General features: G+C 44.9%; 2 protein-coding genes across 2 annotated transcripts; both read left to right on the top strand.

Annotated features, from left to right (window-relative positions):
• Positions 1–44,756: 44,756 nt before the first annotated feature.
• LOC127336551 (anthocyanidin 3-O-glucosyltransferase) lies at positions 44,757–46,545 on the top strand. The gene is made up of 2 exons (XM_051363375.2): positions 44,757–45,376; positions 45,460–46,545. The coding sequence occupies exons 1-2, from the start codon at positions 44,896–44,898 to the stop codon at positions 46,338–46,340; spliced, it is 1,362 nt and encodes a 453-aa protein (XP_051219335.1). The 5' UTR covers positions 44,757–44,895; the 3' UTR covers positions 46,341–46,545.
• A 21,398-nt stretch (positions 46,546–67,943) lies between these two features.
• On the top strand, positions 67,944–70,261 carry LOC127336550 (uncharacterized). Its single transcript, XM_051363374.2, has 4 exons — positions 67,944–68,124; positions 69,420–69,516; positions 69,609–69,663; positions 69,749–70,261. Exons 1-4 carry the CDS (start codon positions 67,990–67,992, stop codon positions 69,849–69,851), a joined length of 390 nt encoding a protein of 129 aa, XP_051219334.1. The 5' UTR covers positions 67,944–67,989; the 3' UTR covers positions 69,852–70,261.
• Positions 70,262–72,089: the final 1,828 nt, after the last annotated feature.

The raw sequence follows: 72,089 nt of genomic DNA, 5'->3' as shown, positions 1-72,089 counted from the left end.
ATTTCCTTACTAGGATTTCTGAAACCAAAAACAGCAGAAAACAAAGAATCGGCCCTTCGGCATCTCGTCAATAGGTTAGTTCCGGAAAATGCATAATAATGACATAAAGTGTGTATAAAACATGTGTGTATCATCATAAAAGTAGCATGGAACATAAGAAATTATAGATACGTTTGAGACGTATCAAGCATCCCCAAGCTTAGTTCCTACTCGCCCTCGAGTAGGTAAACGATAACAATGATAATTTCTTAAGTGACATGCTACCAACATAATCTTGATCAACATTATGGTAAAGCATATGAAGTGAATGAAGTGATAGTAAAGATAATGACTAAACAACTGAATCATATAGCAAAGACTTTTCATGAATAGTACTTTCAAGACAAGTATCAATAAGATTTGCATAACAGTTAACTCATAAAGCAATAGATTCAAAGTAGAAGGTATTGAAGCAACACAAAGGATGATTAAGTTTCAGCAATTGCTTTCAACTTGTAACATGTATATCTCATGGATAGTTGTCAACATAAAGCAATATAACAAGTGCAATAGGTAAACATGTAAGAATCAATGCACAGTTGACACAAGTGTTTGCTTCTAAGATAGAAAGAAGTGGGTAAACTGACTCAACATAAAGTAAAAGAATGGCCCTTCGCAGAGGGAAGCAGGCATTAAATCATGTGCTAGAGCTTTTTAAGTTTTGAAATCATATAGAGAGCATAAAAGTAAAGTTTTGAGAGGTGTTTGTTGTTGTCAACGAATGGCAATGGGTACTCTAACTACCTTATGAACCAGACTTTAAAGAGCGGCTCCCATGAAGGACGTTATCTCTACCAGCAAGGTAGATCATCCCTCTTCTCTTTTGTTTACACATGTATTTTAGTTTCATTATTTATAGATGACACTCCTCCCAACCTTTTGCTTACACAAGCCATGGCTAACCGAATCCTCGGGTGCCTTCCAACATTCACATACCATGAAGGAGTGTCTATTTGCAAAATTAAGTTGCTTACTGATAGATCAGGGCAAAGCATGTGAAGAGAATTATTAATGCAAGTTGTAATTAATTGGGGCTGGGAACCCCATTGCCAGCTCTTTTTGCAAAATTATTGGATAAGCGGATGAAGCCACTAGTCCATTGTGAAAGTCTGTCAAAAGTAAATGACAAGATCGAAAGATAAAACACCACATACTTCCTCATGAGCTATAAAACATTGACACAAATAAGAGATAATAGCTTTTGAATTGTTTAAAGGTAGCACATGAAGTATTTGCTTGGAATGGCAGAGAAATACCATGTGGTAGGTAGGTATGGTGGACACAAATGGCATAGTTTTTGGCTCAAGGATTTGGATGCACGAGAAGAATTCCTCTCAATACAAGGCTAGGCTAGCAAGGTTGTTTGAAGCAAACTCAAGTATAAAACGGTGCAGCAAGACTCACATATGAACATATTGTAAGCATTATAAGACTTTACATCGTCTTCCTTGTTGTTCAAACACCTTAACCAGAAAATATCTAGACTCTAGAGAAACCAATCATGCAAACAAGCTCTATGTAGTTCTTCATTAATGGGTGCAAAGTACATGATGCAAGAGCTTAAACATGATCTATTTGAGCACAACAATTGCCAAGTATCAAATTATTCAAGACATTATACCAATTACCACATGCAGCATTTTCTGTTTCCAACCAAATAGCAATTAACGAAGCGGTTTTCAACTCCGCCATGAACATTAAGAGTAAAGCTAAGAACACATGTGTTCATACGCAACAGCGGAGCGTGTCTCTCTCCCGCACAAGCATGATTTATTCAAACAAAACAAAAACAAATAGACGCTCCAAGTAAAGTACATAAGATGTGACCGAATAAAAATATAGTTGCAAGAGAAGAAACCTGATAAATTGTTGATGAAGAAGGGGATGCCTTGGGCATCCCCAAGCTTAGATGCTTGAGTCTTCTTGAAATATGTAGGGATGAACCACCGGGGCATCCCCAAGCTTAGACTTTTCACTCTTCTTGATCATAGTATATCATCCTCTTCTCTTGACCCTTGAAAACTTCCTCCACACCAAACTCGAAACAAACTCATTAGAGGGTTAGTGCATAATTAAAAATTCACAGGTTCAGAGGTGACACAATCATTCTTAACACTTCTGGACATTGCACAAAGCTACTGGAAGTTAATGGAACAAAGAAATCCATCCAACACAGCAAAAGAGGCAATGTGAAATAAAAGGCAGAATCTGTCAAAACAGAACAGTCCGTAAAGACGAATTTTTTAGAGGCACTGGACTTGCTCAGATGAAAATGCTCAAATTGAATGAAAGTTGCGTACATATCTGAGGATCACGCACGTTTTCCATTATGCCTTACTAGTGTTTAACAAGAAACAAAAAGATGCATTTGCAGGATCTAAAGGAAATAGCTTCGAACACACACACACAACGGCAACAGAAAAGTACTTAGTTACCTGGGACCGGAGTGTGAGTGCCTTTTACCTTTCCTCCCCGGCAACGGCGCCAGAAAAGTGCTTGATGTCTATGGGTGCTTCTATTCTTGTAGACAGTGTTGGGCCTCCAAGAGCAGAGGTTTGTAGAACAGCAGCAAGTTTCACTTAAGTGGATCACCCAAGGTTTATCGAACTCAGGGAGGAAGAGGTCAAAGATATCCCTCTCAAGCAACCCTGCAATCACGATACAAGAAGTCTCTTGTGTCCCCAACACACCTAATACACTTGTCAGATGTATAGGTGTGATGCGTGTGGTTGGCGTGTCCGTTGGGAACCCCAAGAGGAAGGTGTGATGCGCACAGCGGCAAGTTTCCCTCAGTAAGAAACCAAGGTTTAATCGGACCAGTAGGAGTCAAGAAGCACGTTGAAGGTTGATGGCGGCGGGATGTAGTGTGGCGCAACACCAGGGATTCCGGCGCCAACGTGGAACCTGCACAACACAACCAAAGTACTTTGCCCCAACGAAACAGTGAGGTTGTCAATCTCACCGGCTTGCTGTAACAAAGGATTAACCGTATTGTGTGGAAAATGATTGTTTGCAGAAAACAGTAAAACAAGTATTGCAGTAGATTGTATTTCAGTAAAGAGAATTGGACCGGGGTCCACAGTTCACTAGAGGTGTCTCTCCCATAAGACAAATAGCATGTTGGGTGAACAAATTACAGTTGGGCAATTGACAAATAGAGAGGGCATGACCATGCACATACATATCATGATGAGTATAGTGAGATTTAATTGGGCATTACGACAAAGTACATAGACCGCCATCCAACTGCATCTATGCCTAAAAAGTCCACCTTCAGGTTATCATCCGAACCCCTCCAAGATTAAGTTGCAAAGCAACAGACAATTGCATTAAGTATGGTGCGTAATGTAATCAACAACTACATCCTTAGACATAGCATCAATGTTTTATCCCTAGTGGCAACAGACAACACAACCTTAGAACTTTACATCACTTTGTCCCGGTGTCAATGCAGGCATGAACCCACTATCGAGCATAAATACTCCCTCTTGGAGTTACAAGCATCTACTTGGCCAGAGCATCTACTAGTAACGGAAAGCATGCAAGATCATAAACAACACGTAGATATAACTTTGATAATCAACATAACAAGTATTCTCTATTCATCGGATCCCAACAAACGCAACATATAGAATTACAGATAGATGATCTTGATCATGTTAGGCAGCTCACAAGATCCGACAATGATAGCACAATGGGGAGAAGACAACCATCTAGCTACTGCTATGGACCCATAGTCCAGGGGTAGACTACTCACACATCACACCGGAGGCGACCATGGTGGTGTAGAGTCCTCCGGGAGATGATTCCCCTCTCCGGCAGGGTGCCGGAGGCGATCTCCTGGATCCCCCGAGATGGGATCGGCGTTGGCGGCGTCTCTGGAAGGTTTTCCGTATCGTGGCTCTCGTATCGGGGGTTTCATCACGGAGGCTTTAAGTAGGCGGAAGGGCAAGTCAAGAGGCGGCACGGGGGCCCAGACCATAGGCCGGCGCGGCCAGGGTGGGGCCGCGCCGCCCTAGGGTTTGGCCACCCCGTGGCCCTCTTCGTTTCGTCTTCGGACTTCTGGAAGCTTCGTGGAAAAATAGGCCCCCGGGCTTTGATTTCGTCCAATTCCGAGAATATTTCCTTACTAGGATTTCTGAAACCAAAAACAGCAAAACAAAGAATCGGCACTTCGGCATCTTGTTAATAGGTTAGTTCCAGAAAATGCACGAATATGACATAAAGTGTGCATAAAACATGTAGATAACATCAATAATGTGGCATGGAACATAAGAAATTATCGATACGTCCGAGACGTATCAGCATCCCCAAGCTTAGTTCTGCTCGTCCCGAGCAGGTAAAACGATAACACAGATAATTTCTGGAGTGACATGCCATCATAATCTTGATCATACTATTTGTAAAGCATATGTAGTGAATGCAGCGATCAAAACAATGTATATGACATGAGTAAACAAGTGAATCATAAAGCAAAGACGTTTCATGAATAGCACTTCAAGACAAGCATCAATAAGTCTTGCATAAGAGTTAACTCATAAAGCAATAATTCAAAGTAAAGGCATTGAAGCAACACAAAAGAAGATTAAGTTTCAGCGGTTGCTTTCAACTTGTAACATGTATATCTCATGGATATTGTCAACATAGAGTAATATAATAAGTGCAATAAGCAAGTATGTAGGAATCAATGCACAGTTCACACAAGTGTTTGCTTCTTGAGGTGGAGAGAAATAGGTGAACTGACTCAACATTGAAAGTAAAAGAATGGTCCTCCATAGAGGAAAAGCATCGATTGCTATATTTGTGCTAGAGCTTTGATTTTGAAAACATGAAACAATTTTGTCAACGGTAGTAATAAAGCATATGCATCATGTAAATTATATCTTATAAGTTGCAAGCCTCATGCATAGTGTACTAATAGTGCCCGTACCTTGTCCTAATTAGCTTGGACTACCTGGATTATCACCGCAATACATATGCTTTAACCAAGTATCACAAAGGGGTACCTCTATGCCGCCTGTACAAAGGTCTAAGGAGAAAGCTCGCATTTGGATTTCTCGCTTTTGATTATTCTCAACTTAGACATCCATATCGGGACAACATAGACAACAGATAATGGACTCCTCTTTTAATGCTTTAAGCATTCAACAACAATTAATTCTTTTCTCATTAGAGATTTGAGGATGTTTGTCCAAAACTGAAACTTCCACCATGGATCATGGCTTTAGTTAGCGGCCCAATGTTCTTCTCTAACAATATGCATGCTCAAACCATTCAACTCAGTGTAGATCGCCCTTACTTCAGACAAGACGAACATGCATAGCAACTCACATGAAATTCAACAATGAATAGTTGATGGCGTCCCCAGTAAACATGGTTATCGCACAAAAAGCAACTTAATAAGAGATAAAGTGCATAATTACATATTCAATACCACAATAGTTTTTAAGCTATTTGTCCCATGAGCTATATATTGCAAAGGTGAATGATGGAATTTTAAAGGTAGCACTCAAGCAATTTACTTTGGAATGGCGGAAAATACCATGTAGTAGGTAGGTATGGTGGACACAAATGGCATAGTGGTTGGCTCAAGTATTTTGGATGCATGAGAAGTATTCCCTCTCGATACAAGATTTAGGCTAGCAAGGCTTATTTGAAACAAACACAAGGATGAACCGGTGCAGCAAAACTCACATAAAAGACATATTGAAAACATTATAAGACTCTACACCGTCTTCCTTGTTGTTCAAACTCAATACTAGAAATTATCTAGACCTTAGAGAAACCAAATATGCAAACCAAATTTAGCATGCTCTATGTATTTCTTCATTAATGGGTGCAAAGCATATGATGCAAGAGCTTAATCATGAGCATAACAATTGCCAAGTATCACATTACCCAAGACATTAATAGCAATTACTACATGTATCATTTTCCAATTCCAACCATATAACAATTTAACGAAGGAGAAACTTCGCCATGAATACTATGAGTAGAAACCAAGGACATACTTGTCCATATGCTACAGAGGAGCGTGTCTCTCTCCCATAAAGTGAATGCTAGGATCCATTTTATTCAAACAAAACAAAAATAAAAACAAACCGACGCTCCAAGAAAAAGCACATAAGATGTGATGGAATAAAAATATAGTTTCAGGGGAGGAACCTGATAATGTTGTCGATGAAGAAGGGGATGCCTTGGGCATTCCCAAGCTTAGACGCTTGAGTCTTCTTAATATATGCAGGGGTGAACCACCGGGGCATCCCCAAGCTTAGAGCTTTCACTCTCCTTGATCATGTTGCATCATACTCCTCTCTTGATCCTTGAAAACTTCCTCCACACCAAACTCGAAACAACTCATTAGAGGGTTAGTGCACAATAAAAATTAACATATTCAGAGGTGACACAATCATTCTTAACACTTCTGGACATTGCATAATGCTACTGGACATCAGTGGATCAAAGAAATTCATCCAACATAGCGAAAGAGGCAATGCGAAATAAAAGGCAGAATCTGTCAAAACAGAACAGTTCGTATTGACGAATTTTAAAATGGCACCAGACTTGCTCAAATGAAAATGCTCAAATTGAATGAAAGTTGCGTACATATCTGAGGATCATGCACGTAAATTGGCTTAATTTTCTGAGCTACCTACAGGGAGGTGAACCCAGATTCGTGACAGCAAAGAAATCTGGAACTGCGCAGTAATCCAAATCTAGTACTTACTTTTCTATCAACGGCTTTACTTGGCACAACAAAACACAAAACTAAGATAAGGAGAGGTTGCTACAGTAGTAAACAACTTCCAAGACACAAAATAAAAACAAAGTACTGTAGGTAAAAATATGGGTTGTCTCCCATAAGCGCTTTTCTTTAACGCCTTTCAGCTAGGCGCAGAAAGTGTGTATCAAGTATTATCAAGAGACGAAGTGTCAACATCATAATTTGTTCTCATAATAGAATCAAAAGGGTACTTCATTCTCTTTCTAGGGAAGTGTTCCATACCTTTCTTGAGAGGAAATTGATATTTTATATTACCTTCCTTCATATCAATGATAGCACCAACAGTTCGAAGAAAAGGTCTTCCCAATATAATGGGACAAGATGCATTGCATTCAATATCCAAGACAACAAAATCAACGGGAACAAGATTATTGTTAACGGTAATGCGAACATTATCAACTTTACCCAAAGGTTTCTTTGTAGAATGATCAGCAAGATTAACATCCAAATAACAATTTTTCAGCGGTGGCAAGTCAAGCATATTATAAATTTTCTTAGGCATAACAGAAATACTTGCACCAAGATCACATAAAGCATTACAATCAAAATCTTTAACCTTCATCTTAATGATGGGCTCCCAACCATCCTCTAGCTTTTTAGGAATAGAGGCTTCACGCTCTAGTTTCTCTTCTCTAGCTTTTATGAGAGCATTTGTAATATGATGCGTGAAAGCCAAATTTATAGCACTAGCATTAGGACTTTTAGCAAGTTTTTGCAAGAACTTTATAACTTCAGAGATGTGGCAATCATCAAAATTCAAACTATTATAATTTAAAGCAATGGGATCATCATCCCCAATGTTGGAAAAAATTTCAGCAGCTTTATCACAGAGGCAATTTAATGAGCTTTTAGCAGTTTCAGGCAGTTTCTCGCGCTTTGTATTAGAAGTGGAAACATTGCTAACACCAATTCTTTTATTAGTATTAGTAGTAGGTGCAGCAACATGTGTAGCATTAGCATTACAAGTGGTGGTAATAGTCCAAACTTTAGCTACATTCTTCTCTTTAGCTAGTTTTTCATTTTCTTCTCTATCCCACCTAGCACGCAGTTCAGCCATTAATCTTATATTCTCATTAATTCTAACTTGGATGGCATTTGCTGTAGTAACAATTTTATTATGATGATTCTCATTAGGCAAAACTTTTGATTTCAAAAGATCAACATCAGCAGCAAGACTATCGACTTTAGAAGCAAGTATATCAATTTTCCCAAGCTTTTCTTCAATAGATTTGTTAAAAGCAGTTTATGTACTAATAAATTCTTTAAGCATGGCTTCAAGTCCAGGGGGTGAATTCCTATTATTGTTGTAAGAATTCCCATAAGAATTACCATAGCCGTTGCCATTATTATAAGGATATGGCCTATAGTTGTTACTAGAATTGTTCCGGTAAGCATTGTTGTTGAAATTATTATTTTTAATGAAGTTTACATCAACATGTTCTTCTTGTGCAACCAATGAAGCTAATGGAACATTATTAGGATCAATATTAGTCCTATCATTCACAAGCATAGACATAATAGCATCAATCTTATCATTCAAGGAAGAGGTTTCTTCGACAGAATTTACCTTCTTACCTTGTGGAGCTCTTTCCGTGTGCCATTCAGAGTAGTTGATCATCATATTATCAAGAAGCTTTGTTGCTTCACCAAGAGTGATGGACATAAAGGTACCTCCAGCAGCTGAATCCAATAAATTCCGTGAAGAAAAATTTAGTCCTGCATAGAAGGTTTGGATGATCATCCAAGTAGTCAGTCCATGGGTTGGGCAATTTTTAACCAAGGATTTCATTCTTTCCCAAGCTTGAGCAACATGTTCAGTATCTAATTGTTTAAAATTCATTATGCTACTCCTCAAAGATATAATTTTAGCAGGGGGATAATATCTACCAATAAAAGCATCCTTGCATTTAGTCCATGAATCAATACTATTCTTAGGCAGAGATAGCAACCAATCTTTAGCTCTTCCTCTTAATGAGAAAGGGAACAATTTTAGTTTAATAATATCACCATCTACATCCTTATATTTTTGCATTTCACATAGTTCAACAAAATTATTAAGATGGGCAGCAGCATCATCAGAACTAACACCAGAAAATTGCTCTCGCATAACAAGATTCAGAAAGGTGTTTAATTTCAAAGAATTCTGTTGTAGTAGCAGGTGGAGCAATAGGTGTGCATAAGAAATCATTATTATTTGTGGTTGTGAAGTCACACAACTTAGTATTTTCAGCGTTGGCCATTTTAGCAACAGTAAATAAAGCAAACTAGATAAAGTAAATGCAAGTAAACTAATTTTTTTTGTGTTTTTGATATAGCAAACAAGATAGCAAATAAAGTAAAACTAGCAACTAATTTTTTTGTATTTTGATTTAGTGCAGCAAACAAAGTAGTAAATAAAACTAAGCAAGACAAAAACAAAGTAAAGAGATTGAGAAGTGGAGACTCCCCTTGCAAGCGTGTCTTGATCTCCCGGCAACGGCGCCCAGAAATTTGCTTGATGCGTGTGGTTGGCACGTCCGTTGGGAACCCCAAGAGGAAGGTGTGATGCGCACAGCGGCAAGTTTCCCTCAGTAAGAAACCAAGGTTTAATCGGACCAGTAGGAGTCAAGAAGCACGTTGAAGGTTGATGGCGGCGGGATGTAGTGAAGCGCAACACCAGGGATTCCGGCGCCAACGTGGAACCTGCACAACACAACCAAAGTACTTTGCCCCAACGAAACAGTGAGGTTGTCAATCTCACCGGCTTGCTGTAACAAAGGATTAACCGTATTGTGTGGAAAATGATTGTTTGCAGAAAACAAGAAACAAGTATTGCAGAGATTGTATTTCAAGAAAGAGAATTGGACCGGGGTCCACAGTTCACTAGAGGTGTCTCTCCCATAAGACAAATAGCATGTTGGGTGAACAAATTACAGTCGGGCAATTGACAAATAGAGAGGGCATGACCATGCACATACATATCATGATGAGTATAGTGAGATTTAATTGGGCATTACGACAAAGTACATAGACCGCCATCCAACTGCATCTATGCCTAAAAAGTCCACCTTCAAAGTTATCATCCGAACCCCTCCGGTATTAAGTTGCAAAGCAACAGACAATTGCATTAAGTATGGTGCGTAATGTAATCAACAACTACATCCTTAGACATAGCATCAATGTTTTATCCCTAGTGGCAACAGCACAACACAACCTTAGAACTTTCATCACACGTCCTGTGTCAATGCAGGCATGAACCCACTATCGAGCATAAATACCCCCTCTTGGAGTTACAAGCATCTACTTGGCCAGAGCATCTACTAGTAACGGAAAGCATGCAAGATCATAAACAACACGTAGATATAACTTTGATAATCAACATAACAAGTATTCTCTATTCATCGGATCCCAACAAACGCAACATATAGAATTACAGATAGATGATCTTGATCATGTTAGGCAGCTCACAAGATCCGACAATGATAGCACAATGGGGAGAAGACAACCATCTAGCTACTGCTATGGACCCATAGTCCAGGGGTAGACTACTCACACATCACACCGGAGGCGACCATGGCGGTGTAGAGTCCTCCGGGAGATGATTCCCCTCTCCGGCAGGTGCGGAGGCGATCTCTGGATCCCCCGAGATGGGATCGGCGTTGGCGGCGTCTCTGGAAGGTTTTCCGTATCGTGGCTCTCGGTACTGGGGGTTTCATCACGGAGGCTTTAAGTAGGCGGAAGGGCAAGTCAAGAGGCGGCACGGGGGGCCCAGACCATAGGCCGGCGCGGCCAGGGGTGGGGCCGCGCCGCCCTAGGGTTTGGCCACCCCGTGGCCCCTCTTCGTTTCGTCTTTGGACTTCTGGAAGCTTCGTGGAAAAATAGGCCCCTGGGCTTTGATTTCGTCCAATTCCGAGAATATTTCCTTACTAGGATTTCTGAAACCAAAAACAGCAGAAAACAGCAACTGGCACTTCGGCATCTTGTTAATAGGTTAGTTCCAGAAAATGCACGAATATGACATAAAGTGTGCATAAAACATGTAGATAACATCAATAATGTGGCATGGAACATAAGAAATTATCGATACGTTGGAGACGTATCAAGGTGCACTAGTTCGGCGAAGAGATAGTGAAATACAAGTGGTATGAATGAATATGAGCAGTAGTAACGGCGCCAGAAAAGTGCTTGCCGGCGTGCAGTTGATGGTAGTAATATTGCAGGAAGTAAAGATGCAGTAAAACAGTAAACAAGCGATGATTGCAGTATTTGGAAACAAGACCTAGGGATCATACTTTCACTAGTGGACACTCTCAACATTGATCACATAATAAATAAGTTCTCTCCCTTTGTGCTACATATACTCTTGTTTGATAATGAACACCATTCGTTGTGTAGGGCTACAAGAGCTCCCTCAAGCCGGAGTTAACAAGCGCCACAACATTCGGCATTCATATTTAAGTAACCTTTAGAGCATAATAGATCTTTGCAATTTAAACCGAGTACTAACATAGCATACACACTGTCACCTTTACACTATGAAGGGGGAATAAATCACATCAATACTATCATAGTAATAATAAACTCCATAACCTACAAGAGATTATGATCATAACCTACGCCAAGTACTACACGATGCACACACTGTCACCATTACACCGTGAAGGAGGAATAGACTACTTTAATAACATCACAAGAGTAGCACATAAATGAATAGTGATACAAAACTCATATGAATCTCAATCATGTAAGGCAGCTCATGAGATCATTGTATTGAAGTACATAGGAGAGAGATTAACCACATAGCTACCGGTACAGCCCTTAGCCTCGAGGGAGAACTACTCCCTCCTCATGGGAGATAGCAGCGTTGATGAAGATGGCGGTGGTGTCGATGGAGAAGCCTTCCGGGGGCACTTCCCCGTCCCGGCGGCGTGCCGGAACAGAGACTCCTGTCCCCCAGATCTTGGCTTCGCGATGGCGGCGGCTCTGGAAGGTTTCTCGTACCGTGGCTTTTCCGTATCGAAGATTTAGGTCAGGGACCTTTAAATAGGCGAAGAGGCGGAGCCGGAAGGCTGACGAGGCGGTGACACAATAGGGGGGCGCGGCCCAGGCCCTGGCCGCGCCACCCTATCATCTGGTGGCCCTGTGGCCCCCCTCTGCTGGCTCTCGGGTGTTCTGGAAGCTTCGTGGAAAATTAGGATGCTGGGCATTGATTTAGTCCGATTCCGAGAATATTTCCTTTCCAGGATTTCTGAAACCAAAAACTGCAGAAAACAGCAACTGGCCCTTCGGCATCTCGTCAATAGGTTACTTCCGGAAAACGCATAATAATGACATAAAGTGTGTATAAAACATGTGTGTATCATCATAAAAGTAGCATGGAACATAAGAAATTATAGATACGTTTGAGACGTATCAGTGCTCTTGTAGCCCTACACAATTAATGGTGTTTGTCATCCAACAAGAGAGTGTAGAGTGGTTTTATTATGTGATCAATGTTGAGAGTGTCCACTAGTGAAAGTATGATCCCTAGGCCTTGTTTCCAAACATCGAATCTCCGTTTATTTACTGTTCTGTTGCATGTTTACTCGCTGCCATATTTTATTCAGATTGCTATTACCACTCATATACGTCCATACTACTTGTATTTCACTATCTCTTCGCCGAACTAGTGCACCTATACATCTGACAAGTGTATTAGGTGTGTTGGGGACACAAGAGACTTCTTGTATCGTGATTGCAGGGTTGCTTGAGAGGAATATCTTTGACCTCTTCCTCCCTGAGTTCGATAAACCTTGGGTGATCCACTTAAGGGAAAACTTGCTGCTGTTCTACAAACCTCTGCTCTTGGAGGCCCAACACTGTCTACAGGAATAGAAGCGTGCGTAGACATCAAGCACTTTTCTGGCGTCGTTGCCGGGGACGAATCAAGACACTCCATCAAGCCCGTCAACCGCCATCAAACCTCCCACGTCAACCACGCGCCAGTTGTGGACAGCAATGCACACTAATTGTATATATATTATGAGGCAACTTAATCAAATGTGTTTTCATTCGAGAGAACTTGTCAAGATTCAAGTTAATTAATTTATCAGCGCTAATTAGTTGGTCGCCTGCTTGATGCGCAATTAAGTGTCGTTGGCCTATATATATATATGTAGGGTTTAATTAGGGTTTAGGGTTTAGGGTTAGCTAGCTAGCTAGGGTTTTAGGGTTAGGGTTAGGGTTAAGGTTAATTAATTAGGGTTTAGGGTCTAGGGATTAGGGTTTAGCAGGGTTTGGCATTGGGGTTTAGTGTTTAGGGTTTAGGATCTAGGGTTATGGTTTAGTGTTTAGGGTTTAGGGTGTAGTGTTTAGGGTTTAGGGCTAGGGTTTAGTGTTTAGGGTGTTAATTTAGGGTGTACGTTTAGGGTATAATTAGGGATTAGGGATTAGGGTTTTAGGGTTTAAGGTTTAGGGATCATCGATCGAGTGCACACACACATTATTAGAGGCACCCGCGCCTTTGCGCATAAAGTGCATGCGTATATATATATAAGTGTGTTTTTTTGGCCACCAACGATATATATATAGATCGAGAGAGAGAGAGAGATTGAAATATATATATTTATCCCCAAGAATATGTTCAGATATATATTGAAATATATGCACAAATGATATGTGCAAGGTATGCCATGCGCGCATGCACACTAATTGTATATATATTATGAGGCAACTTAATCAAATGTGTTTTCATTCGAGAGAACTTGTCAAAATTCAAGTTAATTAATTTATCAGCGCTAATTAGTTGGTCGCCTGCTTGATGCGCAATGAAGTGTCGTTGGCCTATATATATATGTAGGGTTTAATTAGGGTTTAGGGTTTAGGGTTATCTAGGTAGGGTTTTAGGGTTAGGGTTAGGGTTAATTAGGGTTTAGGGTCTAGGGTTTAGGGTTTGGGGTTTGGGGTTTAGTGTTTAGGGTTTAGGGTCTAGGGTTAGGGTTTAGGGTTTAGTGTTTAGGGTTTAGGGTTTAGGGTGTAGTGTTTAGGGTTTAGGGTCTAGGGTTTAGGGTTTAGTGTTTATGGTGTTTAGGGTGTACGTTTAGGGTATAATTAGGGATTAGGGATTAGGGTTACGTTTTAGGGTTTAAGGTTTAATTAGGGATCATCGATCGAGTGCACACACACATTATTAGAGGCACCCGCGCCTTTGCACATAAAGTGCTTGCGTATATAAGCTAGCTAGTGTGTTTTTTGGCCACCAACGATATATAGATCGAGAGAGAGATTGAAATATATATATATCCCTAAGAATATGTTTAGATATATATTGAAATATATGCACGAATTATATGTGCAAGGTATGACATGCGCGCATGCACACTAATTGTATATATATTATGAGGCAACTTAATCAAATGTGTTTTCATTCGAGAGAACTTGTCAAGATTCAAGTTAATTAATTTATCAGCGCTAATTAGTTGGTCGCCTGCTTGATGCGTAATTAAGTGTCGTTGGCCTATATATATATGTAGTATTAGGGTTTAGGGTTAGGGTTAAGGTTAATTAATTAGGGTTTAGGGTCTAGGGTTTAGGGTTTAGGGTTTAGGGTTTGGGGTTTAGTGTTTAGGGTTTAGGGTCTAGGGTTAGGGTTTAGGGTTTAGTACGTGTTTAGGGTTTAGGGTTTAGGGTGTAGTGTTTAGGGTTTAGGGTCTAGGGTTTAGGGTTTAGTGTTTAGGGTGTTTAGGGTGTACGTTTAGGGTATAATTATGGATTAGGGATTAGGGTTTTAGGGTTTAAGGTTTAGGGATCATCGATCGAGTGCACACACACATTATTAGAGGCACTCGCGCCTTTGCGCATAAAGTGCATGCGTATATATATATATATATATATATATATATATATATATATATATATATATATATATATATATATATATATATATAAGTGTGTTTCTTGGCCACACCAACGATATATAGATCTAGAGAGAGATTGAAATATATTTAGCGTTTAGGGTTTAGGGTTTAGAGTTTAGGATCTAGCTAGGGTTAGGCTTTAGGGTTTAGTGTTTAGGGTTTAGGGTTTAGGGTATAGGCCGGGTTTAGTGTTTAGGGTGTTTAGGGTGTACGTTTAGGGTATAATTAGGGATCAGGGATTGGGGTTTTAGGGTTTAAGGTTTAGGGATCATCGATCGAGCTAGAGTGCACACACACATTATTAGAGGCACCCGCGCCTTTGCGCATAAAGTGCATGCGTATATATATAAGTGTGTTTCTTGTCCACCAACGATATATAGATCGAGATAAGAGAGAGATTGAAATATATATATATATATCCCCAAGAATATGTTCAAATATATATTAAAATATATGCACGAATGATATATGCAAGGTATGCCATGCACACACATGCACACTAATTATATATATATATTATGAGACAACTTAATCAAATGTGTTTTCATTCGAGATCGAGAACTTGTCAAAAATCAAGTTAATTAATTTATCAGCGCTAATTAGTTGGTCGCCTGCTTGATGCGCAATTAAGTGTCGTTGGCCTATATATGTAGGGTTTAATTAGGGTTTAGGGTTTAGGGTTAGCTAGGGGTTAGGGTTAGGGTTAGGGTTTAGGGTTTAGGGTTTAGTGTTTAGGGTTTAGGGTTTAGGGTCTAAGGTTTAGGGTTTAGTGTTTAGGGTGTTTAGGGTGTACGTTTAGGGTATAATTAGGGATTAGGGTTTTCGGGTTTAAGGTTTAGGGATTATCGATCGAGTGCATACACACACATTATTAGAGGCACCCGCGCCAATTTGCGCATAAAGTGCATGCGTATATATATAAGTGTGTTTCTTGGCCACCAACGATATATAGATCTAGAGAGATTGAAATATATTTAGGGTTTAGGGTTTAGGGTCATTTAGGGTCTAGGGTTAGGGTTTAGGGTTTAGGGGGGTTTAGGGTCTAGGGTTTAGGGTTTAGTGTTTAGGGTGTTTAGGGTGTCCGTTTAGGTTATAATCAGGGATCGGGGATTAGGGTTTTAGGGTTTAAGGTTTAGGGATATCATCGATCGAGCTAGTGCACACACACATTATTAGAGGCACCCGCGCCTTTGCGCATAAAGTACATGCGTATATATATAAGTGTGTTCCTTGGCCACCAACGATATATAGATCTAGAGAGAGATTGAAATATATTTAGGGTTTAGGGTTTAGGGTCTAGGGTTAGGGTTTAGGGTTTAGTGTTTAGGGTTTAGGGTTTAGGGTCTAGGGTTTAGGGTTTAGTGTTTAGGGTGTTTAGGGTGTACGTTTAGGGTATAATTAGGGATTAGGGATTAGGGTTTTAGGGTTTAAGGTTTAGGGATCATCGATCGAGCTAGTGCACACACACATTATTAGAGGCACCCGCGCCTTTGCGCATAAAGTGCATGCGTATATATATAATAAGTGTGTTTCTTGGCCACCAACGATATATATAGATCGAGAGAGAGAGAGATTGAAATATATATATATATCCCCAAGAATATGTTCAGATATATATTGAAATATATATATATGCACGAATGATATGTGCATGGTATGCCATGCGCGCATGCACACTAATTGTATATATATTATGAGGCAACTTAATCAAATGTGTTTTCATTCGAGAGAACTTGTCAAGATTCAAGTTAATTAATTTATCAGCGCTAATTAGTTGGTCGCCTGCTTGATGCGCAATTAAGTGTCGTTGGCCTATATATATATATATGTAGTGTTTAATTAGGGTTTAGGGTTTAGGGTTAGCTAGCTAGGGTTTTAGGGTTAGGGTTAGGGTTAATTAGGGTTTAGGGTCTAGGGTTTAGGGTTTATGGTCAGGGGTTTAGTACGTGTTTAGGGTTTAGGGTCTAGTGTTAGGGTTTAGGGTTTAGTGTTTAGGGTTTAGGGTTTAGGGTCTAGGGTTTAGGGTTTAATGTTTAGGGTGTTACGGTGTACGGTTAGGGTATAATTAGGGATTAGGGTTTTAGGGTTTAAGGTTTAGGGATCATCGATCGAGTGCACACACACATTACTTATTAGAGGCACCCACGCCTTTGCGCATAAAGTGCATGCGTATATATATAAGTGTGTTTCTTGGCCACCAACCGTATATACATCTAGAGAGAGATTGAAATATATTTAGGGTTTATGGTTTAGGGTTTAGGGTTTAGGGTCAAGGGTTGGGGTTTAGGGTTTAGGGTCTAGTGTTTAGGGTTTAGGGTTTAGGGAGTAGTGTTTAGGGTTTAGGGTCTAGGATTTAGTGTTTAGGGTGTTTAGGGTGTATGTTTAGGGTATAATTAGGGATTAGGGATTAGGGTTTTAGGGTTTAAGGTTTAGGGATCATCGATCGAGTGCACACACACATTATTAGAGGCACCCGCGCCTTTGCGCATAAAGTGCATGCATGCGTATATAAGTGTGTTTTTTGGCCACCAACGATATATAGATCGAGAGAGAGATTGAAATATATATATCCCCAAGAATATGTTCAGATATATATTGAAATATATGCACGAATGATATGTGCAAGGTATGACATGCGCGCATGCACACTAATTGTATATATATTATGAGGCAACTTAATCAAATATGTTTTCATTCGAGAGAACTTGTCAAAATTCAAGTTAATTAATTTATCAGCGCTAATTAGTTGGTCGCTTGCTTGATGCGCAATGAAGTGTCGTTGGCCTATATATATATAGGGTTTCATTAGGGTTTAGGGTTTAGGGTTATCTAGCTAGGGTTTTAGGGTTAGGGTTAGGGTTAATTAGGGTTTAGGGTCTAGGGTTTAGGGTTTGGGGTTTGGGGTTTAGTGTTTAGGGTTTAGGGTCTAGGGTTAGGGTTTAGGGTTTAGTGTTTAGGGTTTAGGGTGTAGTGTTTAGGGTTTAGGGTCTAGGGTTTAGGGTTTAGTGTTTAGGGTTTAGGGTTTAGGGTGTAGTGTTTAGGGTTTAGGGTCTAGGGTTTAGTGTTTAGGGTGTTTAGGGTGTACATTTAGGGTATAATTAGGGATTAGGGATTAGGGTTTAGGGTTTAAGGTTTAGGGACATCGCTCGAGTGCACACACACATTATTAGAGGCACCCGCGCCTTTGCGCATAAAGTGCATGCGTATATATATAAGTGTGTTTCTTGGCCACCAACGATATATAGATCGAGAGATAGAGATTGAAATCCCCAAGAATATGTTCAAATATACGCACACACATGAATTATTAGAGGCACCCGCGCCTTTGCGCATAAAGTGCATGCATATGTGTGTTGTTCTGGCCACCAACGATAGATCGAGAGAGAGAGAGAGATTGAAATCCCCAAGAATTAGAGGAGCCCCTTGCACAAGTGTTGGCCATCTATATATAATATGAATCCCAATAATGTTCATACATGATAGGGCATATGTGTGAAGCAATTTTTTTTCCGAGAACTTGTAAAGATTCAAATTTATCAGTGCAAATGGAAACTAATGCACATTAGAGGACCCCCTTGCACACGTGTTGGCCATCTATGTATAGTTTGAATCCCAATAATGTTCATACATGATAGGCTATATGTGAATCAATTTTTTCTTCCAAGAACTTGTCAAGATTCAAATTTATCGGTGCTAATGGAAACTAGTGCGCACTAGACGAGCCCCTTGCGCAAGTGCTGGCCATTACATATAGTTTAAATCTCAAGAATGTTCATACATGATAGGCCATATGTGCAAAGGAATTTTTTTCCCGTGAACTTGTCAAAATTCAAGTTTATCGGTGCAAATGGAAACTAGTCCAAAAAATTACATAGAGGTCCAAAAGAACTAGACAATAATTAATAGGACCTGCAACTTTACAAAAAGGACCCCAAAACATATAGAAGAAAATCAATCGAGTCCTTCTGGACCGCACATCAGATCTCTGCTCCGCATCCTTTCCAGCAACTCCGTCGCCGGGGACGCACCACTTGGGACGGTGTCGCCGGTAGTCGCCAGGACGAAGGAGAAGAATGGCCTCAGCGACGGCATATTGGCTCTGAGAAGGGCCGCTGAAAGGCCAAGATGTTCACGGGCAAAACGGATGACGCCGTCGTATGCCCCGAGCTTGTGAACGTTAGCAGCTTGACTTCCCTGTTGGCCAGATCTGAAGCACTGACCAGAGCAAGCCTCACCGTTAGCGCCATCACCTTGATGGCACCAGATCGGGGTTTGGCCGGCAAGATCCGCCAGATCTGATCCGCCAGATTCACCATAGGCCAGATCTGAAGCCGACGACGAGATCCCCGACTCCATTGCGCCATTCTGCTCATGGGAAACACTGGATCTAAGCTTACAACAACACTAACTCCCTCGGATCCAAATTAGCTGACTCAACTTTGCTTATCTAAATATGGATGTATCCACACATGTTTTTACTCTAGATACATACACGTCTAAGGAAAGTTGAATCAATTAATTTAGTTCGGAGGGTGTACGATATACAGAGAGAAGTCGGCCTCGTCTCCGGCCGGTGAGGCCGCCGGAGAGAAGGGGGAGAGGAGCCGGGGGAGTGGGAGAGACTCGAGAGAGAAAGATAAGAGGAATAAATGAGAGCTCCCTGGGGAAGAACGTTATTTTTGTCGTTCTGCTCGTAGCTTGAAACCGAAAATTTCGGCCGCGCGCCAAATCATCCCGCCGCATCCATTCGAAAATCCCGTGACCAGTTTTACCCTTTTAACCCTGGTCTGGAAGCTACAACCCACCGACCATGGAGGGCTCATTCGGTAACAATGAAATATCTTGCCTAGATCCTGAACCCTCCCCACAGGCCCACACCCACCCACCAACCATTCGCCCCATTAGCTCAAAAAAACTCTCACACGCCAAAGCTCTGACTCTCTACAGTACTAGATCTGCTTCACCGCCGGCATACTCCTCCACAGCGTAGCCTTATCGTGTTGTCTGTCCACCCACCTGATCTGCTCCCCCGCCGCCCTCGCCACCGACGGATCTGCTTCACCGCCGACCTCGCCACCGACGGATCTGCTTCACCGCCGACCTCGCCAGCGACGGATCTGCTTCACCGCCGACCTCATCCACAGCCTAGCAATCAATGCCTTTCCTATCGACGCACCGGATCCTCTCCAACGGAACCGGGTCTACTTCACCGCGCCCCCCCTCCACAGAAGCCGATCTATTCCACCGACTACCTCGGCGCAGCGGCTGTATCAACTTCACCAAATCCCTTGCCAGCCAACCATATCTGCTTCACTAACGCCCGCTTCTACTGAAACAGGGTCCACTCATCGTCTCCCACGTTCGCCGCCGCTGGAATGCAAGTTGCCGCCCCCGTCCACCCCGCCGCAGCTTGGTTAGTACGCTGGCCCGTTAGATCGCGGTGTTTCTTTAGCCATGTTTTGTGTAGTTATTTGCAGATCTCATATTCTATTAACTTTCTTGATGTGTTACTTCGCATGAAGTTCGTTTAAATATTGTACAGTACAAAAGCATTATCCGGTCGCTACCATCCTGTTCATTCTACTGACACCTGTGTGCATCCACATATTTATAGCCTTATACCCATTCTTTTGCTGCCAACTGTTTTTGTACTGCATGTTATTCCTTTTATAGTCATGCTATGGGCATTTCCAATCTGGTTGTTCTTATACCACGTCATTAGCTCACCGCTAGCCGCTAGCTGTTTTCTCGTGCCTGCTATTCTCACACTGCTTTTATAATCATGCTATGTGCATTTCCAATCTGCTTGCTCTTATACCTCATCTTTAGTTTATAGCTATTTTTTTCCATGAATGCTCCTGTCGCACAGCTTGTATAGTTATTGCTGCATGCATGTCGGGTCTTTGTATTATCGTAGACTAACTTGTCAATGTTATTTTTCCTAGGGATTGATCATGCGAACCACTTATTAGAACATCCAACATTAACAGTTGGGACGCTAGGGAAGGTTGGAATCTGAGTTCTTGGTTGGTAATTTTGGCAGTTTACTTCCGTTATTATCTATAACCTATATGCATTGTTCCTTATGCAAGAGATTAACACTTGGAACCCTGCCATAGCAATGCCATTCATGCTTTACTATGTTTCTGCCTATTTGATATGCTTGTCTTGGAGCAACTGCGAAGGTGATTTGAACCTGACATTTGGTCATTCTTAATGCCAGTTTGCTTTATGTGGACAACCTTGGCATTACCCAACTCTAAATCTGAATGTCTGAAATTCGTATCTCATGAAAAGCAACATCTAGTTGGTTTTAATCTGATATCTGGTAAATATTGGCTTATTCATTTGGCAGCTCAAGTTTTTTGTTATTTGAAACCAGCTGACTTGGTCTTAAATGTGATATCTAAACACAGATTAAGGACAATCGAGCAGGAGGATTAGCATTTCACTTGATGGCTGAACCTAAAATGACAGGCATGTCGACCACGACTAGTGCACGCAAGAGAAGGACCTGCAGCAAGCCAGTATGTGCTTAGTACATGCATCTTATCTTATCTTGTCCTTATTTCTGCTACATGTTGTTATCTGATCTCTACATTGCGTAATACATGTTTGAATAGTTAATTGTTGTAACTATGTTTGCAATATTACCAGAATGCAGTTTTAATGAAGCAGTCATCATTAGAAGATAGTCGCCAAAGCGACCCTGTGCAACATTATGATGTAAGTCTGTGCTTAGTACAAGTTCCATACATTGTCTTATTTATGGAACTTGTTATTATCTTATATCTACATTGCATAATAAATGTTTGAATAGTTCACTGTTGTAACTATGTTTGCAATATTACTAGAATGCAGTTGTAATGAAGAAGTCTTTAGTAGAAGATAGAGCGCAAAAAAGGTTCCGGGGTGAGCCTATGCAACGATATAATGTAAGTCTGTGCTTAGTACTTGTGACTATCTCATATCGACAATGCTTAATACATGTTTGCATAGTTCATCGTTTAGCTCTTTTTGCATTATTATCAGAATGCAGTTGTGATGAAGCAATCTTCATCAGAAGAGAGGCCCACAAAAAGTTCTGATCTTTCTTCTGATGCCTCCTCTCATAGCCGTCAACCTAGACCATTCCTTTCATCAAACCGTAAATATCTCAAGGCTGTACTTTATAAAAGACATGGTATTGCTGCTTTAAGATCTGTAGCTGATATGTTGACCAAGAGTACACACGATTCAATCAAGGCGATTGCCAAATGTCAACGTGTTATTGATGATGCTAATAGAAGTCCTCAATGATTCTATGTAATTTTTTTTATTTGGGCACATTAATTGCCTTGTAATTTTCCTAGTTATTTTATTTGTGTATGTAATTGTGTGTATCATTGATACCAGATTTTAGGCTCATGAAATTTAATGCAAGTTGACTAGTCAAACAACCAGGGCCCTACAACAGATTGTGCCGGCCCACTTACAGTAGTGTGGGACGCACTTTCATTTTGGGTCGGCCCACTTACTTATTGGGCCAGCCCGTTAACACGATAGTGGCCCCCACCTGTTTATTGGGCCGGCCCACTATCTTGTTGGGCTAGCCCAATAACGTTATGGTGGACCCCACATACTAAATGGGCCGGCCCTTTAACAGGAAAGTGGGACCCACCTGTGTTTCTGGCCCGGCCCACTATCTTGTTGGGCCAGCCCACTTGCTATATGGTGGACCCCACATACTAAATGGGCCGGCCCTTTAACAGGAATGTGGGACCCACCTGTGTTTTTGGCCCGGCCCACTATCTTGTTGGGCCAGCCCACTTGCTATATGGTGGACCCCACATACTAAATGGGCCGGCCCTTTAACAGGAATGTGGGACCCACCTGTGTTTTTGGCCCGGCCCACTATCTTGTTGGGCCAGCCCACTTGCTATATGGTGGACCCCACATACTAAATGGGCCGGCCCTTTAACAGGAATGTGGGATCCACCTGTGTTTTTGGCCCGGCCCACTTTCTTGTTGGGCCAGCCCACTTGCTATATGGTGGACCCCACATACTAAATGGGCCGGCCCTTTAATAGGAAAGTGGGACCCACATGTGTTTTTGGCCCGGCCCACTTTCTTGTTGGGCCAGCCCATTTGATCTATTGTGGACCCCACGTACTAAATGGGCCGGCCCGATAGCAGGAAAGTGGGACCCACATGCTAATTGGGCCGACCCAATAACTTCTTGGGCCGGCCCACTTGCTTTAAGGTGGACCCCACTTGTTAAATGGGCCGGCCCTATAACATGAAAGTGGGTCCCACATGTCTTGCGGGACGGCCCTTTTGCCTGTTGATCGGTCAAACGAGCGCATTCGGCCCGGCCCACATGCTTAGTGGGCCGGCCCATTAAAGTTTTGACCAATCAACCGTAGAGGTTAGGTCCGGCCCACGTAACTAATGGACCAGTCCAGCTATACAGTTGACCGGTCAAACTAAGTCTGTTGGCCCGGCCCGCAAACTTAATGGGCTGGCCCGCTTAAGACGTGGCAGGCCTCGTGTGGGCCTACCATCTACCACGGGGTTTCAGCCGGTTAACGCCGTTAATCGCGCTAATCTGCGTACGCCACGTGTCGGTTGCATGACGTCGGCGATCAACGGGCTCCCGAAAACACTTCTGCAACGGTCCGATTTTCCGTGGCGGAAGGGCGCCCAAGCGCGACGGACCGAAAAAATCGTCGTAGGACTTTGCCTGACGCAGTTTCGACAACAGAACCCATATCGTCGGGTTAGGCCCATAGGCGACGAAAAATACCCCTTAGCGGACGATTTTGAGACGTTGTCTATCAGAACTTTTCTTGTAGTGGATAGAACCAATCATGCATCTTCCTTGTAAGCACAAACAATTTTAACTTCAGAAAGCTCATAGCTAACAAGAAAGAAAGATAATGAAACAACATATCTACATGTATTTTCTCTTTTCTACTTAAACTCAAAGTGTTGTTACTATTGACCAATGCTAAGTTTGCCAAAACCAAATAGATTTACTCAATGCTCCCAAAGTGATACCAATACTTAACAACAAGATCAATCATATAGTAGAGATTGCAAACTAAAATAAGATGTGCAATATGTAAATGATAGAACTTCTCATTAATATTTCATAACGATAACTCACACCAAGGGATAGATAGATAACTAACTAAAGAGAGATACTTCCACACTGCAACCATCTTATATGATAACTTCCCTACTCATGATATGACACTACTTGACAGTAAAAAGGAAAAAGATAGTGATGATGTGATACCGTGGCACCCCCCCAAGCTTGGAAGAAACCAAGGGGATACCAATACCAATGATGAATTACTCCTTCGGTGGTGATGGTGAATCCTTGATAAGCTTCTTAACCAGCTCATTTAACTCCTCAATCTCGTAAGTGAGGTTGCGGATTAGCTCCGAGTTTTGCTCGACGCGGTTAAGAAGTATGCCAGACGGTGAGTCCCAACTCTTAGAGTTGTTTCCCACTCCTCGGCTTCAGGTTTCATCCTTCCTGTAGTGTTAGAACGATCCATATCCCAACCACTAGGCAATACTGCCTTGGGAATCCTTTCAATTTGACGACTATAAATTAGAGTGTAGAAGGGGTTGCCAATGCCTGGGGAGATGTCCTTGGAGCTAGGTAGCGACGTGGGACTCCTCCTCCGGTGCTAATCTGTGCGCTTTTCTTGGTGTTGAACGGATTTGCTACCACTCTGATGCTTGCGATGGTGGCGCGCGGGTATACTCGCGGAACTTCCTCCACTTCTCCTTCATCCTCGCTCTCGACTTCCTCCTTCAAATCGAGGTCTTGAATATCTTCCTCCAAAGGCTCCTTGTCCTTGTTGTTGGAGACCATGGTGCTTCTAGATCAAAAACAGATCCTGGCAGAAAACAGCTCGAAACAAAACACGACGAGAAAACGATATACGGACCTCCAGGGGTCCGAGGGATTATATAGCAGAAATTTTCACGATAGAAGGAAAGTACCAGGTCGAACCAGAGTCGGAGAGGGACACCGAGGGGCCGTCCTCATAGGGCGGCGCGGCTAGGCTGGGGCCCGCGCCGTCCTATGGGGGCACGCCCTCATGCGCCTCCTCCACTCCGTTTCGATCTCGTAATTTTTCATATTTTCTGAAAATAGCAAAAACATTGTTCGGAAAGTTAAACGCGGACTTTTCATTACCAGTACTGTTATCTATTCAAAGTCGAACTCTGCAGAACTGTCAATTTGGCCTTTGATGAAAGCTTCCGGAGTCACCACTCGAATAACATCAACATCTTCATTATAAGAATCACCAGAGATATAATGCTTGAGTCTTTGTCCATTCACCACTTGTGTGGCATCTCCTTGCAGATAACTAATTTTAATTGCCCCTGAACGATACACCTCCACAATGACATATGGTCCTTCCCATTTTGAGAGTAATTTCCCTGCAAAAAATCTGAGACGAGACCGATACAATAGGACTTTATCTCCAACATTAAATTCTCTTTTGATAATTCTTCTATCATGCCATTTCTTAACTTTCTCTTTAAAGAGTTTAGCATTTTCATAAGCTTCACTTCTCCATTCATCTAGAGAACTCAATTGTAGTAATCTCTTTTTACCGACAAGTTTAGGATCTTTATTTAGTTCTCTTACAGCCCAATAAGCTTTGTGCTCTAGTTCTAAAGGTAAATGACAAGCTTTCCCATAAACCATTTTATAAGGTGACATACCCATAGGATTTTTATAAGCTGTTCTATAAGCCCATAGTGCTTCCTTCAATTTACTAGCCCAGTTCTTTCTAGATTTATTAACAGTCTTTTGCAAGATAGATTTAATCTCTCTATTTGATAATTCTACTTGCCCACTAGTTTGAGGATGATAAGCGGAAGCAATCCTATGATTAATACCATACTTAGCAAGAGTTTTTCTAAAACCACCATGAATAAAATGAGAACCTCCATCAGTCATAAGATATCTAGGAATTCCAAATCTAGGAAAAATAATATCTAAAAGCATTCTTAAAGAGGTCTCACCATCAGCACTTTTTGTGGGTATGGCTTCCACCCATTTAGTAACATAATCAACAGCGACAAGTATATGAGTGTTACCTTCTGAAGAAGGGAAAGGACCCATGAAGTCAAATCCCCAACAATCGAATGGTTCAATAACAAGAGTATAATTCATAGGCATTTCATTGCGTCTGGAGATATTACCAACCCTTTGACATTCATCACAAGATAAAATAAACTTTCTTGCATCTTTGAAGAGAGTTGGCCAATAGAAACCTGATTGTAGAACTTTTTGCGCGGTTCTATCTCCGGCGTGATGTCCTCCATAAGCACTACCATGACACTTACTCAATATCTCTTGTTGTTCATATTCTGGAACACATCTTCGCATAATACCATCCACTCCTTCTTTATATAAGTGTGGGTCATCCCAAAAATAATGCCTCAAGTCATAAAAGAATTTCCTCCTTTGCTGAGCTGAAAAGGTTGGAGGCAAGTACTTGGAAGCAATAAAGTTAGCATAATCAGCATACCAAGAACTATCTCGCGAGCTTACCTTTATTACAACCAATTGTTCATTTGGAAAACTATCATTAACAAGAACAGGATCATAAGAAATATTTTCCAATCTAGACAAATTATCAGCAACAGGATTATCAGCACCTTTCCTATCTATAATACGCAAATCAAATTCTTGCAAAAGAAGCACCCATCTAATAAGCCTAGGCTTAGCATCTTTCTTTTCCATAAGGTACCTAATTGCAGCATGATCAGTATGAATTGTGACTTTTGAATCAACAATATAGGATCTAAACTTGTCACAAGCAAACACTACAGCTAATAATTCTTTTTCATTTGTAGCATAATTTCTTTGAGCAGCATCAAGAGTTTTGCTAGCATAATGAATAACATTCAATTTTTTATCTACTCGCTGTCCAAGAACAGCGCCTACAGCAAAATCACTAGCATCACACATAATTTCAAAAGGTAAATTCCAATCAGGAGGTTCAACTACATGAGCAGTTGTTAAGGCTTTATTTAGAGTTTCAAAAGCTTCCTTACAATCATCATCAAAAACAAAAGGTACATCTTTTTGAAGAAGATTAGTAAGAGGCTTTGAAATCTTGGAGAAATCTTTAATAAATCTCCTATAAAACCCAGCATGACCAAAAACACTACGAATACCTTTAACATCCCTCGGATAGGGCATCTTCTCAATTGCTTCAACTTTAGCTCTATCAACTTCAATACCTCTCTCGGAAATTTTATGTCCCAATACAATTCCTTCATTAACCATAAAGTGGCATTTCTCCCAATTAAGAACAAGGTTAGTTTCTTCACATCTCTGCAAAACTTTATCAAGGTTTCGCAAGCAATTATCAAAAGAATTCCCATAGACAGAAAAATCATCCATGAATACCTCTACAATATTCTCACAAAAGCCATGAAAAATAGCAGACATGCATCTTTGAAAAGTAGCAGGAGCATTACATAAAACAAAAGGCATACATCTATAAGCACAAGTTCCATAGGGACAAGTGAAAGTGGTTTTCTCTTGATCTTTAGTTTTAACATCAATTTGTGAGAACCCAGAATAACCATCAAGAAAGCAAAAAATGAGTATTTTTAGACAACCTTTCTAACATTTGATCAATAAAGGGTAAAGGGTAATGATCTTTCTTAGTAACCTTATTAACTTTTTGATAATCAATGCACATTCTATACCCTACAACTACTCTTTGAGGGATGAGCTCATCATTATCATTAGGCACAACAGTCATTCCTCCTTTCTTAGGAACACAATGCACAGGACTGACCCATCTACTATCAGCAATAGGATATATAATTCTAGCTTTAAGAAGTTTTAATACCTCATTCCTTACCACATCCTTCATCTTAGGAATTAGACGACGTTGATGTTCAACAACAGGCTTTGCATCATCTTCCATGTTGATAGCATGTTGGCAAATAGAGGGGGAAATCCCCTTCAAGTCATCAAGAGTGTAGCCAATAGCTCCTCGGTGTTTCTTCAATATTTCCAATAACCTTTCTTCCTCAAAATCTGAAAGCTTAGAACTAATAATAACAGGATATATTTTCTTATCATCAATATGAGCATACTTAAGATTATCAGGCAATGGTTTTAAATCAAAAACAGGATCTTCCTTTGGTGGTGGTGTTGTACCTAAATCTTCAACCGGTAAGTCATGTTTAAGAATAGGTTGACGAAGGAAAATTTCATCAAGCTCATTCCTTTCTTCCCTAAAGACTTCACTCTCACTATCCTCCAAATGTTGCTGCAAAGGATTATTAGGAGCAAGAGCAATAGACGCACACTGTTCAACTCTAAAATCATTATTAGGCAAATCAGCTTTATAAGGAGTTTTGGCAAATTTAGAAAAATTAAACTCATAAGATTCACCAGCAAATTTAGTCACAATTTTTTCCTTCTTGCAATCTATAACAGCTCCACAAGTATTTAGAAAAGGTCTACCAAAAATAATAGGACAAGTCTTACTAGCAGCAGAACCAAGTACCAAAAAGTCAGTAGGATATTTAATCTTACCACATAGAACTTCCACATCTCGAACAATACCAATAGGAGAGATAGTTTCTCTATTAGCTAGCCGAATAACCACATCAATATCTTCAAGTTCACAAGAACCAATTTCATGCATGATTTCCGTATAGAGCTCATAGGGTATGGCATTAATACTTGCACCAATGTCGCATAAACCATAATAACAATGATCACCAATTCTAACAGAGAGCATAGGAACACTGGCTTTCCTAGACTTATTAGGATGCGAAACAATATTAGAAGCATCTTCACAGAAAATAATATGACCATCTTCTACATTTTCAGTCACAAGATCCTTAACTATTGCAATAGCAGGTTCAACCTTTATTTGTTCTTCAGGTTCTATAGGTTTCTTTGCACTTTTATTAACCGCACTAGTTATAACAGAATACTCCTTCATTTTAACAGGGAAAGGAGTTTTTTCAATATAAGCTTCAGGAAGGATATGATCAACAGTTTCAATTACAGCACATTTATTTATAGATGAATCAGTTTTATCTTTGTACGGTTCATGATACTTATCAAAATTCTTCCTAGGTAATTCAAAATGAGAGGCAAAAGCTTTATAAAAATTTGCAACAACTTGAGAGTCAAGACCATAAGTAGCACTCATATTGCGAAATTTATCGGTATCCATAAAAATTTCAATGCATTTATAATCATAGTTTATACCTGACTCTCTATCTTTGTCATTCTCCCATCCTTCAGTATTCTCCTGAATCCGATCAAGAAGGTCCCTTTTAAACTCTTCTTTGTTGTGTGTAAATGATCCAGAACAAGTAGTATCCAGCAAGGTCTTATCTTGAAAAGAAAGTCTTGCATAGAAATTATCAATGATGATATTACCAGGAAGCTCATGAATGGGGCATTTGAGCATTAAAGACTTCAATCCCCCCCATGCTTGGGCAATAATCTCTCCATCATGAGGCCAGAAATTATATATACGGTTTCGGTCTTTGTGAATTTCACTTGGAGGATAGAATTTAGAATAAAATAACGGCACAATATCCTTCCAATCAAGAGAATCCCCATTCTTCAGCAATTTATACCAATGCGCTGCTTTACCAGACAACGATATAGAGAATAGTTTCTTCCTAACTTCATCCATAGCAATACCTGCACATTTGAATAGCCCGCATAATTCATGTAAAAACAGTAAATGATCTCCAGGATGGATAGTGCCATCCCCTTCATAGCGGTTATCCACAACACGTTCAATAATTTTCATAGGTATTTTGTATGGAACCTCTTTCTCACCTGGCGCCTCATCCACTACCTTTGCAGTAGTAGTAGATTTTCCAAATAGGAATTCAAGAGAAGATCTCTCCATAATGAATTATAGCAGCAGGCAGAAATAAAATCAGCACGTACAGTAAAGGTTTCCCTTACCAATTCCACTTACCTCCTCCGTGGAAGCAACAATGGAGTCATCAACGCTGCGGCCAACGCCATTAGCGCTGCCGCCAGAAGGATCCAGTCTGCTGATGACCCACAAGTATAGGGGGTGTATCGTAGTACTTTTGATAAATAAGAGTGTCGAACCCAACGAGGAGCAGAAGGTGTTGACAAGCAGTTTCGATGAAGGATTCACTGTAAATGCTCACAGACAAGTATTCAGGGGGTTTTGACATTGCAGATAAATAAAGTACAAGTAAATAAAATGCGAGAGTAATAGTTGCAGCGAGTGGCCCAATAATTTTTAGCACAAAGGACAAGCCGGTTTGTTTACTTATAATGACCAAACGTTCTTGAGGACACACGGGAATTTAGTCTAGTGCTTTCGCTTCATATAGCTGATTAATCTTCATTGTTTTGATAAGTGTTGTGTGGGTGAACATATGCTAATGCACCGCCCTTCCTAGGACTAATACATACTTGTGATTATACCCCTTGTAAGCATTCGCAAATACAAGAAAGTAATTAAGATAAATCTAACCACAGCCTTAAACTCTGAGATCCTGCTATCCCTCCTGCATCGATATACCAACGGGGGTTCAGGTTGCTGTCACTCCGGCAACCCCACAATTAGCAGACGAATACAAGATGTATTCCCCTAGGCCCATAAAGGTGAAGTATCATGTAGTCGACGTTCACATGACACCACTAGAAGAATAACAGCACAACTTAAATATCAAACCATTGAATATTAATCAACATAGTTCACTACTAACATTTAGACTTCACCCATGTCCTCAAGAACTAAACGAACTACTCACGAGACATCATATGGAACATGATCAGAGGTGATATGATGATGAATAACAATCTGAACATAAACCTTGGTTCAATAGTTTCACCCAATAGCATCAATAACAAGGAGTAATCAATACCGGGAGAGTTTCCCCTACCAAACAATCAAGATTCAACCCTAGATGTTACTGCGGTGACGAGGTGCAGCGGTGGAGATGGCGGTGATGATGGTGGAGATGATGGTGATGATGATCCCAATGAAGTCCAGCTCGATGGTGGTGACGGTGGCGTCGATTTCCCCCTCCGGGAGGGAATTTCCCCGGCGGATTTCAGCCTGCCGGAGAGATCTTTTCTCTCTGGTGTTTTCCGCCCCGCAGAGGCGGCTGTGTCTCCTCGCGATTATTCTCTGGAGCTTAGGTTTTCGGGGAGAAGAAGTACGCGAAAGAGAGGCGGCCGAAGGGGGCTATGGGCCCCCTCCCCACAAGGCGGCGCGGCCAGGCCAGGGCTCGCGCCGGCCTATGGGGGGGGGCTATGGCGGCCCTCCTCGGCTCCTCCTTTTGGCTGGCTCATTCTTCTGGAAGAATAAGATCTTCGGTGTAATTTCCGTCAATTATTGATCTCCAGAAATATTGCATTCTGACGGTGCTTTTTCCAGCAGAATCCTGACTCCGGTGAATGATCCTCCAATAATCATGAAACATGCAAAATAGATGAAATAACATAAGTATCATCTCTAAATATGAAATATATCAATGAATAACAGTAAATTATGATATAAAATAGTGATGCAAAATGGACGTATCATCTGCCATGGGTGCCATTGCTAGCTCATGGCAATAAGGACGAACTGGGGAGATGTTGTGCATAAGTGAAGGAGAAGTCCATGGTCTAGATGATCGGTACAAGGATTGATGCGGCGTCTGTTAATACGCTTGTGGAAGGCGAAACAAAGGGCGCGTTTGGTAGCCTGCATCACTTTCCTGCACCACTGGTGCAGCGGGAAGGAGTCCCCCGCGTCGCAGACGGGCCATGGGCCATAAAAGCCACGTTGTTTGGTGGCCTGCATAGAGTTTTTCGGCCCCGTGGAGATTTGGGCTCTGCCCGTTTGGTAGGTCGGTTTTCAGGCCTTGTAGCAGCCCTGAACGGCGCCCCTGTTGTTTGGTTGCAACCTAGAAACTGCTTATGCTTACCTCTTACCTTCGATGGTGAGGTTACCAGCGATCAACAGCACAAGCAAGAATTGAATTCACAGTTCAGACAAACTTAGCACTGATAATAGTTCAAACACGGTCATAGTTCACGACACATGACGATCATAGTTCACGACACACCATAGACGGGATAGTTCAATAGACGACTAGAACAACAAGTACACACAGGCCAGGAGCTTCAGACATGACTTTGGAAGACGACACACCTGGTGGCGTCCCCATGGTAACGGCACATGGTCATCACCTCCTTGCAGGTGTAGTCGAAGATGACCACATTGTACTGGAAGGTGGACACCTTCTTAAAGATGAGGAACTGGCCTATCTGCAGCTGATGAGCAACGACGAAGGCCGCCCACCCCTGGTCGATGTACGCGTCATCGCCTTCTCTCACCGTAGTCATCCTCCAGTAGCAGCCAGTGTTGGTGGTGACGATGATGTTTGAAGGGATTTCTCCAAACCACCTGACAAAATCATGAGGGATCCGTAGCCGGTTGAAGGTTGGCTTGAAGACGATGCAAAGGAACTGGTCCGGCCCTACGTCCGGCTGGAAGTGGCCAACGTTAGCCGCCCTTCGCTTGTTGGACGGTTGACGTGGGCATAACCCTTCGGGTAACCGACATTGCCCTACCCTATACGATCTAGCTGGAGGCCCATGAAGGTATTCAATGACAAAGACGGGCCACTTGGATGGCACGGCAGAAGATTTCTTGGCGAGCAAGACGACGAAGGAAAGTTTAGAGATAGATTTATTGTAAAATCTAGTCATACTCGGTTAGACCTCTTGAGACCTGGCATCCTATATAAAGGCCAGGAGAGGGGCTGCCGAGGGACACGTACAATCTTAGCCACCAGAAGTCTAGAGCTAGGTTGCCGCAGCACTTAGCCTCTCGACGAGATCTCAGCCGAACCCTTCGGCACCCCATTGTAACCCAATATTCTCATAATCAAGATCAGACAGGCAGGACGTAAGGGTTTTACCTCATCGAGGGCCCCGAACCTGGGTAAATCGCTCTCCCCGCTTGTCTGTGAACCGATGTCTCGTGTCAGCTTACAGGATTCCATCAACCCTAAGCCCCTATCGGAGGGCATTGCCGAGGAGCACCCTCGACAATTGGCGCCGTCTGTGGGAACCCTGTCGGCACAAGACAGGACATCGGCGATACCAGTCACATCTGCGGCGTTCGTACTCGAGTCACCAACGCCACCAGATCTGAAAGATCCGATCCGCTGCAGATCCTTTGAGTTCGTACCACATCTCGAGCCGCCGCATTCGATCCCTGCAGAATCGTGCAACGACATGACCACAACTTTCGGAGGTGTCCACTTCATCATCGACTCCGGAGGCTTTCTTCGCCTCCCGAGGACAAGTACACCTGGCCTGAGGACCTCAGTTTCGGCAGGTGACGCTCAGGCAGCAACCTTGGAAGTTCCATCCAGAAATATGCAAGGAGGCACCCGAGGAAGTTTCGACCTCACAACGGGGCGAAGGAAAAGACGAAGGGGCTCGCGCCGTGAAGAGGAAGAACGTACAGCAACTCGCCCTCACCAGACCGAACGAGGACAACAGGATATGCAACCGATCCATGGCCGCACCCGCTCACCGTATCTATCGGCTACGGAGCAACTCGAGGCACCATGTTACCTCCACTCTTACATTGATCCGAAGGATGGTCGAGAAAAATCCAGTCATCTGCTAAGGAACTGCCGACACTTCCTGGAGATTCGACAGTTCTGTGACGATCTTAGAGCCGAAGCCATGTCAAGAGTTCACATAATGGAGAAGAGGGCAAGGTCTTACAGCTATCCGCCAGAACCGTATGTACCAGAGCCATACGAGCCAGTGGAAGGAGACAAGTATGTACAAGCTGAGGCATTCCCAGAGCCACGTGGGCAGGTCAACATGATCCATAAAACCAGGTTTTCAAAAAGGGAAATCAAGAAATTCTCGCGAGAAGTGAAATATGTGGAAGTTTCTATGGTTGATACACCCGAATTCATCGACTGGTCAGAACAGAGCATCTCCTTCGGCAGGGCAGATCACCCGAAGGCCGTCCCCAGACCAGGTCATGCAGCCCTTGTCCTTGAGGCACAGATCGGGGGATACAATATGAGCAAAGTATTCATGGACGGAGGAAGTGGTTTGAACCTGCTATTCGCCAACACAATGAAAGCAATGGGTTTAACAGTCGACATGCTAAGAGAGTCCGATACAGGATTCCATGGCATCATACCGACTCGACCCGCCTATTCCTTAGGCAAAACATCGCTGGATGTAGTTTTTGGCACGCCTAGCAACTTCAAGAAGGAAAAAATCGAGTTCGAAGTAGTCGACTGGGAATCCCAGTACCACGCCATCCTCGGCAGGCCTGCTGATGCGTGCAATTAACACACGTCCGTTGGGAACCCCAAGAGGAAGGTGTGATGCAGACAGTAGCAAGTTTTCCCTCAGAAAGAAACCAAGGTTTATCGAACCAGGAGGAGCCAAGAAGCACGTTGAAGGTTGATGGCGGCGAAGTGTAGTGCGGCGCAACACCAGGGATTCCGGCGCCAACGTGGAACCTGCACAACACAACCAAAGTACTTTGCCCCAACGTAACAGTGAGGTTGTCAATCTCACCGGCTTGCTGTGAACAAAGGATTAACCGTATCGTGTGGAAGATGATTGTTTGCGAAGAACAGTAAATAACAAGTATTGCAGTAGATTATATTTCAGATGTAAAGAATAGACCGGGGTCCACAGTTCACTAGCGGTGTCTCTCCCATAAGATAAATAGCATGTTGGGTGAACAAATTACAGTTGGGCAATTAACAAATAAAGAAGGCATAACAATGCACATACATATATCATGATGAGTACTATGAGATTTAATCAGGGCATTACGACAAAGTACATAGACCGCCATCCAAAGATGCATCTATGCCTAAAAAGTCCACTTTCGTGTTATCATCCGAACCCCTTCCGGTATTAAGTTGCAAGCAACGAGACAATTGCATTAAGTATGGTGCGTAATGTAATCAACACAAATATCCTTAGACAAAGCATCGATGTTTTATCCCTAGTGGCAACAAGACATCCACAACCTTAGAACTTTCTGTCACCTTGTCCTGCATTTAATGGAGGCATGAACCCACTATCGAGCATAAATACTCCCTCTTGGAGTCACAAGTATCAACTTGGCCAGAGCCTCTACTAGCAACAGAGAGCATGCAAGAACATAAACAACTCATATATGATAGATTGATAATCAACTTGACATAGTATTCAATATCCATCGGATCCCAACAAACACAACATGTAGGATTACAAAGAAACGATCTTGATCATGATAGGCAGCTCACAAGATCGAGCATGATAGCACAATTAGGAGAAGACGACCATCTAGCTACTGCTATGGACCCATGGTCCAGGGGTGAACTACTCACACATCAATCCGGAGGCGATCATGGCGATGAAGAGACCTCCGGGAGATGATTCCCCTCTCCGGCAGGGTGCCGGAGGCGATCTCCTGAATCCCCCGAGATGGGATTGGCGGCGGCTGCGTCTCTGGAAGGTTTTCCGTATCGTGGCTCTCGGTACTGGGGGTTTCGCGACGGAGGCTTTAAGTAGGCGGAAGGGCAGGTCAGGAGGCCACACGAGGGACCCACACAACAGGGCCGCGTGGCCAGGGGCCAGGCCGCACCGCCCTAGCGTGTCGTCACCTCGTGGCCCCACTTCGTTTCCTCTTCGGTCTTCTGGAAGCTTCGTGCAAAAATAGGACCCTGGGCGTTGATTTCGTCCAATTCCGAGAATATTTCCTTACTAGGATTTCTGAAACCAAAAACAGCAGAAAACAAAGAATCGGCTCTTCGGCATCTCGTCAATAGGTTAGTGCCGGAAAATGCATAATAATGACATATAATGTATATAAAACATGTGAGTATCATCATAAAAGTAGCATGGAACATAAGAAATTATAGATACGTTTGAGACGTATCACCTGCCTTTGCCAAATTTATGGCCGTACCTCATTACGCGTATCTGAAGCTGAAGATGCCTGGCAACAATGGGACTCCAATAACCGTTCATGGAAGCTTCACCCGTTCAGACAATTGCGACAGAGAATTCCAGAAGATCGCCTCAAGGTTCGGAGCAAAGGAAGAACTCAACGCTGTCGACGCCGTCACGGATCATACACAACCACCAGCCGACAATCGAAACGTAAGGGCCGACGAATTTGACGCTGCGAAGGAGGCAAAGAAGCTGCAGGTGCATCCCAGTGACCCGAAGAAAACGACCAATACGTCAGCAGACCTTACTGATGCATAGGAAGGCGCGCTCATCGAGTTCCTCCGTGAGCGCTGGGAGATATTTGCATGGGAACCATCCGACATGCCAGGTATCCCCAGGGAACTCGCTGAGCACGCCCTCAATGTTGACCCGACAGCCAAACCAGTACAGCAATCGATGCGCCGATTTTTTGAACCAAAGAGAAGAGCAATTGGTGAAGAAGTTAGTCGACTCCGCAAAGCAGGATTCATTCGAGAGCTTAAGGAATCCGAATGGGTGGCTAATCCCGTTATGGTGCCGAAAAAAGACACGACCGCCCTCCGCATGTGCATCAATTACACCAGCCTTAATAAGCACTACCCAAAAGACCACTTCCCGCTGCCTCGTATAGACCAGATAGTCGACTCCACAGCCGGATGCGACCGTCTCTCCTTCCTGGATGCGTACTCCGGGTATAACCAGATCAAGCTCAAGAAGGAAGACCAGGAGTTAACCGCGTTCATCACCCCACACGGCGTTTTCTGTTACAACGTCATGACTTTCGGGTTGAAGAATGCAGGGGCAACTTATCAACGGTGCATGCAAGCTTGCCTTGGAGAACAGATCGGGAGGAACATCGAAGTTTACATCGACGATATTGTGGTAAAAATGAAGCACGCCGTCACTCTCATCGGCGATTTGCGGGAAGCCTTCGACAACCTAGACAAGTACAAAATCAAGCTGAACCCGAAGAAATGCTTCTTCGGGGTGCCACAGGGACAAGTACTCGGCTACTTCATCTCAGCAAGAGGAATAGAAGCTAACCCTTTGAAGATCAAAGCTATCCTCGACATGGAACCGCCAAAGAATCTGCACCAAGTGCAGCAGTTGGCAGGACGGTTGGCGGCACTCAGCAGATTCATCGCCAAGCTAGGGGAAAAAGCTTTGCCCTTCTACAACTTGATGAAAAAAATCAGAAAAATTCGAGTGGACAAATGAGGCGCAGGAGTCCTTCGACAATCTGAAGAAAATCTTATCGACATCTCCAGTCCTTGTAACCCCCCGTGAGAAGGAAACACTGCTTATGTATATAGCTGCAACGGCCCAAGTCTTTAGCAGCGTTTTGGTCGTCGAACGAGAAGAAGCAGGGAGAGTTCATGGTGTGTAGAGGCCTGTTTACTACCTCAGTGAAGTGCTCACACCCGCAAGGCAGAGGTACCCCCATCATCAGAAGCTGGCATACGCAGTATGGAGGTCAGCTCGCAAGTTACGGCACTACTTCACAGAGCACCCGATTATCGTCGTAAGCGAAGCACCACTGAAGAACATAATGACTAATCCAGAGGCCACAGGTCGAGTGTCTCAATGGGCTATCGAGATAGCACCACACGACATAACTTACGTTAATCGAACAGCGATAAAATCCCAAATTCTCCCAGATTTCGTGGCAGATTGGATCCAATCACAGACACCAGCAGCACCCGACATGTCGGGGTCATGGATAATGTACTTCGACGGGTCGAAACGAAGCACAGGTGCAGGAGCAGGGGTGGTATTAATATCACCACAGGGAGATAAGATGAAGTACATACTACGTATGAATTTCTCCCTGCCGACGAATAACGAGGCAGAGTATGAGGCGCTGTTACACGGAATGAAGATGGCGAAGGCATGTGGGGCAACTCGCCTGGAAATCTATGGAGACTCAAACCTGGTAGTACAACAGTCGATGAACCTGTGTGACGCAGTCAGCGACAACATGATCGCCTACCGACAGTTGTACCAAAACATGGAAGCCAAATTCGAAGGGTGCGAACTTAAACATATCGGCAGAGCCAGCAATGAGGAAGCCGACACTCTGGCAAACATCGGGTCCACGTGCTCCCCCATTCCAGATGGAGTGTTTTACGAAGTGATCATTCAGCGATCGATAAAAGAGAAGATATCGACACCTCCAAAACCGTCGGCTGACGAATCGGAGGCGAGCCCGCAGCAAGCTGCCGAAGAACCTCCAACTCCTCCTGCCGAACAAGTCCTCCTCCTTGAGCCACTGTGGACCAAGCCATTCCTAGCGTATCTAACAAAGCAGGAGTTGTCGGAGGATCCAGTAGAAGCGAGATGAATCGTCAGACGATCGAAAGCCTTCACCATAGTAAACGGTGAACTCTACAAGCGCAGCATTTCTGGTACTTTCCAAAGGTGTATTGCTATTGACGATGGAAGAGCACTGTTGCGCGAGATACACGAAGGAACCTGTGGACACCATGCAGGAAGCAGGGCCCTTGTGGCGAAAGCCTTCAGGGCGGGATTTTATTGGCCAACGGCAGCATCGGATGCTCGAGATCTAGTCATGAAGTGCGACCCCTGCCAGCGTTTTTCACAAAAGCCGCACGCCCCTGCGACAGATCTGATGACAATACCTCTGGCGTGGCCCTTCGCTCAATGGGGACTCGACCAAGTTGGACCACTGCCAAGGTCGTCACCTGGAGGACACACGTACCTACTGGTCGCAGTCGACAAATTCACCAAGTGGATCGAGGCAGTACCTGTACGAAACCAAAAAGCTGAAACAACAGTTCAATTCTTCAAGGGAATAACCTGTCGATTTGGTATGCCTCACAGTATCGTCACAGACAACGGAACTAACTTTGACTCCAAAGAATTTCGAAAATTTTGTGATGACGGAGGAATCAAACTGAAGTTTGCATCAGTGGCCCATCCACAGACCAACGGCCAGGTGGAGAGGATCAATGGTCTAATAGGGGATGGCCTCAAGAAACGCCTTACGGGTGCGGCTGGAGCTTGGGTCGAGGAGTTACCATCTGTACTTTGGAGCTTGCGTACCACACCTAACAGGTCGACTCAATACACCCCGTTCTTCTTGGTACACGGAGCCGAAGCAGTTCTGCCAGCCGACGTTCGGCTCGAAGCTCCTCGAGTGACAGCATACACAGAATCCTCTTCCAACATCGCGCTGCAAGATGCTGTAGACCTTCTTGACGAAGCTCGAGACATTGCTTTGGCAAGAACTACGGTATACCAGCAAGCCTTGAGAAATTATCACAGCCGACGGATACGCAGTCGAAGCTTTAGCGTTGGAGATATGGTACTTCGGCTGAAGCAAGAGAGACCCTCGAAACTCGAGTCTCCATGGGAAGGACCATATATCGTCACCGAAGTGATACCAGGAGGAGCATATCGACTCAAAAACCCAACTTCAGGAAAAGACGTTGAGAATCCATGGAACATCGCACAGTTGCGACGCTTCTATACATAGGATACAATTGCTTTTTATTATTCGACAGCTCTTAAGGTTGCTTTTGCGTTATGAATAAAGTTCTAATCAGGTTTTCTACCTTTTTTCTCAATCCAGGCCCTACCACCCGAACAGGTCGTTTGCGGCCCCTACCATTGGCTCTTACTCCCATCGGGAGCGTTGGCCTAAAAAATACGTTTACACAGTGTCATTAATTAAATACTCTCAACGGGAGCTAAGATTAATGACACACAAAAACAACCAATCCAAGCCTCGAGAAAATACGCGAGTGCTGCAGTCGATGGTTACATTATCACAAAATAAGGCTCAAACCGGTGCACCGCGTGACGAAGCCAAGCGTCTAATTCCCTCGACTAAGTCGATGGGTCTCGCTTTCATAAAACTTACATATCGACTTCGTAATAAAATTGCAAATCACAACGAAGTCGTCGGGAGAGCAGGTTGAACTGATCACTCAGCCGCCCTCGACAAAAAATTAACAATCAAACTAACATAGTGTGCAACGCACACAGTAAATTTATACAAAACAATCTTATGCAGGTACAAGGTTATCACATTCATGACTGGGCTCCCTGGTCTCCTCGGGCCCTCAGATCTCTCTCGAGGCCCGTCTCCATCCGAGAAATAATGGTATATGCGGTACCTCTGGCGATATCATAATATTGACCTAAACTCCTCTCGGTGTTTGCCACGGCCTTCAAGTCTAAAGATGGATGACATGCCAAAACTGAAGCAAAAGCAAGCTCAGCACCAGCCAGAAGCTCTTTCCGCACCAGCTGTCGAATCCTCTTAGGAGATTTAAATCGGGTAAACAGAGCAGACAAAGTCTCGGGCGCCTGATCCAAAGGGAACAAAGTTTTCCAAACCATCGTGAGATGAGCGTGGAATTTATCAAAATAGTAATGAAGCTTCTCTACCCGATGCTCAAACTTCGCCATGATAATAGCCTTCGGATGATGCAGCCATAAATGGTGTTTCGGGTGAGCAACGTCAGCCATCGCCTCGACCTTTTCATGGATCTTCTTGTTCTCCTCGGATTTATCTAAAGATACGACTAAAAAAGAACGAATATCAGTTAAAAGAATATCCAAGCTACGTCAGGAATCAGAAGATGGGTTAACACTTACAGCCCAAACTGTCGGTAGCAATGTGAAGACCGTTGAGAGCGTATTGCTCAATAGCAGTTGCTATTTCACCCTTTTTCTTCACCAACGCTGCCATTGCGCGAAGAGAAGTGATGTCTTTATTCAAACAAGACACTTGGTCACGTAAGCGGCGAATAAGGTCAGATTCATCGTTAGTCGAAGGATTTGGAAAAAGCTCGGCACAGGGTCTCGCAGATAAAACCACTTGTTGCGCCAGCCCTGGACGATTCCTTCATTGGATAGTCGAAGTAATCGACTTCCTTCCTGACAACAAAGCCAACGCCACCAACGACAGGGGGGGCATTGCTGTCGTTATGACGCTTCACATAAAAGATATTCCTCCAAAGACCCCAGTGGGGATCGATGCCAAGGAAGGCCTCGCAGACAGTGATAAAAATGGAAAGGTGGAGAATGGAGTTTGGGGTCAGCTGCCAGAGCTGGATCCCGTAGAAAAAAAGAAGGGAGCGGAGAAACTCGTGGGCAGGAAGAGAAAGACCCCGGAATAGGAAAGCAGCAAACATGACAGTAAAGCCTTTCGGAGGCTTTGGGCGAGAAACGGCACCTGGAAGACGAATGTCATCTTCAGATGCGGAGATGAAGCCGAGGGCTCGCAGCCTGTTCACATCACGATTGGAAATGGCGGAGGCGCTCCAGTCGCGGCTGACCTTAACCGCGTCTGAGGTGCTGGCGCTCTTCTTCTTGCCCATGGCGTGCGGAGCTTCTGAAGGAGGAGCAGAGGGGGTAGGAAGGCTTGAACGAGAAGATGAGCAGTAAGAGGCGTGAAAAGTAAAAACGAGGAGGCCCTCTATTTATGCCGTAAGAATTTGTGTAAAATCGTGGCCATAACTCCATAGACGTCGTGGGAGGTGGAGCAGATCTGGCTGGACACGTGGCGCTTAAAGAAAGAACAGAACCGGCGGCCCATTATTCCCACGTTGCATGAAAATCGGGGAGATGCCTCGGTCGCCGCGCATGTACTGGTCAATTCCTAAAAACTGCCCGCGCAGAACTAGGGTGGGCCCGTCAGGTCAAGTCTTGTCAATCGAACCACAGCAGCAGCACGCCAAAAGTGACGTCATAAAGATTGTTGTGAGCAGTCAAGCAAAAAAATAAAGAAATATCGGATGGTCTTGTGCCCGGACTCGGGGGCTATTCCCATCGGGAGCGCTGAACGCGCACCCGACAGAATGAGGACTCAAAGATATTCATGTGAAGAAATATTTGGAGAGAAGGATGGAATGTTCAGCTCGAGTCTGCACCCGGTTTCAAGCATCCGTGTCCAGACTCGGGGGCTACTCCCATCGGGAGCGCTGGACGCGCACCCGATAGAACTTTTTTGCACTCCAGGATCATGCCCGGGGACTTGATTCTGTGTAGGGTGACGTTGTTTTGCCATCGGCAGTTAACCAGCAAAAGTTGGGCACGTTACTTATTATCCCTTACGCATTGAAAATTTATCGGGTAAAACAAGCCTTGGTACAAATGTATCGAATGATCCATGAAGACTTGCAGCAAAACTTCGGCAGAAGAAAATGTTCGAGTAGTACAACTTGAATCTACGCACGGATTGCAAGCATCCGTACCTAGACTCGGGGGCTACTCCCATCGGGAGCGCTTGACGCGCACCCGATATAAAAAGATGATGCTGATACAAGATGGACAAAAACAATCCAGGAGAAGAACATTGGGTGGAGGCATGCTTTAGTCTCTACCCGAACTATCTTCGGCTAGACACTCGGGGGCTACTGACGTGGGCATAACCCTTCGGGTAACCAACATTGCCCTACCCTATACGATCTAGCTGGAGGCCCATGAAGGTATTCAATGACAAAATCGGGCCACTTGGATGGCGCGGCAGAAGATTCCTTGGCGAGCAAGACGGCGAAGGAAAGTTTAGAGATAGATTTATTGTAAAATCTAGTCGTACTCGGTTAGACCTCTTGAGACCTGGCCTCCTATATAAAGGCCAGGAGAGGGGCTGCCGAGGGACACGTACAATCTTAGCCACCAGAAGTCTAGAGCTAGGTTGCCGCAGCACTTAGCCTCTCGACGAGATCTCAGCCGAACCCTTCGGCACCCCATTGTAACCCAATATTCTCATAATCAAGATCAGACAGGCAGGACGTAAGGGTTTTACCTCATCGAGGGCCCCGAACCTGGGTAAATCGCTCTCCCCGCTTGTCTGTGAACCGATGTCTCGTGTCAGCTTACAGGATTCCATCAACCCTAAGCCCCTATCGGAGGGCATTGCCGAGGAGCACCCTCGACAACGGTCCCTTGTCGGGGGTCTCAGGTGACCCAAGCTTGAGCTTCTCAGTCTTCCACAAGAACACATGGCATTAGAAGTGTGCTTGCTCACAAGTATATAGATGAAAACGAGGCCTCATATATGTAGGATCACACGACATGCAAAGGGACTGCCCGCAAACTAAGTCTAGTGTGCAAGTCATATGTCACACACGACTATGTTTGAGGGCAGAACCTTGCCTTCTAGTGTGCCATTGTTGAATAATTGGCCAATGCACTAGACAAACAAAATGAGGCCTCATATATGTAGGATCACACGGCAGGAAAAGGGATTGTCCCCAAACTAAGTCTAGTGTGCAAGTAATATGGCACACACGACTAAGTTTGAGGGCAGCACCTTGCCTTCCGGTGTGCCATTGTTGAATCATTGGCCAATGCACTAGACAAACAAAATGAGGCCTCATATATGTAGGATCACACGACAGGCAAAGGAAATGTGCCCAAACTAAGTCTAGTGTGCAAGTAATATGGCACACACGACTAAGTTTGAGGGCAGCACCTTGCCTTCCAGTGTGCCATTGTTCAATCATTGGCCAATGCACTAGACAAACCAAAACGAGGCCTCATATATGTAGTATCACACGGCAAGCAAAGGGATTGTCCTCAAACTAAGTCTAGTGTGCAAGTAATATGGCACACACGACTAAGTTTGAGGGCAGCATCCTGCCTTCCGTTGTGCCATAGTTAAATCATTGGCCATTGAACGACTGAAGAATTACAAACATGGAAAGCAAGGTAGCATAGGCATCATACAATGAGCACATATGGAGGAGATGTTTGATCTGAACCAATGGCATGGTGATGTTCAGTCATGCCATGGGTTCTGATCAATCATCTCCTCACACTATGATTACCGGTTACAATCATCGGCCTAGTTCAATCAGAAACTACACAATGTACAACAAACTACCTGACTCATTCCGCACAGCAACCTCAACATGCTAAACCCCAACATAAAAAACCCTTTCCCTCTTTGCATGAACAGTAAGATCTGCCAGTTTCAGCAATCCAAAGTCCGATCTAGGAAGGATCTACCGCAATCCAATACTAGAGTCACATATCTAACCAAATCGAGACCGTGAAAAGCAAGAACTGGACAAGAAAATCAAGAAATAGGGACGAACACCTTGCAAACGTCAATCCGACCGCTATCCTAACGGAAACCCTAGCAGATCTAATGTGCATGTCGTGGGAAATGCCCGAGAATGGCATGTTCTGCCAGAACGAGTACGGAGGTGAGAAGGAGAGGTCGTTACCGCCATTGTTCCAGCCGAGGACGAGCTCGAGGTTGCGGGCGAAGTCGAGATGCCAATGAAGACTGCGGAGCAGATTGCGGCCGATGTCGCGGTGCTGCTCGCCGATGTCTCCTCCTCCGGTAGCGGTGCTCCTCCGTGCGTCGGTGCGGCGGATTGGTCGGCGGGAGGGGAATCGCCGTGTGATGTGACAGTTTGGGGGAGGTGAGACTGCGGTCGCGAGTGAGAGGAAGGAGAGGGAGCGGTGAGTCTAATTATGACGCGTGTTCCCAAAGGGACGCGACGTTTCCACCTCTCTTCTCCACGCGTGCAGGCTTCTGGCCGCAACGGGCCTACCCCTGGAGAAACTGCCATTCCGAGCGTTCCTCCAGAGCCTATCCCGGAGATGCTTTAAAACCCGGCTCATGCAATAACGTAGTCGGTTGCAGGCATACAAGGCCGAAAATTGCTGACCGATGCGAGCCAAGGGATGCATGCTACCAAACACGCCCAAAAGTGCTGCAGAAATGAACTCTCGTGAGCTTTTTTCCAGAACGAGGGAACGGAGAGGAGGGGCAGATTCGGAATCCATCTACACAGATGAACACCACGCCTTATGCTAGCTATGAGCAAGACTTGAAAAAACTTATGCTCCAAGATACGGAAGGAGTAATTAAGAAGAGTACGTCACAGGCCCGAATCGACCCCTATGTATAGAATTATTAGTAGCTGGGATGTGCGTTCCTTAATCATCCACGGCAGCTGTTAGTAAGAAGTAGCTTGGGTATGTGGTCGCAAAAGAAATGGAGCACTTCTGTCGGCGCAGCTACCTCGGCATATAATGCATCGGCCACACCACTCTATTATCTATCTCTGACGCGCCCATAAAAACAAAAACAAAAACAACCCACCACAAAACCGAACGCACACGAGGCAGCAAAACCCACCAACGTAGGAGTACTACGGTCTACGGCTAGGCAAAATACCGAGCAAGTATAAATGGCGCCGCACATCGCTGTGGTGGCGTTTCCTTTCAGCTCCCACGCCGCCGCGGTGCTCTCCCTGACGCGCGCCCTTGCCGCCGCGGTGCCGGACGGGACGATCATCTCCTTCCTCACAACTTCCGCCTCCGCCGCGCTCCTCCGTAAAACCGGCACGCTGCCCGGAAACCTGCGTTTCGTGGAGATCGCTGACGGGGCGTCGGCGTCGTCCTCACCACCAATGTTGCCTCTCCCGCGAATGATGGAGCTTTTCATGGCGGCGGCCGAGAAGGGTGTGATCCGAGACGGGCTCGAGGCGGCCCGCGCCTCCGCGGGTGGCGCGAGGGTGAGCTGCGTGATCGGGGACGCGTTTGTCTGGATGGCCGCGGACGCCGCTGCCGCTGTCGGGGCGCCGTGGGTTCCCGTATGGACTCCGGCGTCCTTCTCCCTCCTCGCGCACCTCCACACTGACAAGCTCCGCGACGACTTGGGCGATACGGGTACGGCCGTCACTCACTCCAATCAATCTTAGTACACTACTATTACAGGCCGGATCGTTATGTCATGGATAAACATTTTGCAGGGGCGAGCAGAGTAGACGAGCCGCTCACCGCGTACGCCGGCCTGGGCGGCTACCGCTTCCGGGACCTCAACGACGGCATAGTCTCCGGCGACTTCAACCACGTCATCAACCTCCTCGTGCACCGCGCGGCGCAGCAAGCCCGCAAACACGCCATCGCCGTCGCCGTCAACTCCTTCCCGGGTCAGGACCCGCCGGACCTTACCGCCGCACTCGCTGCAGAGCTCCCAAACCCACTCCTCCTTGGCCCCTACCACCTCCTACCCGCCGCCCAACCCGCGCAAGACGAAACACCATCCGACCCGCACGGCTGCCTAGCCTGGCTGGACCGCCACCCCGCGCGCACCGTCGTGTACATCGGCTTCGGCACGGTCGCCGCGCTGCGGCCGGAAGAGCTGCGGGAGCTTGCGGCCGGTTTGGAGGCGATGGGGGCGCCGTTCCTCTGGTCGCTGGGGGAGAAGTCGTGGTCGCTGCTGCCGGCAGGCTTCCTGGAGCGCGCAGCGGGGCTCGTGGTGCCGTGGGCGCCGCAGGTGGGCGTGCTTCGGCACGCGTCTGTGGGCGCGTTCGTCACGCATGCCGGCTGGCTGTCGGTGCTGGAGGCCCTGTCCAGTGGCGTGCCAATGGCGTGCCGCCCATTCTTCGGCGACCACACCATGAACGCTCGCTCGGTGGCCAGCGTATGGGGTATCGGCGTGGCGTTCGACGGTCCGATGACGCGGGACGGAGTGGCTGACGCGGTGGCAACGCTGCTGCGCGGGGAGGAAGGGGAGCGGATGAGGGGGAGGGCGAAGGAGATGCAGGCCAACATGGACAAGGCGTTCCAGCCCGACGGCGGCTGCATCGTCAATTTTCACCACTTTGTCAAAATTGTTTGCCGCGTCTGATCACAACAAATGCTTTCCACTGTATCAACTACTACCTCCGGACGTAAATAATCGACGCGCTCACCTGCTGATGGCATGCGTGTGCAGCCCTTCCTCCGTGTCTATTAAATCCGACCGGACGGAGTAATACATAGTACTATTAAATTCCTCCTTGAAAAGTGTATTCAATTCCTTGAAACATATTTTTAATATCTCTTTACTATTATATTCGAGTCCGTACGTCATCAAAAATGTTTCACATCAAGCATCTGACCGTTCGATATAATGGACACCTATCCCACCGTCCACGAAGCGAAAAATTGGGACACAATCCTGTCTTTCCTAATCACCACGTGATCGAGGTGTCCAGAACCGCTAGGTCTTCCGCGTCTCCCAGGCGGCGGCGGAGGAAAAAATTCCTGCTCCAATCTCCGGCGTCTGCGTTGGGCCACTCTCCTTCCGCTTGCCGCTCCGGCGGTAGGAGGGAGGGGGACCCCGTTTTTGCATGGTACTTAGGGCTAGGAGTTCTCTTGCATGGCGCGCCGTTGGGGTGGTGGGAGCGGCGACCGGGCAAACAAATCTGCCTCAACTCTTCTCCCACACCGGCCCTGTTCTTCATGGCGGCGTCTCGGAGTTGGTGGCACTGTGTGCTTGCCGATCTTTCAGATCGGTGGCTTTAGGGTTCATAGATGGTGTCGGCGAGGCGGCGGCGACGACTCCATCAGATGGTTTTTTCCTCCTGCTCTGTCCCCGTTGTTGCGGCGTTGTCTCCGGCGCCAAGGTGGAGCAGAGAGGATTCGTCCAGGAGTACGTGCAGACGGTGGTCTACACTGGTGACAGCTGGAAGATGGTGCACCTTGTGGTGGGTTCGTGGTTGAAGGATGATGGTTCTGGTTCCCTACTCCGACATCGTCATGCGTGGGTGCCAGTGCTGAAGTTCGATGGCGTGTCCAGGGACATGCTGCCCTGGTCTGATTATTTCAATGGCAATGGTTTGTCCTATGGCAAACTACATTGGAGGTCCGAAAAGCTGATGATCAGCGATGGAGCCGCGTCGAGCTCAGGTGAAGAGGTGATCTGTCCATTTTTTCCTTGGTGGCTGCTACGGTGGTGCCGAAGACGATGGATAGGCGTTAGTTTGTCACATATGTTTATACTATCTTGTTGGGATTCGTAGCATAGAAAACAAAAATTTTCCTACCGCAAGAATGCAATCCAAGCCAAGATGCAATCTAGAAGACGGGAGCAACGAGGGGATGATCAAGACTCACCCTTGAAGATTTCCAAAGCCTACAAGAGTAGGCTCTTGTTGCTGCGGTAGACGATCACTTGCCGCTTGCAAAAGCGCGTAGAAGATCTTGATCACGGTGCCACAATCGGGCAGCACCTCCGTACTCGGTCACACGTTCGGTGTTGATGAAGACTACGTCCTTCTCCCCGTTCCAGCGGGCAGCGGAAGTAGTAGATCCTCCTCGGAATCCCGGCAGCACGACGGCGTGGTGGCGGTGGTGGTGGAGATCTCCGACAGAGCTTCGCCTAAGCTATGTGGGAGAGAGAGGTAGGAGGGAACCGCTAGGGTTTGGGAGAGGGGGCGCCGGCTAGGGCAGCCTTGAGGGGGTGCGGCCATGGTGGTCTTGGTGTGGCCGGCCAGCCCCTCCCCTCCCCTCTTTATATAGGTGGAAGCTGATACGTCTCCGACGTATCGATAATTTCTTATGTTCCATGCCACATTATTGATGATATCTACATGTTTTATGCACACTTTATGTCATATTCGTGCATTTTCTGGAACTAACCTATTAACAAGATGCCGAAGTGCCAGTTGCTGTTTTCTGCTGTTTTTGGTTTCAGAAATCCTAGTAAAGAAATATTCTCGGAATTGGACGAAATCAACGCCCAGGTTCCTATTTTGCCCGGAAGCATCCAGAACACACGAGAACCGCCAGAGAGGGGGCACAGGCCCACCAAACCCTAGGCCGGCGCGGCCAAGGGGGGGCCCGCGCCCCCCTATAGTGTCGGCACCCCTTCGACCTTCTGACGCCGCCTCTTCGCCTATATAAAGCCCCTGGACCTAAAACCTCGATACGAAAAAGCCACGGTACGAGAAACCTTCCAGAGCCGCCGCCATCGCGAAGCCAAGATCTGGGGGACAGGACTCTCTGTTCCGGCACGCCGCCGGGATGGGGAAGTGCCCCCGGAAGGCTCCTCCATCGACACCACCGCCATCTCCATCAACGCTGCTGTCTCCCATGAGGAGGGAGTAGTTCTCCATCGAGGCTCGGGGCTGTACCGGTAGCTATGTGGTTCATCTCTCTCCTATGTACTTCAATACAATAATCTCATGAGTTGCCTTACATGATTGAGATTCATATGATGATGCTTGTAATCTAGATGTCGTTATGCTAGTCAAGTGAATTTTACTTATGTGATCTCCGGAGACTCCTTGTCCCACGTGTGTAAAGGTGACAGTGTGTGCACCGTGTGGGTCTCTTAGGCTATATTTCACAGAATACTTATTCACTGTTATGAATGGCATAGTGAAGTGCTTATTTATATCTCTTTATGATTGCAATGTGTTTTGTATCACAATTCATCTATGTGCTACTCTAGTGATGTTATTAAAGTAGTTCTATTCCTCCTGCACGGTGTAATGGTGACAGTGTGTGCATCCGTGTTAGTACTTGGTTTATGCTATGATCGTGATCTCTTGTAGATTATGAAGTTAACTATTGCTATGATGGTATTGATGTGATCTATTCCTCCTACATAGCGTGAAGGTGACAGTGTGCATGCTATGTTAGTACTTGGTTTAGTCGTGTTGATCTTTCATGCACTCTAAGGTTATTTAAATATGAACATTGAATTGTGGAGCTTGTTAACTCCGGCATTGAGGGTTCGTGTAATCCTACGCAATGGTGTTCATCATCCAACAAGAGTGTAGAGTATGCATTTATCTATTCTGTTATGTGATCAATGTTGAGAGTGTCCACTAGTGAAAGTCTAATCCCTAGGCCTTGTTCCAAAATACTGCTATCGCTGCTTGTTTACTGTTTTACTGCGTTACTACTGCTGCGTTACTACTGCTTGTTTACTGTCCTGGGCAAAGCACTTTTCTGGTGCCGTTGCTACTACTCATATATATTCATACCACCTGTATTTCACTATCTCTTCGCCGAACTAGTGCACCTATTAGGTGTGTTGGGGACACAAGAGACTTCTTGCTTTGTGGTTGCAGGGTTGCATGAGAGGGATATCTTTGACCTCTTCCTCCCTGAGTTCGATAAACCTTGGGTGATCCACTTAAGGGAAAACTTGCTGCTGTTCTACAACCCTCTGCTCTTGGAGGCCCAACACTGTCTACAGGAAAAGGAGGGGGGCGTAGACATCAGAAGCCCCAAGGATTAGGTCAAAAGTCTCCGAATAAGACCCCAACATAAAACCTTTCATATGACCAAACCTAGGGGGAGTGGGACTCCCCCTTTTCCTTTGGTGGAGTGGCCGGCCACCATGGGGAGGAGTCCACTTGGGACTCCTCCCTTAGGCTGGCCGGCCAAGGTGGGTGGAGTCTCTCTAGGACTCCACCTTCCATGCTTATTTCTTCCGGACTCTTCTAGAACCTTCTAGAACCTTCCAGAGAAAATACCGGATCATTTTCAAACCTAGAAAATGACTTCCTATATATGAATCTTATTCTCCGGACCATTCCGGACCTCCTCGTGATGTCCTGGATCCCATCCGAGACTCCGAACAAAACTTCGAACTCCATTCCATATTTCCATATCTACTTAAACGACATCAAACCTTAAGTGTGTCACCCTACGGTTCGCGAACTATGTAGACATGGTTGAGACTTCTCTCCGACCAATAACCAATAGCGGGATCTGGAGATCCATAATGGCTCCCACATATTCAACGATGACTTAGTGATCGAATGAACCATTCACATACGATACCAATTCCCTTTGTCACGCGATATTTTACTTGTCCGAGGTTTGATCATTGGTATCTTTATACCTTGTTCAACCTCGTCTCTTGACAAGTACTCTTTACTCGTACCGTGGTATGTGGTCTCTTATGAACCATTCATATGCTTGCAAGCTATTTAGACGACATTCCACCGAGAGGGCCCAGAGTATATCTATCCGTCATCGGGATGGACAAATCCCACTGTTGATCCATATGCCTCAACTCATACTTTCCGGATACTTAATCCCACTTTTATAACCACCCATTTACGCAGTGGCGTTTGATGTAATCAAAGTACCTTTACGGTATAAGTGATTTACATGATCTCATGGTCAAAAGGACTAGGTAACTATGTATCGAAAGCTTATAGCAAAAAACTTAATGACGTGATCTTATGCTATGCTTAATTGGGTGTGTCCATTACATCATTCATATAATGATATAATCTTGTTATTAATAACATCCAATGTTCATGATTATGAAACTAATCATCTATTAATCAACAAGCTAGTTAAGAGGCTTACTAGGGACTTCCTGTTGTTCACATAACACACATGTATCAATGTTTCGGTTAATACAATTATAGCATGGTATGTAAACATAATCATAAACACAAAGATATATTATAATAACCATTTTATTATTGCCTCTTGGGCATATCTCCAACAGTCTTCCACTTGCACTAGAGTCAATAATCTAGTTTACATTTGTAAAGATATAACACCTTGGCCTTCTGGTGCTTTATCATGTTTTGCTCACATGAGAGGTTTTAGTCAACGATTCTGACAAACTCAGAAACGTATGTATTTTGCAATTCATTAGCGTCTTTACGCATCACTCATTTTCCAAATGAGTCGGCATTGAATATGTTTGGTCTTCTAGTGGAACCTTAATTCCGCAGTCTGAAATATGTCACCAATATTGTCATACACAATATAGCTTCAAAATTCTGACACTGTCGGAACTACACCAAGTTCTCAAAGAACCTCTTGACTTAACATCCTCAGTCATTGTCAAAACAATGACATAATCTGCTTTCGTTTGTAGAATCCGTCACAATATTTTGAACTCTTCTAAATCTAGCATAGACAACTTCTAGCTCATGTGCTACCTTTTAAACAACACTTAGTCTAATTTGAGATTGAAATTTTTATTTTTATATGTGATAAAACAAATATCGGTGCAACACCTTACAGCGATTTGTTTGTCATTACCCCATATAAAACTATATATATATCCTTGGTTCTTCTAAAGCACACAGGGATATTCTTACTGTGGGATATTCTTACTGTTTGTCCATTGATCATCACATGTATCATTCTGGTATATGCTCCTAACTTTTTAGAACACATGACATCTGATTGTGTACATATTATTTGTGATCTAAAATCACTCATGTGTTTTTACTCATTGAGTGTCAGATACACTCAAGTCTTGTAAAAACTTCACATGAAAAGAACACCTTCTTTATATTGAACTACTTCAATATTTATTCTATGTACTTTTTAACTTAAACTTTTATGTGTTTCAATCCATCTTCATAGATCTTGACACTAAATATGTTTCAGTTCATATCCTTTCATTGAAGTTTAATTCTCAATGAAACCTTTTTAATCAATTATATAATTACATTATTTATAATCAACGATATGTCATCTACATAAAGTATTACAAATATGTCTCAGCGCTCCCACTTAATTTCTTGCAAATGCAAGTCTCTTCATCGTCTCTGATGAAATCATAACTCTTTGATCATTTCATCTGGTTAAGATTCCAACTCCGTGATACTCACTTCATCCAATTGAAGTTCGTATACCTATCTATTATTCCACGGACTAGCAAAACAATTGGTTGTATCTTATATACAGCTTTAATACACACTTCTGTTAAGTAATGTATTTCGCCATCCTACTATCATATCTCATGAAAGAAATATGTAGTGATTACTAGAATAATCCACACTAGCTGAATACCCGTGCGTTGCTACGTTTTTTTTAAAAAAATTATCAATGCAATAACTCACATGTAATCATAAAATGCACACAAAAATTCAGCCGACCTTCGTATAAAATGCTTCAGTCTAGTTCTTCTACCGTGCTTTGCCTCCAATCCGACAGATTGTGTGGTTCCAATTCGCATTTTTTTTCCTTTGGCACTCATTTTTTGCAAAGTTTTTTCTCCTTAGCTCAGCATTTTTTGTCCTATTATGAGTACATATATTGCAAAACAATGAGATAGGGGAGGGTTCCATGGCAACAACAGTGCAAGACTACGCAAATGAGTCAAGGCCGCGTTATCTGTTGTTGATCATCTTCTAATTGCAGCCGTTCGCCAAAGAATGTGCAGACCTAAGCCAATGCCTAAAAATAAGATCTGATAACGACCATATTTAGGAATATGGTTTAATTCGATTTTAATCACCAGGCTGTCGTTAGCGGACCAGCTCACAACTTCTTGTGCCGGCGGATCATGATGAGCTCGCTTCGGCTGTTGAGGGCGTAGCTCTAAATCTCTAATCGAGTCAAGCAGCCCAGCGGCTGAGCTTGCCCATCTTCCGGCCTAGGCATGTGGTGCTTGGCTCCTATTGTATAAGTTCAGTAATATTCAGAGTTTCAGACATTACAAGAAGAGAGACGGAAGGCAACATCCCCAATAACACCTAGGAGAGAACAAGCCATGGGCAGTGCAGTTTGGCCGTCCAGTTGCAGATGCGCTTGGGCCTGTGGACGAGAAAGGGCAGCGCCGAGGATCTCCCTGTCGACGGCGGCCTTGGGGCAGAGGTGTGGCGCGAAGGACTTCCTGCTCGGAGGCGGACGTGGGGCATAGGGGTGGGGCGGGGCGGAGGCCCTCCTGGCCTGTTGCTGACGCAGGGCACACGAGCGGCACCAAGGACCTCCTGGTCGGCGGTTGACGCGAGGCACCACGGGAGTGCGAAGGAGGAAGGAGATGGGACACGCATGACACGTTTCAGGATTGGACGCGAGGAGTGGCTGCGTGGGTTGGATTTTTTTCTTTCTTGACCCCTTTTTTTATCGCTAGTTTTTTTCGTGTCGCGGGATGGATAGGGAAGACGCACGACGTACGGGTCGTATTCCTGTTTAATAGTAAAGATAGACTATAAGCATTGCTACGTAAGATCTAATCTTATCGTAGTCAACCCTTTGAACTTTGTCGTAAACAACTTTTCGACAAGTCGAGCTTATTCAAGGATATTCCATCCAAGTCCTTCAATTTTATAGATCCGTTTACTTTCAAAAAATATTCATCTATCTTGGATTTCATGGCGTATAGCCATTTTAACGGAGTCAGGGCCCATCATAACTTCTTTGTATGTAGTTGGTTTATCATTGTTCAAAAACAATCATTTGTTCACAAATCATTTATTTGATCACAAAGTAAACCATACCTACAAGGTTCAATAAGTACTTCGATCTCCATGGCTAAAACACTTTGTAGTCATGGAAGCCATGATCGTCGTGGCCGCTTCCGGAATCAATATCCGATGCTGCGCTACTCTGATCATTATGCTCAGGTTCATAAACCTTATCAAGTTCTATTGTCCTCCCACTCAAATACTTCGCTAAAAACAATTTCTTGGAAATAAGTAAGAAACATCGACAAACACTTTTGTCTTTGTCTCCATAGTGGAAAGAATTCCCAATCAATTATGTGGGATAACCAACAAAGACATTCATCCGATTTTGGTTGTAAACTTATTTACTTTATACTATGCATTCCAAAATTTAAGAAAGGACTATTAGGGTTCATACCCATGCCATAACTCGTATGGTGTCATTTCAACGGATCATGATGATGCTTTATTCAGTGTAAAAGCGGTAGTCTCTAAAGCATAATCCACAAAAATATAATGGCATCAATATTTTATCTCATCATTGATCCAACAAGGTTTGGATACATCTCTCGGATACTCCATCATCATTATGATACTCCAAGAAACGTGAGTTGTAGAACAATTTCATAACTCTCTTAGATGTTCGCTAAAACTCGTAATTCAAATATTTCCCCCATGATCCAATCATAGATATTTGACTTTTCTATTACGATGATTTCCACTTCATGCTGAAATTTATTTGAATCCATTCAAATGTTTCAAACTTCTTCCTTATCGAATATATCCACATATATATTCAATTCATTGTTGGAAGTTTTCATGAAGTAGAAGAATCTCCCGCACACAACTATGCCCAGTGAACCACATACATCATCATGTATTTTTCCACTAAGTTAGTTGCCCGTTCAACTCTTGGCCTATGAACGGTATTTCAGTCATTCTCTTTAGAAAAGATTTGCAAGCGCCAAATGATTCAAAAATCGAATGACTCCAAAAATCCATTTGCATGGAGTTCCTTCATGCGTTCCTTTCTAACATGACCTAAATGGCGGTTCCACAAATAAGTGGAATTCAAATCATTTGCCTTATGGCATTTTAGCGTCAGTGTTATGTATGTGTGTTTCACCATTAAGATTTATAATAACTTATCCATCGTACATGGAGTAATGTCATAATTTGAACAACTCATTGTTTTTATTTGACCAGAGCAAAATAACAATTATTAAGTTCTTTATTATAAATTCTAAGGGCTAGATAGAATGCCAACGACGAACATAATAACACTTTATTTTTGTTCCAGACGTGCATTCCTATCATATTCCTTGTCAGTCACTTAGGCCATTGTATTCTTGTATTGCGTTGTTTTGTATGACACTTCATACCAACCAATATGTTACAAATACCCAAGAATTTCATTGTGTGACCAAACAAGGAATACATCCATAACATGTATATCATTTATATACACCTGAGCTAGACTTTCTAGTCTTTTCTTTCTTTCTACCAAAATATCTTTTGTTGTTTCTCTTTTAGCTTTCCTCATTCTCAGAAAGACACTTCACCTTCAATAACTTCTAGGTTTGTTGGTTAAATACCAATAATCTTGAGGTTCTTACTTTGAAGTTGATCATCATATGACAAGTGTTTCAGATTTCACTATTAGTAACTTTTTAATATGATGAACAATTTCACTCATAACTTTATCCATCATATCATGACGACTTTCCGAGACCATGTCTGTACATGCTAGGCTCGTAAAGTTTAACCTCAGTATTCGCATGTGCAAATCTGACTTGCACCCGTTGCATGCACTCGTAGAATCTATAACACCCGATCATCACGAGATGCTTCGAAACAACGAGTCTTAGCAACGGTGCATACTAAGGACGATCATTTCATGGATATTTGAATATCTTTAGTGTCCAACTTAGTTGGAAGATTGGGACGCCGGGCGTCTTCAACCTTCGTACATTCCCATAAAACTTATGAGTTTATGTAGTCTCACTAGATTATATTCTATCATCTTGCAATAAGGTCTTAGATATCACATATGTCTCATACCTTGCTTATTTCTGAAAACTAAATTTTCAGCTCCTTACTTTTTCAAACAGATTTGAACTTCAAGTTTCATGGAGACAAGATAACTTTAGGTACTAATTGAAATCATAGTTCTTTGAATCAACAATGTGAGGTTTACTAAAAGTTTGCAATAGGACTTAATCATTTCTTGATTCTTTAACAATATGGTACCAGTCCGTAAAGTTTCTTGTCAGATTTTAACAGTATTTCTATCTCAATTACAAGACTAGCGCTTGGTAGAAAAGGGATGCCAATACTACAAATAAATTCAAAATGCTACTCAGACTATGTTTATGATAATTAGTTCATGTTTTAATCTAATTACTAATGAACTCCCACTTAATACAACATCCCTCATAGTTGTTAAGTGGTACACGATACAGATCCACTACACCAAAACCGATCATCACGTAGATGATGTAGCTTCAATGGTGTACATCAACATGTTGATCATATCATCCATACGACTCGTGTTCAACCTTTCGGTTTCCGTTGTCCCGAGACCATGTCTGTACATGCTAGGCTCGTCAAGCAAACCCAAGTATTCCGCATGTGCAACATGGCTTACACCCGTTGTATGTGAACGTTGAGTCTATCACATCCGATCATCACGAGATGCTTCGAAACGACGAACTATATCAACGGTGCATACGAGGGGAGAACACTTTATTATCTTGATATTAATGTGAGGGATCATCTTATAATGCTACCATCGCGTTCTAACCAAAATAAGATGCATAAAGGATTAACATCACATGCAATTCATATGTGATATGATATGGCCCTTTAGTCTTTGCGCCTTCGATCTTCATCTCCAAAGCACGGACATGATCTCCATCATCAACGGGCATGATCTCCATCATCGTCGGCATAGCGTCAAGGTCCATGGCGCCGTCTTCATGGTTGTTCACCGCATGTAGCAACTATTACAACTATTTTGAAATAATAATCAACATGAAATATAAAGACAACCATAAGGCTCCTTCCGGTTGCCACAATACAATAATGATCATCTCATACATATTCATCATCACATCATGGCCATATCACATCACCAAACCCTGCAAAAACAAGTTAGACGCCTCTAATTTGGTTTGCATATTTTACGTGGTTTAGGGTTTTCGAGTAAGATCTAATCTACCTACGAACATGAACCACAACGGTGATACTAGTGTTGTCAATAGAAAGAGTAAATTGAATCTTCACTATAGTGGGAGAGACAGACACCCGCAAAGCCACTTATGCAATACAAGTTGCATGTCGAACGTGGAGCAAGTCTCATGAACGTGGTCATGTAAAGTTAGCCCGACCGCTTCATCCCACCATGCCACAAAGATGCAAAGTACTCGAACTAAAGACAACAAAGCATCAACGCCCACAAAACAATTGTGTTCTACTCGTGCAACCATCTATGCATAGACACGGCTCTGATACCACTGTTGGGATTCATAGCATAGAAAACAAAAAATTTCCTACCGCAAGAACGCAATCCAAGCCAAGATGCAATCTAGAAGACGGGAGCAACGAGGGGATGATCAAGACTCACCCTTGAAGATTTCCAAAGCCTACAAGAGTAGGCTCTTGTTGCTGCGGTAGACGATCACTTGCCGCTTGCAAAAGCGCGTAGAAGATCTTGATCACGGTGCCACAATCGGGCAGCACCTCCGTACTCGGTCACACGTTCGGTGTTGATGAAGACGACGTCCTTCTCCCCGTTCCAGCGGGCAGCGGAAGTAGTAGATCCTCCTCGGAATCCCGGCAGCACGACGGCGTGGTGGCGGTGGTGGTGGAGATCTCCGACAGAGCTTCGCCTAAGCTATGTGGGAGAGAGAGGTAGGAGGAAACCGCTAGGGTTTGGGAGAGGGGGCGCCGGCTAGGGCAGCCTTGAGGGGGTGCGGCCATGGTGGTCTTGGTGTGGCCGGCCAGCCCCTCCCCTCCCCTCTTTATATAGGTGGAAGCCCCAAGGATTAGGTCAAAAGTCTCCGAATAAGACCCCAACATAAAACCTTCCATATGACCAAACCTAGGGGGAGTGAGACTCCCCCTTTTCCTTTGGTGGAGTGGCCGGCCACCATGGGGAGGAGTCCACTTGGGACTCCTCCTCCCTTAGGCTGGCCGGCCAAGGTGGGTGGAGTCTCTCTGGGACTCCACCTTCCATGCTTATTTCTTCCGGACTCTTCTAGAACCTTCTAGAACCTTCCAGAGAAAATACCGGATCATTTTCAAACCTAGAAAATGACTTCCTATATATGAATCTTATTCTCCGGACCATTCCGGACCTCCTCGTGATGTCCTGGATCCCATCCGAGACTCCGAACAAAACTTCGAACTCCATTCCATATTTCCATATCTACTTAAACGACATCAAACCTTAAGTGTGTCACCCTACGGTTCGCGAACTATGTAGACATGGTTGAGACTTCTCTCCGACCAATAACCAATAGCGGGATCTGGAGATCCATAATGGCTCCCACATATTCAACGATGAGTTAGTGATCGAATGAACCATTCACATACGATACCAATTCCCTTTGTCACGCGATATTTTACTTGTCCGAGGTTTGATCATTGGTATCTCTATACCTTGTTCAACCTCGTCTCTTGACAAGTACTCTTTACTCGTACCGTGGTATGTGGTCTCTTATGAACCATTCATATGCTTGCAAGCTATTTAGACGACATTCCACCAAGAGGGCCCAGAGTATATCTATCCGTCATCGGGATGGACAAATCCCACTGTTGATCCATATGCCTCAACTCATACTTTCCGGATACTTAATCCCACTTTTATAACCACCCATTTACGCAGTGGCGTTTGATGTAATCAAAGTACCTTTCCGGTATAAGTGATTTACATGATCTCATGGTCAAAAGGACTAGGTAACTATGTATCGAAAGCTTATAGCAAAAAACTTAATGACGTGATCTTATGCTATGCTTAATTGGGTGTGTCCATTACATCATTCATATAATGATATAATCTTGTTATTAATAACATCCAATGTTCATGATTATGAAACTAATCATCTATTAATCAACAAGCTAGTTAAGAGGCTTACTAGGGACTTCTTGTTGTTCACATAACACACATGTATCAATGTTTCGGTTAATACAATTATAGCATGGTATGTAAAGATAATCATAAACACAAAGATATATTATAATAACCATTTTATTATTGCCTCTTGAGCATATCTCCAACATATCTTTCCAGATCCGTAAGATCGGTGTGTACGTACTTTGTATCTCGTCTTTTATCTATCAATGAGAATCGTATTACCATGCAAAAAAAATCACCACGTGGTCCGCTCCCTCTCTTTCTTCTATGAAAATATTGGAATGCACCCGTTGGTGTGATAGGAGACGAAAAAATTGGGACACGATCTCATCTTTCCTAACTAAGACGGGATCCCCTCATTCTCTTTCCTCTAAGGAAAATAGTAAAGGTGCACGTGCCACGCACGTCTAATATACCATTAGCCAAATATATTACAAACGTGAAACTCAAATTGTTTCAACGTCCATGTCAGTTGACATGTACATGTAGATCTAATTCCATCCCATTATTTATTCTCTAGCGAATTCTCAAATTGTGAAAGTCTAGAGTATTAAGGCCGTAATGATCCTTGCTGAGTGAATGTCTCTTCGATCATACTTATAGTAAGATTTATTTTCTTTTTATATTAATGATCATACTAATGAATCATGGAACAATTTTTCAATAACCCCGAACTTATCTTTCCTTTATTAAACCAAGGAATCCAGGAACACACATGTGCCAGTGAAAAAAAAGGTACTCCCTCCTAAAAAAGCATCCCAACTTTGTCCAGATACGAAGGCGTCTAGACGAAGTTGGAAAGCATTTTTAGGAACGGGCGGAGTACATACATAACCATAACACATACAAGTGTGTAATACTATACTAAATTACAGTTTTCACCCCAACTACACGGTGAGGCCATTCTCAAGGAGCTCGAATCAAACAGGGCACTCTTACCTCGCAACCACGGTGACAATCTTCAACACTGCGCTGTCCGTTCATCCTCCATGTCACTCCCGTTGACAATTGATGCAGACAAGTAACTAAACCAAATTGAGTAACAGTAAAACGTAATCATAGCGATTTGGGGTCCTCAGTCGTCCGATCAGCCACACCTACGTACCAGATCGTTCGGCCATCCTAGCTCGTTACAAGCACTCATTTGTTCCGGAATTTCGCGTTATTGGGCAGCCCAAGATCACGGGGCTGCTACTCCGCAAATTGATCCTGCTGCATTCTCACAGTTTGATCATCTTTCCTTGTAAGCATATTAGCAATACCAATTAAATTGTTCATCTTTCCTTGTAAGCATATTAGCAGTTTGATCTTTATCGGCAATGAACTTCATGCTTTGGTTATAAGCTCCGGAATAAAGTCTCCTGAACTTCAAGAACAGCCAGTTTTTGTTACAAGCATATTAGGACACCGCTTGGATCGCCTGCCCCCGTTGTGCATGGACTTGATTATAATTAGTGTTGGAGATATGCCCAATAGGTAATAATAAAGTGATTATTATTATATCGTTGTATGATAAATGTTTGCATCGCATGCTATAATTGTATTAACCGGAAACATTAATATTTGTGTGTTTTGTAAACATAAAAGAGTCTCTAGTAAGCCTCTTGTTAAACTAGCTTGTTGATTAATAGATGATCATGATTTATTGATCATGAACATTTGATGTTATTAATAACAAGATCATATCATTAGGAGAATGATGTGATAGACACACACTCATAGTAAGCATAGGATAAGATCAAGTCATTAAGTTCGTTTTGCTACAAGCTTTCAAATACATAGTTACCTAATTCTTCAACCATAAGATCATGTTAATCACTAACACCGAATGGATGCTTTGATGACAACAAATGCCACTTCGTAATTGGATGGTTATAAAGGTGGCATTGGATATTATGAAAGTATGAGTTGAAGCGCATGGATAAAAAGTGAGATTTGTTCATCCAAATGACGGATAGATATACTCTAGGCCCTCTTGGTGTAATATCATCCAATTAGCTTGCAAGCATGTGACTGAGTCAAAAGGGATGTCATATCACGGTATGAGTAAAGAGTACTTATCGGTACCGAGGTTGAAATAGGTATGGAGATACAGATGATCGAACCTCGGATAAGTAAAATATCACGCTACAAAGGGAATCGGTATCGTATGTTAATGGTTCTTTCGATCCCGAAGTCATCATTGAATATATGGGATCCATTATGGATCTCTAGGTCCCACTATTGGTGAGGTGTCTCGATCATATTTGCATAGTTCACGAACCGTAAGGTGGCACACTTAAGGTTCAATATTGTTTCAAATAGATATGGAATATGAGATGGAGACCGAATATTGTTCAGAGTCTCGGATGGGAACCAAGACATCATGAGGAGGTTCGGAATGGTCCGGAGAATAAGATTCATATAAGGAAATTTATTTTCCGGGGTTCAGAAAAGTTCGGGAATTTTTCGGTCGAAGACCAGAGGGTTTCTAGAAGGTTCCAGAGGGGCCACTGGTGGGACCATGACCGCGGGAGGGGCCAGCTGAGATGATGTGGTGCTGCCCAGCCCTAATGGGTCGGGCGCACTCGGCCTCAAGGCCCAGGCCGGCCAAACCCTAGGGTTTAGGGGAAACCCTAAAGGGGGAGACTTGGGGGGGGGGGGGGGGGCAAGTTCCCCTCCCTCTCTCCTTGCGCCGGCTCTAGGGCTTGGAGGAGGGGCCAAGGCTGCCCTGGCCCACCCTCCCCTATATAAAGAGGGAGGGGCCAGGGGCGCAGCCAACCCCTTCCGTCCAACCCTATCCGCCACCTCTCCTTCCTCCTCATACTTCTTGCGCCGACTTGGAGAAGCCCTGCAGGAATTTCTCCTCCACCATCACCACCACCACGCCGTCGTGCTGCTGGAATTCCAAGGGGATCTAGTACCTCTGCTGCCCGCTGGAACGGGGAGAGGAAGGTCTTCATCGACTCCGTACGTGTGCCCGAGTGCGGAAGTGCTGCCGGATCGTAACACCGGAAGGGTCGTCTTCATAAACCAGGAGATCGGATCTCGTTAAGTAAATGGATCATGGAGGATTATTTCTCATCTATCTCGGTGCACTTATCTCATAAATTAGATCTTGGCTTTTCCATAGATTGGATCTTGGTTTTATTCGTTTTTGCGGTAGAATTTTTTTGTTTTCTATGCTACAAACCCTAATGTACTTCAAGCTACGTTCGGCAAAAGCCCCTATCCATCGATTAGGAAATTTCATCATGTGCGTGTTTGAGGCATTTTCGTTCTCATCTGCGTTCCCAGATGCACTTTACACATTTAAATTCAACATAAATTAAATTTTTTTCAATTTTATCATGTATTACAGAGTTAGATGAAAAAACGGCTAAATTTTAACTAGAACCTAGCCTACTCGTCATTGCCCAGACGCACGATGGCTAGGCTTCACTGTCGTTCTTCCTCTTAGCCTGATGGTCACGTGTCCGCCTTGCCGCCATTGCTTCACGTATCTGCCAGTGTTGCATCACCGCGGGTGTAGCTGGAGTTTCCTTGCGATGCTGGTCCTTCATATATGGCCGAAGCAGGCGGTACGCCTCATTTCGGGCGACCTGCGCTGCTTTACGGGCGACGGCGTCGGTGCGGGTTCGAGCGTTGAGTTCGAAATTCCCTGCCACTCGGCCGCCATGATACCGCTCGATGGAGATCCGGGTGATGTGTTTCCATCTGGCCTCGTTGGTCTCCTCTCGGGCATGGACGACATCCCTAAGCTGATAAGTACCTTTTTGTTTGGGCCTCTAGGTGCTTTCTATAAAAACAAAAGAGTTGGCTACATTATGAGCTTTTGCTGAAGCATGTCTCCTTCCAACAGAATAAAAAAGCACGCGTGAAAGGTGCTTCTAGAGCTTTTCCTTGACTCTCGAACCGGTGACCTTTACTTGTACATTTTGATTCTCAAAATTTCAGCCAAACTGCAATAACTTAGTTGAATCAGAGCCAAACCACTTTTTTCCCTTCCGTCTCTGGTCGAAGAGAAAATTACAAAAACCAACAACATTTCAGGCTAGGGTAACAAAAAACTCACCACTTTACGTTGGGATCTCAAAAAACCACCGGTCAAGACGTAACACGTAACAAAAAAACATTGAACCAACTCTGATGCTGGATTTAATGACCAAACTAGCATGTGGGTCCCGTTGTCAGGCTAATGTGGCGACCATTAATGAGCAAGGGAGAAGATGGTTCTACTCCCTCCGTGCAGGATAACTAGGCCTCCTACGAAAATCATCGCAACCAAGGCAGCAACTTATTGGCGTTGTTTCCTAGAGCCCAAAACTGCCGATTCCACCAGTCAACTGCAGTTTCGATAATTTGGCAATAAAAGCTCATAATTTCGGCGATGCAAAACGTCACATTGATGGAGCAAAAAACCTGAAAGAGATCCGCGCGAGTAGCGAAAATTCTTGCGCTATTTTTACGTCGCAGGATTGGGCAGTTTCGATTTTTTCGTTCGCTCCTTCCTTCCCCGCTAGCGATAGTTTCCTTCCCCGCCGAGGGCGAAGCTTTCCTTCCCGATCCCGCGCTCAATCTGCCCAAAATCATGGCGGCAATTTTTGTTTTGATCTCCAAATCGAGCGCTGTTATATACGGCATCTCCTCGCCTCCTCTCTTCTGCATCTCATCACCTCCTCTCATCTCGCTCCCTCTCCCCTTTCCAATGGCCGAAGAAGAACCAGAGAGCTCGTCGCGGCGGAAAATTCGAACGCTTGGCTTGACTGGTCTTCGATCGGCGGCGCCATTCATCAATGGCTCATGGCTGGAGAGGCCCGTGCGCCCTCCACCATCGAACCCTGCGCGGCGCGTCGGCCTGATGCGTCCGCACGATTCTTCTCTCATTGGCGGCAGCGACAGTCCATTCTCTTTTCCTTCCGCGGGGGAAGCGAGCGGTAGCGGCGGTGGACAAGCAATCGTCAGCGGCGGTGGACAGGCAAGCAGGAGCGGCGGTGGGAGGACGCAAGCTTCGCAAGAACGCAAATCTTTTGGTACCGGGAGCCTACATCCTAAGCAAAGGAATATGGAAGGCTCACCGCGGATGCCACACTTGAGGCACAAAGCTAGATGAATGCACACCTCGCAAGTTGAGGTCGGGTTGGAGTAGGTTCTGTGTACGACATCTTGCACGAGGTTAGCGGTGTGGACGTACCTAGCCAAAATCCTTGCATCTGTAGCTTCGACGTTGGTTGCACGATCCACTTTATCAAAAAGATCTTCGATGTTTTTATGAACCATCTGAAATTCATCCTCTAGTTCTTGTACTTGGCCTTGCGTCATCTCCACATCGCCATCCTCCTCGACTTGGACGGCATCAACCTCGCCCTCCACCTCTCCTTCTACATGGACGCTGTCCACCTCTCCTTCTCCATGGATGTCCTCCATCTCTCCTTCTCCATGAACCTCAACTTCCTTCTCCATTTGGCTTCCACCTCGCTGGTTCAAGGAATAGCAAAGCAAATGGTTCTACTTTTATACACCAAGGGGGATAGGTGCGGTGTGAAAAGGAGATCAAAAACTGCAGATTCGTTTTAGTCCATGCATGCACAAGCTGTTCACACGGAGAGATTGAAGCAAGCTGTTCACACGGAAAGAAACGGCTCGGGAGAGAATTAAGGATAGAGAGAGGAAACGTGCGGTGGTGGAGGAGATTAGCCATAATTAGGCCCAGTGATTTAGGAGCAATTAATTCTAACAGGCCTTGTGGAGGTGGAGTTTCTGGACAAATAGATTTCCACTAGAGGACTAGTTATCCTGGACGGAGGGAGTACTTCTGGACGTTTTTGTAAATTTTAGTGGGACTTAACATGGAACACATTTATTCCATCAAGTAGCAGGCACACCTGCATCACTGGCCACCAACACCATAACATGGTTTGGCATATTGTCTATCCACACCCGGTTAGACACCTGAGCACTTGCTCCCATTGCTGCTAGAGCATGGGCTACTTTATTACAAAATCTGGGACTGTAAGAAAAACTAACTGATGAAAAAGTAGTGCCCACCGGCGACGAGAAATGTCATTGTACCGTGTACGGGACATCCTGCACACGTTATGCCCGTTAGATTCACAATATTTTCTGCTTTTAGATTTGTGTTGCACCTCATTCAATTTTATTGTGTTTCGAAAATCTGAATCGGACTGTTTTTCAATGAAACATGTTGATTTATTGCACAGGAGTTCCCGTGCACACGGTACTTTCTCCGCTCTCCACGGGCTATCAGCTCTGGCTAGATTCATGGCTTCCGTGCTAGGCCGTCGGTGCTGGTGCCGGCCCTTAGCTTCGGCTGGATCCCGGCATGCTGCCCTCGCCACCACTTCTCCTATAGGCCCCTCCGTGGTCACCGGCATGCTGGCCCCGCCGCGACCCTCACCTGGGTGCGCTTGCCGCCGCGCCGATCTTCGAGAGCACAGGCGCCGACAGCCGGCACGAGCGCCGCCGCATCAAGAACAGAAGGACGAACATCCATCGTGGCATCAAAGAGCAAAACTGCCACACTGCTTATTAAATAATTAGAGCAACACCAACACGTTACACGCTTACACTTCAAGGACATGACCCACGCCATTATATGTGCGCGTGCACTGATGCGCGGCTAGGGTGGCGTGCCATAGCCCAAACTGTCCGAGCTCGGGCTCGCCGGCCGCGCATCTCCGGGTGGCGCTGTGGCACCCTTCGATGCAGGCGCTCCGGTGCCACCCGCGCCGGCACCTCCATGCCCAGGCGCGGCCGGGACTCCATGCACCACAGGATCATGGGTGCCAGCAACCACGGGCGCGTGGGTACTCCCGGTACTGGTAGAAACCTTCGGTGCAGGGGGGAGCGGGGGACTGCACCCACCCGTGGACGCCCCCGGGGACGCAGCGTGTGCTCCATGGTATTCTGTCCCTGGGATTGGCGGTGGAAAGTAAAACCCCGTGATCACGTCCGGTGGCGGTGGAGTAGTCCTGCCGCTCGACGCTCTATTTGCGCGCGGTGGAGGTGAGCTGACACTGGCGTGCGCCTCTGGCGTTGCCGGCCCGCGTGCACCACCACCGGAAACTCTGGTTGCGGGCGGTGGAGGGAAGCTGGCAGTCGTGTTCACCTTTGGCGTTGGCGACAGGCGTGCACCGCCACCGGAAGCTCTGGTTGCGCTCGGTGGAGAGACGCTGGCACTGCTGCGCGCCGGCGCGAGTGCACCACCACCGGAAACTCTATGTGCGCGCGGTGGAGGGGAGCTGACACTGGTGCGCGCCTCTGGTGTTGTCGGCGCGCGTGCACCACCACCAGAAACTCTGGCTGCGCGTGGTGAAGGGGAGCTGCTGACAGTGATGTGCGCCTCTGGCGTTGGCGGCGCGCGTGCGCCACCACCGGAAACTCTGGTTGTGCGCGGTGGAGGAGAGCTCACGCTCGCGTAGGCGTCTGGCGACGACGGCGTGCGTGTATCACCACCGGACACCCTGGCTGTACGGGGTGGAGGGAACCCGACGCTCGTGTACGCCTCCGGCGCTGGTGGCGAGCGTGCGCCACCACCGGAAACTGTTGATGAGCGCGGTGGAGGGAAGCGCACGCTCGTGGACTCCTTTGGCGCAGGCGATGCGCGTGCACTACCACCACCGGAAACCGTGGATGCAGGCGGTGGAGAGAAGCGCACGCTCGTGGACTCCTCTGGCGGTGCGCGTGCACTACCACCACCGGAAACCGTGGATGCGCGTGGTGGAGGGAAGCGCACGCTCGTGGTCGTGGACTCCTCTGGCGCAGGCGGTGCGCGTGCACCGCCACCGCCGATGTGGTCGCGGAGGGTCGCGTCGCACTGCTTCCTTAGTCCGCGCGGGATGAGCGCGCCGACGAGGCCGCTGGTGAAGAGGTCGCAGAAGATGTCGATTTCGCCGGCCGCCTCGCAGCAGTGGAGCGGCACGGGGCGCCCGGTGAGGAAGGACTCGAGCAGGTTGTGCTTGCACGAGCACAGCGCCCGGATCGACTCCCAGCACATGCCCGGGTCCTGGAGCGGGTCGGAGGAGAAGGGGTCGACGACGGCGAGCGAGCGCCGGGGCGCCGCGGAGACGGAAATGGCGACGTGAGCAAGGCACGCGGCCAGGAGCGCGGCGAGGATCGAGGCCCTCATGGTTGTTGGTCTTGGGCAACTCTGTGGCTGCGTCGATCGGCTTTGTACTTGGAGCTATGCTGTCGTGTGTAGAAGTCTATTTATATATACGGTGCTCGCGCCTTGTGGCTGTTCGAACGTTTTGCGTGTTAGCACACTAATGCTAGGTAATGTGTCACTAACTGCGATATGTAATAACATAAACGTTCTGAAATTCCTCCATTCTTCATGCGAGTTAATAGTATGGTACAAACCGTGATGTGTAATGTAACGTCAGAAAGATCTAAAGTTCGCCATGCCCAAATCCACAACTATCAATCCTTTTTTTCGGATCTTTATCGAAAAAATTCAATCCTTTTCAGATGATGTCATATTTTCTTTGACAGAGAATTTTTTATGCTAGTTCTCTGAGAACTAAGTTCATGCTCAGTTAAATCCTACACTGTTTGATTGCATCATGCATATGAGTTACAAGTTAGATTGCACCTGAGTATTTTCAATTCTAAGTGGGGCTGCAACTGAGATTTTTTGAGTTGCAAGTGGGGATGCAACTAAAAAAATTATTCGGGTCGTTCGATTTGCTTCGTGCTTTGTGCAAGTCATCAGTTGTAACATGAGTTGCAACTGGGATTTGATGACATCATCTAACTGAGAACGAAGTTAGCTCTCAGTCGACTGAGAAATAATCACACCCAACTTTTATTGTCTTGTAGAAAAAGTGCAACCACAACAGTAAAAAAAAGTGCAACTCATTTACAGTTCTACTTTTATGCCATTGTACTTCTCTATCGAAAAAATTGCAATTGTGATGAGTTGCATATTTTTAAACTGCGTTTGAATTTTTTAGGTGGCCGAATATTTAAAAAATCTTAGTGACAACTGACAAACCATTTCTGAAGTGGTTTTCTTTGGCATATTTTGAAAAGAAAATGTAAAAATAAACTGCATACGGTGGGCTCGAAAGTTAAGACTGAAGATCATGGAAAGCCAAAAGATCTGATGGCGAGCCCAACAAGCGAAGGCCTAACGTGGTCAAATCGTCAATGGATAACGCACCCTGGAAACGTTTCAACAATTGAGCGGCTCTGTAGACCCGTGGTGGCCACCCATGCCTGTGACGCCGGCGGCCGGCCCCAGCTGCGCAGGATTGCCGCCGCAGACTCCGGAGAGCTCGCTCCCCGGATTACATGGCCCCCCACGGCGTCTGGGCGTTTCGAAGCCGTCATGGGTCGTCCGCACCGAGGTGAGCTGGACCTTTTCCCTTTGTCCATTCTTTCTGTTCCCGTTTCCGCAATTTGTCGAACAATTGATAGGTGGGAAGCGACATGGTTAAACCTTTAGTAACCGTAGCTACGATTATCGTCACGGGATACCTTCTGGGACAAGGCATCTGTCGATTGCTCGTCTGGTTGATTCATGTCCTCGGCAGCGTTTCGTAAAGGAGAGGTTCAGAGGAAAGGATGGAGATAGCAGGAATCCAAAATAAAATACACCGGACAGAAAATTAGGTACAGAGTTGTAACCTAACGAAGACATCGTGTGTTTGTTGTTGCAACTTTATTGATCATCGCCCCTGCGAAGAAAAGGTACTCTGTAGAACATTGAGGTTGAAATGCTTCTGCTTCTAAGTAGGTCTGAGGCAGTAAAGTTATCATAAGTCTGAGAAACATGGGCAAATTGATGTTGCACACTTGCCTGACACCCCTAGTGTGTGGGGGTAAAAAGCATTGTAGCTGATTCATTTATGGAATCCAACAGCCACTTATGTGCATATTTTGTGTTGTCCCACTTCAGATCTTATGCTTCAAATGCCTTATTACAGCCAGAAAAAAAAAAAGCAAAATCATATTCTTTGATTTGGGGGGCGGCATGCTGTGATTTTCTTACAAAACCACAGAAGACAGATCGTAGCCATTGTTGGGTTTACAGTACATAAGTTAAACGAATTACAATGGAGGAACATGAAGTACGTGAGATTGGATCATCAAAAGAGAAGCATGACAGTACAAGAGGGATGGGGGCCGTTTAGACCAGGAAGTTGAAACAATGGGAGTGTACATCAACTGTGTTTAGAAAATTACGCAAACTCCAATTCAAGATTTAGTTTTAGCAAGTTCTAGCACACTGGTGATACAATCAGGTGATCAGGTCCTCACTGAATTATGCACTGGCCTTGTGGAATTGGAGCAGCATCTGAACTTTGGCTTACAGCATAGTATGCAGTGTATACCAAATATAGCCTCTGCACTTAAGTTACAGCTGTTTCAGTTGTTGCCAAGTAATCAAGACAAGGCGACAAGCCAAGTAACCATGCTCTTTGTGTATCAATGTGACGATATCATTATCTTGCCACATCACTTGTGATCCTCCGCCAAATTCAGGAATAGGAGTATTCACCTTGCACGAGAAAATGAGATAGCCAGATAGGACACCAAGAGAAATATGCATTAGGTGATATGAACGAGTGAGCATTATGTGTCAATCTTTTACTTGGTTATTGACCAATTCCCTGATGTCTTACTTGTAACCATGACGCAGTCAAATGTTAGGAGAGAACGACCAAAACGGCGTGAACCTCCATGCACCATCTGCAATGGCACAGGGGCAATAGATTGCCGCATCTGTTTTGGTAGAGGTATCTATTTTACTCCCATGCTTAGCTTCTCTTGCTGATAGCATGATCTGTACTACCAAGTCTCTTATGAAAATCGGGCCTCAAATTTGCAGGAAGAACAAACCATGTCAATCTTGTCATGCTCCCCAAGGGTGAATGGCCACAATGGTGAGGACACCCCTAATCATATAAAATGTCCAGCATAAGGTACCGACTACCAGCATGCCTGGCTCACTTGACTTCCATTTGTCAGGTGCAAAATATGTGGGGGCAGTGGCCTAGATTACTGCCACCGGTGTCACGGAACAGGTGAATATCGAGAACCCATGGGCTTTCACTTCACTGTCAATAGGTAATGAGCTTGGCACAAGGAGTTCTGGAAGGCCAGTTAAGTTGAATAGCTTTGCCAAAAAAGCAAGTCCGATTGAGGCTGTAAGACGTATGTTTGAGTGAGCCGTGGGAAGTTGTAGCCCAATACTGGAAGGGTGCTACTGTGAAAACTTTGATGCGGTGGCAGTGATGTACGAGAGTATTTTTCTCAACAAAGAAAATGGGATGCAATTATGATCAGGGGGTCATCAGTTCAATTAACTGGCCAAAATTGTGTAAGCAACTGTATATCAGGTGATAAATAAGGGCTATGCTTCTGAGCTCTTGAGGATGAAAGTGTGCATCTTAAAGCTTTGTTAAATGTAAAACGTCGATTTACCACATCTGAACACACTGCATAGCGATGCTCCATATTAACCGCGTGTTTGTATTGTAACCCGTTTGTTCCATTTTGTTTTTATGGTGTTTTTTTATCCCAAAATTCAAATATCTAACGGCTACCGTGGATTAGAGATGGATTACCATAAAACAGCCTTACTATCATTGCATGCAAATATCGGGTGTTTTTTTTTGAGAAAGCGTGTACCATTCATACATAACATCGAGTACAAGACACGTACACACCCAACGGAAGCAGCCAGAAAGGCCACGTCAACCCGTACAAATGCAGAAAGAACCCTCTAAAACAAGATATTACAAAGGAGTCCCTGAGAGTCCCTGCAGCACCGCCATCGGTCGTCCCCCGTCTCCGCCGTCGCCTCAGCGACCACCAGAGAACTGGAGACGACAAGCCAGCAAGCCCAAGCACGGCGCGGCTCCATCGCTGCTCATCAGCTTTAAGAACCTCAAAAGTGGCTCGCCGGAGGCGAGACCTTTGTCGCTGGAGATCGTCGGTCGGGGCCTCACCCCAAGCCAGACACCGAGCTTCAGATCGGACGCAACCCGTCAACGCCGTTGAGAGTTGACGCCAAATCCGCCACCTTGCGATCCACAAACGGGTACAGATCACGTCGTCTTCCTGACCATCGCCGGATACACCGGCGGAAAACGACTCATGTACAGACTCCCAGACTCCACGGTGGCGCCGGAGCATGCGCCACTGCGACGGCGGAGCCGGAGAACAAAAGTCCGAACCGAGGACACCACCGCCGCCACGGCGTCCCCGGGCGGAAGACCTTGGCTCCCGATCCATCCACACCCAAGACGAAGCAGGAGCACCTTTATTCGCCGCCGCCGCCGATGACGCCGCTAAAGCCGCCGCACCGGACAGCCGACAACCTAAGCTACTAGGCCTACAAACCTACAGCTATACAACTCCGGTCGTCAGATCCGGCGCCTCCCTCCACGCCGACGAGCACAAGGCCCTCGGGGGAGGAAGACGCCGGAGCCAACGCCGGAAAACGAGTCTCCCCTGGTCGCCTTTACTGTGGAGGAGATGGGGAGAAGAGTTGGCTAGCTCTGACCTGTGCGACGACCCAGTCAAATATCGGGTGTTTGGATGCGGTCACAAGGTCTGTCTGCACGTTGCACAAAGCAACTCACCAGCTCGTCTCCTTCTCTGACCCTGCCTCCTCGAGCTCGTCTCCCATGGGGTCAGCAAATCAAACTATGTCATCACGTGTACAAACCGGATCGTCTACCCCGTACCTGAGGGTTGTAGCGTCACGTCGCCCTGTGTATAAGGCAGTGATGCTTCCCTATAAATATCGGGGCCTGTCCCTCGGAGAGGGGGTTCCGAATTCTTCCATGTCCATATATAGCACGTTGTTCGTCTTCTCAGAGAAGAGAGGAGAGACAGAGCCGGCTTAAGCCGGCTATACCACCCTTGTGCATTGAGCACCTCACACGCTTGTTTATAGCACATGACGTAGGGTTTTTATAAAATCTATGGTACCGAACAAGGGCTAAGGGCATCTCCAGCGAGCTGATCCAAATCATCTGATTTTGTCCAATTTATTCTCCCCACGAAAAATTTGAGGTGGCTTGTCCAACATATGTGAACACATGTCACAACAGGAGGGTCCAATTTATACTCACACAACAGCTAGGTGGCCCATGTATTGTGGCCATTCCCATGGGGCCATGTCATAGGCCACCAAAGTCAAAAATGTGGTAGTGCTCCAATGGGAGCATTTAAACATGGGAGGACCATGGCCCAATCTGCCCTGCCAAGCATGGGAGAAAGAGAAAACTAGACACAAGCGCTAACCAACGCCTGTCCGTCTCGACTCATTCATGACGCAAATTTAGTGAACGGATGGGTC

This window comes from Lolium perenne, chromosome 2 (genome assembly GCF_019359855.2).
Source record: "Lolium perenne isolate Kyuss_39 chromosome 2, Kyuss_2.0, whole genome shotgun sequence".
Taxonomy (NCBI): domain Eukaryota; kingdom Viridiplantae; phylum Streptophyta; class Magnoliopsida; order Poales; family Poaceae; genus Lolium; species Lolium perenne.
This window is presented reverse-complemented; position numbering and strand designations above follow the sequence as displayed.

Excerpts from the sequence above, each read along its gene's own strand:
- LOC127336551 (XM_051363375.2), top strand. The coding sequence starts at position 44,896 with ATGGCGCCGCACATCGCTGTGGTGGCGTTTCCTTTCAGCTCCCACGCC. Across the intron at positions 45,377-45,459 it reads CGACGACTTGGGCGATACGG|GGGCGAGCAGAGTAGACGAG; the intron begins GTACGGCCGTCA and ends AACATTTTGCAG.
- LOC127336550 (XM_051363374.2), top strand. The coding sequence starts at position 67,990 with ATGCCTGTGACGCCGGCGGCCGGCCCCAGCTGCGCAGGATTGCCGCCG. Across the intron at positions 68,125-69,419 it reads CATGGGTCGTCCGCACCGAG|TCAAATGTTAGGAGAGAACG; the intron begins GTGAGCTGGACC and ends ACCATGACGCAG. Across the intron at positions 69,664-69,748 it reads AAGGGTGAATGGCCACAATG|GTGCAAAATATGTGGGGGCA; the intron begins GTGAGGACACCC and ends TCCATTTGTCAG.